Here is a 72,089-nt window from a genome sequence, read left to right as displayed (position 1 = left end):
TATTCCAGTTCTACCTTTCTAGGTCAAAGTGGGAGGAGATTCACCACTGAGGGGAGCCTGCAAAGCAATCTAAAGAGGTGTGGATGGCACAATCTTCTTTTTTTTTCTTTGACTTTTACAGCCTCATAGCAGAAAGAGTGTTAGACTAGGCATGTAGAGATCTAGGTTCAAGTTCCATTTCTGACATAACAACCTGTACAACCTTCAGAAATCATTTGATCTGGGCTTTAGTTTTCATATCTGTAAAATAAAAGGAGTGGAGCAAATCATTTGTGAGGTGCTCTCCAGCTCATCAATGAATCTGAAAAAGAAATAAAGAACAATCATGATCTGTGGGCAAGCATACAGATAAGTGAGAGTCTCCCTTATCTCATGAAACTTTCACTTTCAAAAAGGAGAGAGCCTCCTTTGAATAGAATCGTGCTTTGAACTTCTTTGAAGGGAATCTTTTCTTGGCTCCTTTATCTTCGGTCAATTGGAAACCAGACTGAAGAAGGTGGTGCCGTTGCAACAGACGTAAATGCACGGGGGTGTGTGGGTGGTCATTTTGTGCTGCTTTCTGGGCTGAGATGATGCTATTTTCTTATGCTGTCTAAGGAAGTAGTAATTATCCTTTTCTCTTTAACTGAAGTAGTTATTTTGGTCTAAAAAAAAAGCTTTTGTATCTTCTGTCTAAAAGCATTTAGGGCACCCTACAGTTGGCTGGCTATATGTCTCCCTCGCTCTGTGACCTTGGGGAAGTTACCCAACTTCTCCATTTCCCAGTTTCTTTCTCACAAGTTGGAAATAACAAGAGAAATGATCACTTCTGTGAAACATGAAGGCATCACTTCTGTAATCAAACTTCACTAACTCTTTCAGGTCAAGAGATCTTCACTTAGTGGAATGAGATTAAAGCCTCAAGTCTGGAAAAATATCTTTCTTATTTTTTATATCTGGTTGAGGGAAAGAATTTTTGGAGGCTTGAACCATGAAGATAATTATTTCAGTTCTGTAGTCCACAGCTTCCAATCAATTGATCAATATGTTAGTCAACAAGAATTTGTCAAGTGCTTATTCTGTGCCAGTCTCAGGGAATACAAAAACAAAAAAAAAGTCCACACTCTCAAGAAGCTTATATTCTATTAGGTTAGGCAATATGTACATATATAAGTAAATACATACTGTGTTCAAAAAAATCAGAAGTAAATTTGGGGGACCACTAGCAATAGAGAGCAGGAAAGGATTCATGTAGAAGGTAATGATTGAGGTGATCTTCAAAAAAAACCCCTCAAGAATTCTAAGAGGCAGTAGTAAGTCTGGGTATATATATATATATATATATATATATATATATATATATGTATGTATATATATGTATATATGTATGTATATATATGTATATATGTATGTATATATATGTATATATGTATGTATATATACATATATACACACTGTATATACATGTATATATATATATGTATAATATTATATTAACATATAATTATATAATATATTACTATGGTTTGCCTATGAGGACAGCCTGAGCAAAGGTGTTGTTGTTCGTCCTTCATTTTTGAAGAGGAAAAATGACTTCACTGGGTGATGTCTTGACTCACTCATGAATTGGATTTAAGCAAGGCATAGTTTCTCAAAGTCACCAGCCTCACTCTCTCTTCTAGTCATCAAAATCCAGTGGTAGGACAAAAGTCAATGGCCCAGGCAATGGCCCAGGATGCAGTGGATGGCCTTGATACCGTTGGTATCTGACTAAGCTCTAAGCTCCTGCTTCAGCCCCTTCATGGCCACTGAAACAAAATATTCTCATCAACCCATTCCACAGGGGGAAGTCTTCTCATGCTTGGGGTAAACATTCCCTTAATTTACCGATGTGTTTGAGGCCTGGTGGTTACCCAACTCTCACTTGTGGCTCTAAGAAGTTGTAGCGTGTGCGGCAGCCAAACCCTGGTAAAACCATCTTGGCAGACAGGCTGAGCAAAGGTATGGGAATGGGAGAAAGAATGTCATATGTGAAGAATAGCAAGGACAATTTGGCAGGATCACAGAATACTTGTAAGGGAGTAGTGTATAGTTAGGTGGAAGACTTCCCCAGCCTCCTGGTAATAGGGAACTGGGGAGGTTTTGTTATTGTTGTTGTGGTTGTTGTTAGACATCAGGACTGGGCTTTAGGACAATCACTTTGGCATTCTTGTGAAAGAGAGATTGGGCAAGGGAGAGCCTTGAAGTAGAGGTGATAAGGGTCTAAACTAAAGTGGTGGCTGTGGGAGTAGAAGGAGGTGCACAGATAGGACTTAGCAAGTGATTGGAAATACATGATAAAAAGGAGAATTTCAGGATAATTCCAAGGTTGTAAGCCTAATAGGATGATGGTGCTCTTGACAAAAATAAGGAAGTTCAAAAGAGGAGTAGGTTTTCTGGATGAAGATAATGAGTTTTGGTTTTGACACATTGTGTTTGTGATACTTCTCAAACCTCTTGTTTGAAAGGTCCAATAAGCATTTAGTGATAGGAGACTGAGTTCAGCAGTGACTGAGGCTGAAGATATAGCTCTGGGAGTCATTGCCATAGAGCTGTAAAGTAATTGCAAAGGAGCTGATAAATTCACCATGAGGGACAGCATATAAAGGAAAGAGAAGAGTGCTCAAGATAGAGCCTGGAGCATACCCATGGATTATGGCAAAAGGAGGTACAATCAGACAATTGTGAGTAGAACCAAGAAAGGACAGTGTCACAGAAGGGAGAGTCTGAAGAGAGGAGAGAATGCCTAGAAGAAAGGATGGTCAACAACTCAAAATCTTTGGTCCTGTGTTCTATGCATGCTACATAAACAGATTTGGTTAAAGAGGAGAGTTCAGATAGGGGAGGGTAGGAATATGAGGTTACTTCACATTTTTCTTCTTCACTTACCCCATATTCCTGCCAGGCTACTCTGTCTTGTCCTGGCCTTTCTCACATCAGTGTATATGTGCCCCATCCCCATTTGGAATGGACTCTCTCCCCATCTGTTCTTAATGAAGTCCCTCTCTGTTTTTAAGGCCTAGTTTAGGTGGCACCTTCTTCATGAATCCTTGCCTACTCTTCCCCACGTGGAAACACCTCCTCCCCCTTCAGACATCTCATGCTACTCTAGCTTCTTCTGGGGGCTTAATCTTATACTAACTTGTTATTCTAATTTTTTTATTTCCCATTAGACTACAAGTGTCTGAGGGCAGATATTGTGTTTGTTTCCCTCCCTCCCTGAAATCTTTGTATCTGCAAGGTCTATGGAAGGACTTTTCACATAATAGATGCATGCTAAACATTAATTGAACACTGATACTTATTGGGTACCAGAGTCAAAATGTGTCCTGTATGTTTGTGTTTAGGAGCAATTTTTTTCCTGGATAGGTTCTAAGAAATTGGTTGGTCTTATATTCAAAAGAAGACTAAGAAACTATATTTCTCTTTTGTTTTCTATCTTGCCACTTGGGCTATGTAACACGGCTACCTCAGAAGTCCAATATTCCTAGGTATAAGGGAAGTTAAATTTTTTTTGGATAGGACAAATAAAATTCATATTTATAGTACTTTGGAGGGAAGAGCCCATGAATGTGAGCATTCCTTTCTCTTTGAGAAACTAGGAATTATAGGAATCATTTTATGTCTGGTCTGCCATTGGTCTACCACACTGTGGAATTAATCAAAAGCTTCTAGAATTTGGGATCCTTGTGGCTTCAAAGTCACAGCCTGTAGCTGGAGGATGTGATTCCTCTGTTGGTATATAGATATGTAAAAACATATAATGCATTCCTTAGCCTGGCTGTGGCCCAGGGGCAATGTTTTCTCTCTAGCTCATGTGAAGGCATGAGACATTATTCTTGTGTAACTTCATGACTTGTTAGTCCACAGTTCCATTGTGCCTTTACGGTTGAATTCTCTTGAGAAACTTTTGAAAAGAACAATTTTACCAAAGGGAACCGGACTTTTCATCTGTCTGTCTTTCTTAATACATTGGTTTGTGTTTCTCATGTAGTCTTTCCAGCTCAAAATAATAATGATAAAAATAATAATAAAAATAACACACTGTGGTAGAACACATACATACCCTCTCATCAAGCACTTTTATGTAGCTGACTGTGATATGTCCCAGATCAAAGGATGTTTTACCAATGTGGTTTGTCTGTCACTGGGCAAAGTCTTTATTCTGTGGAAATTGGCCAAGTGACAATTGAGTTTGGGAAGTCAAAAGTAGTCACTGGAGATCTAAATGGTTTGTTACTTGCGGTGGAAAAATAAATAAGTGCAAGAGCATTCAGACCATACAGTGTTCTCTCTCTCTCTCTCTCTCTCTCTCTCTCTCTCTCTGTATGTCGTCAAAGGAACTCTGAGCAACCTCATAGAATGACTCATGATATTTCCCTTGAATCCAATTTGTTTTGCTTTATTTTGGAGCTGGTACCACTGCTTTGGGAGGCTTTTTCAAGACTACTTCAAGGCACTCTGATTCAGTCTGCCTTCTTTCAGGGCTCTCAGGTTGACCCAAAAAGCGTAACTTTAAAGGGTGCTAAATACTAAAAATAATTTAAATTATAAGCTATCATCGTTATTACTACCACTATTGTTAATTGTTAAAACCCAGATGAGTGTATGTCTGTAAATGTCTAAATAACAATGACAGCGATACGGTGTAACATCTAAATAGTCTGAGTATGGAATTCAGTTTCCTCTTCTACACTGTCAGGCAACTGGCTGAGAACTATTCCCATGTCTTGTAAACCTAAAAGAAAGTTCCAGAATTGTGACTCTTCCTTCCTGAGTGCCTTGCTCTTAGCTTTTTAAAGGCTAGCCAAACTATATCTAGCAAAGACTAGATGTCAAAATTATTTAGAAGGAGAAAAGAAAAATACCTAAAGGGAATTCAAAAACACTATTGTTAAGTGGTCTCTTCTGGTGTTCTCTGTTGAGGAACAGAACATCCTTGATTAATGTCTCCTTAAGAACTTTGAATTGAAAGAAAGAGAGAGGGAGAGAGAGAGAGAGAGAGAAGAGAGAGAGAGAGAGAGAGAGAGAGAGAGAGAGAGAGAGGGAGAGACACAGAGACAGAGACAGAGAGACAGAGAGACAGAGAGAGGGAGAGAGAGAGAGAGAGAGGGAGGAAGGAAGGAAGGAAGAGCAAATCAACTAATAAAAACTAATATGCTATTGCTATTCTGGTACTGACAGGTGAATTAAGGAAGTAAAAAAAAAAGTAGATGTTTTAGTCTTGGGATATAGTTTCTTTTTAAAAAAGTTAACATTTCTGAGAGTGCTTTTGCTTCAGACATTACATGTATGATTTATAAGTGGATGCAACCCTATCCAAATAGTCATTTGGCCCACACAACAAATCAGATTTGCTCTGGAATTTAGCCCCATCTGGAGGAGCCATGGCCAAAACAGTACAGTGACATGTGTACCCAACCAGCTTCAAAGGATAAGTAGCTATGTTTAGATCATAGGATCATAGATTTGGGGCTGGAAGGGTGGAACTTTAGTGGTCATCTAGACCAAACCTCTCATTTCACAGTTGAAGAAACTGAGGCTAGAGAAGTTAAATGATTTGCCCAAGTTCACACAAGTGGTATGTAATAGAACAGTGATTCAACCTCATGTCTTTTGATTCCAAATTCATCAGTTTTTCCACCATAACACAATCCTTCCAATTTCACATGGGAGAGTATTCCATAAATTTCCCCATTGTTTCAGGTGGGGGAAGGGAAGCCTTATGGCATGATTCTAAGTCAATATGACCAGGCAACAGAATACAATACTTTAGTTACCTATTCATCAGGCACTGAGAGATGGTTTGGAAAGGAGACTAGACTCTGATTCAGTTTTCCATAGGGCCCCTTCCTCATTATGGAACATTTTCTTCTGTCTGGCAGAGAAACAGTGGGAAGACAGCATAAGAATGGAGGTGGGGTGGGGGAAAGAAGGTAGTGAGTATTTCTACTGAAAAACAAGCTAGAAAGTATAGAGGGGGAGAGAACAGAGAAAAGAAGTGAAGAAGGTAGAGATCCCTTATCTAATAAGCATAATAACCAAAGTGTCCAACTATGAAATGTGAAACTTCAGGAGTTTTAATTGATATTTCACCAAAGACTAAAGCCATACTACTCATGTTCCTGAATGCCCACTCCAATCTCCTCAAATCGTTCTCATCAGATACATATGACAATTGCTGTCTGACCTGATCTTCAAAGGATTTGATTCAATTTAATGAATATCTATTAAATGCCTACCCTGCACAAAGCAGAATGTTGGTCTCTAGGGATACAGAAGGAAAAGGGACACAATTTCTTCTTTTGAAAGCTCATAATCTAGTAGGTACGTGAGTTATTATTTGGTTGTTTCAGTCATTTTCAACTGGTGGTGACCCCATTTGGGGTTTTCTTGGTAAAGATGCTGGAATGGTTTGTCATTTCCTTCTCTAGCTCATTTTACAGATGAGGAAACTGAAGCAAACAGGGTTAAGTGATTTGCCTAGGGTCACACAACTAGTAAGTCTGAAGTGGTATTTGAACTCAGGAGATTAGTTTTCCTGACTCTAGGCCTGGCACTCTATCCACTGTGTTCCCTAGTCATCCCAAAGCCTTTGAGAAATGTCATTTGTGTTGCTTACACTGGCCTTTTCCAAAGGAGAAAGAGTGGGCATTGAAGGTTCCTAAGTATATTGGCTCTATCAGTGGCAGTCTGAGGATATGCCCTTGCATTGCAGGCTTAACTTTTTAATAACTCAGGCACTTGAGTGGCAGTGACCCTAGTGGAGTCTGAAGCCTCTGCATAAAGGAGAGGACAACCAAAGTGGTCTTGGGACCTCACCTCCCTGTTCTTGTCTCTGTTTAAAGGACCCAAATTCTATCTTTAACCCTTTCCTTCAGATGTTAAGTAATACAATAATAGGGCATTCTGATGAGCTGCTTAAAAGCAGAAGCACTACAATTCTAGCATGGCTCACATAACCTAGCAAATGGAGTCAGTTTGATGAACACTTTATTATTCCTCAATAATTTCTTCAAAATGTCTAGACATTCACAAGCTGTGCAGAATGGCCCTGTAGTACTCCCTTTCCAGGGCCTCTGTATAAGGAAAATGTCATGGGTTATACAGGCTTGTTTGTATTATCTTTGAACTCAGTGTATATTATTTTACTTTTGTCAATTTTTGTTCCCATTTTCTACATTTTATAAGCTATCCCAGATGCTGCAGAAATTTGAATTCTTTGGAATTTGGCTGGACCCTGTAATCTGTTTGTGCAATCATTCCTCTCCTTTCCAAAGGCTGTGGAACCGTCAATTTTAACTTGTAACGTCTGGGTTGTTTATGAACTGCAGTTTAAGACAAGCCTCAAATGTGGAAAAGCCCAAGCCTGACCAACCGTTATTAGAGGTCCTGCTGTTTAAATGGAAAATAAACTCTCCCGATTGAACTCTTATCTACTTCTCATAATCAGTTATTGCTCTCTGAAGTTTTAGGCTCTCAGTGTCTATTCATTAGAGTCTGTCAGAGGTATACGCTGCATCTAATACTACCAGAGTTTTGAGGCACTGGTTTTAGGGCTGGACATCAGACCTGGAGTCCCAGTAATCTGAAACTTGGTTCTTCTGAACACCACAACGTGCCCGTGTTCTCTGCGTTCAAGTGCAGCAGTGATCTACCTGCATGATAAAATTATACACTAGCTTGATTTCGTAATGCAGACTAAACCATTGCCCAGGAAGGAAAATGCTATGTTCCAGTCTCCCCTACCCTCCTAAAGTTGAAAGCCCCTTCTTTATTCCTGTGCTTTTTTAACATCTCTGAAATCTTTCTGTTTTCATTTCCCTCTCTACATATGAAAGTTGGCAGGGGGTGGGGGTGGGGAGTGGGGATGGGGAAAGTTGCCTTTATAAAGAAGAGAATAGCAAACAGAACAAAGGTAATATAATAAAATATTTGCTTATCCTTCTTAGACAGTTTCATTTAGACATTTTTGGTATTATTTATTAATTATTGAAATAGTACACAGAATCAGAAGAATATATATTTTTTAACTTAAGATAACTCTAGAAAATATAGGGTAGATCTGGGAAATATATTTGCTTTTGTTTAAATGAGATCTATAGTATGTCTTTGAAAAACCTTGGTAAAAGTTTCCTCATGTTACCAACTTCCATGAGTTCCACTGTGTTTTCAGTCTGCTCTGTACTCGGCCTGTAAATGAGTTGTTTACCTTTCTTCTTGCTTTTAAGGCTGTTTCTCACTCCAGCTCCATCCCAATATCGATTAAATCTTGTTTTTTATTGTATTAAAAATTTTATTGCTATCTCCAGTTTTTATATAATCTTCATTTTTTAATATATTCCTTCCCCTCCCCCTCTTTATAAAAAAGAGGAAAAAAATTCAATGGAAAAAAAACCCAACACATTAACCAAGGCCAACAGTACATGCAGTGCTCCTTACTTGGGGATCACTGAATAGTGAATTTTGCATAATTAAATTCTCCATGGAGGAAATCTGAATACAAGATCAGCTTCTTAAAAAATTCAGTGGGGTTTCTTGGTTGTGGAGACACAGCCCAAATCACTGACTCATCAGATAAAATCAGCTTGTGTTTTTGGTGTAGACACTTGTTGTTTAAGTAATGTATTTGGTTTGTTTCTAAGAGGATTTTAAAAAAATGATTAATGGAAGCCAAGACTTAGTTGTTCTACATGTCATAGAAGGGCTTAGATAGAGACTAGACAGGCTATAATTCTTTCTTTTTAAAAAGGAAATGTTTGTTCAAATCTTTCTGCACTTAGTAAAGTCTGATCTCAAAACAAACATCATTCTTTTTCTCCTTAGTATTATTTTTCTGGGTTAATGGAGGAAAAAGACTGAGTTTTCTGAGGCTGGTTATGGCTGGCTTTCTAAAATTGAGTTCATATTTATGAAGTACTTTAAGGTTTATTCACAACAACTAGAAAGTTTTAGTAACTTGCCCAGGGTCACACAGGGTTAGAAGCAGAAGTCATGGCCAAGGTCTCCTGGCTTCCAGGCAAGAGTTTTGCTCCACTAAAACATGCTACATAGACATACTATTTTTTGGTATTATTTATGAATTATTGAAATAGCACATAGATTCAGAGGGGAGAATTTTTTTAAAATAACTTTAGAAAATACAGGGTAGATCTGTATTTAGAAAATATATTTGCTTTTGTTCAAAATAGCACCTCTTTTAAAACCTTGGTACAAGTTGTGGTATGAGCAGGTGGTAGCTTATCTACTGTCATGGTAAGGTTATCCACACAGGCTTTCTAGGCCCAAAATATCTTCCTCTTTGGTTTGAAATCTCACAACTAGAGGTTCATTCCTTTGTGTTTTTAAGGCTTTTTGAATCTTCAAGATGTATTTTTAGTTAATATCTTTCTTGAACATAAAATCAAGGCAAGCCATTGGGTAGAAGAAGAGAGGTGGATTTTATTGGCTTCAGTCCTATTTTGCTTCACATTGTACCCTACTGCTCCAAAATTAATGAACTCAATTCATCTCCTTTGCCTATGAAGCCTGGAAAGTGATAGTTCTGCTCTCTTTTGAATATGGAGGGCTAATGAGCTTCCTTGAACTTTGCCAATAATAATAATTGACATTTATGTGTCATTTTACATTTGTTCAGGCATTTTATGGAGATTATGTTACTTGCTCCTCATAACAAAATGGCCTTCCCATTAGATCTGTGCTTCCTCCCCATCCTACCCCTAAATTACCCTGTTTCTAGGCACAGGGACTAGACTTGTGATTTCACTGGTTTAGAGAATGCCTAGATCACTGAGAGGAAAAGTGACTTTGCTGGGGTCACACAGTCAGCATGTGTCAGACAGAACTTGAATCTGTACCTTCCTGGCTTCAAGCCAATTCTCTAGCCACTGAAAAATTCTGTCTATTTGCACAGATTTTGTGGTGACTTTTCTATGTTCTTGTTACACTCTTCTCTCTACCCCCCAATAGATGGTAAGTGGGATAAGCACAGAGACTGTTTTTCTTTTGTCCTTGTCTTTCAATGTTCAGCATCTAGGTGGCACAGTGGATAGAATGTTGAGCCTGGAATTAAGAAGACCTGAGTTCAATTCTCTGTGGCCTGGGCAAGTCACTTAACCTGCCTGCCTCACTTTCCTCATCTGTAAAATTGGGGTAATGATATCACTTAACTTGCTGTGAGCATCAAATGAGATTTGATACACAATAATTATAAAGCGTTTAGAATGATGCCTGACACATAGAAAGTATTTAATAAATACTTAATGAATTGGATTATTGAACAATTTCTTTAGGCAAGTATTAAGGCTTTTATTATTTCCATTTTACAGATAAGGAAACTGGGACTGAGAGAAGTTACATGACGTGGTCATAATCATGCAGCTAGTTACTATATGAGTCAGAATTTGAACCCAGGCCTCCTTACTCTAGATTCAGCACTCAGTTTTCACTATGTTATATGGCTTTTGTGATTGGGAAGGGACCATAATCTTGATTGATTGAGACAGCCTATGCCATTATTTTCCAATTATTATACAACAAGATTATGCCTTTGCTTCAACTTTATAGCTAGCCTTCTTTGCCAATGCCCTAGCTTAAAGGATTTCCTTTGAATAAGAAAGTAGAAAGAGTAGATGTGGGAGGAAGTACAGTAATCTTGTGTGCCTGAGTGTGATGTGACTGTGAATATGGACAAAGGACCAGAGCAGTGGATAAGGCACATGACAATCAATTTATAAATCCAAGGGTCATAGCTTCAGAGCTGATCCATCTCCCTCAAGGAAGGAAACTGAGGCCCAGTAAGGTTCAGTGACTTGTCCGAAGGCACATAGGTATTATGTCGCAATCCTCTGACTCTAAACACAGCATTCAGATGTGCCATCGGCTGAATGAAGCTGGGAACTGATGACCTGAATTGAATTTATGTAGATATTGATATAGGGGAGAGATTGTGCTTACCTCGGGATAAGGCAGCAGCCCTAAGCACCCAGCTCTGCAGAACCATTCTCATTATGTTAGAGACTTCTTGATCTTATCTTTTCTTCAAGCCCAGTGCTGATGTTAGACCTCTTCGCCTTCTTGTGCTTGTTTGTCTGGGGGTATACATTCTGGGAAGAGGGGATTTCTTCTTTCCTTCTTTTCTTCTTCCCATCCTGCAAGCTGTCCTTACATTAATTCGCTATTTTCCTACCTTTAGAAATAGAATCAAATCCAACAAACCCTTTTGCAAATACAGTCATGATTACCCAGAATGTGTAGGAGAGTTCTGAGGCCATTATAGAAGCTGGTATAAAAGATGGTTAATTAACTCACACCAAATGGGAAGATTTCCCCCCCCTTTCATTAAGGGAAATATATTATGCAAACGAGCCCCTTGTGTGTGAGTCATTATCTGAAAAGTCACAGGCCAAGAAAATAGCCTGAATACAAAAGGCAAGTTTATGTTAGACATACATGGCACACTACTCGGGTGTGTTGGTCTAGACATAGCCCAGAAATCAGATATGACACCTTACAGTACACACAAATACAGAGGGACCAAAAATGAACACAGGAGCATTTCCTCAGGAAAATGAGTCTGTTATCTAGTTTTGAGAGGGAAAGAAGAAGGAGAGAGAGAGAGAGAGAGAGAGAGAGAGAGAGAGAGAGAGAGAGAGAGAGAGAGAGAGAGAGAAGAGGGGAGAGAGATTAGAATGAGGAAAGGGAAGAGAAGATAAGCAAAGGGTAGGGAAGGGAAGAGAAGAGAAAGGAAGAAAGCTGCTGGGCTCCAAATTAGGACAAAATTATGATTGCTTAATTCTATGCCTGGTTTTTTATTCAGTGGCAAAAAATTACCATGTGACACTCAAGTATGCTTTCCATGCCTCATTTGTCTAATCAGCAAATTAGAATTCATAAGAGCTGGTCCCTGTGTTAAAAAGACAAATCAGATAGTATTTTTTGAATTGCTTATAACAAGCTATTCTGTTAGACAAGAAATGTTAGCCTGAATTCTAAATATGAAAACCACAAAAGTTATAGACATAGTGTGCCTTTGTTTCTCCTAAAATGTGTTGCCATTATACCTGAAATGCTACCATTTGGGCAGCTGTTTCTTTTGGTTAAGGCATTGCATTTCCTGGAGTTCCTCTTAAATTAACTCATCTCAAAGAGGCAAGAGTTAAACCTAATGTCTTTGTAAAATCATTTACCTAGCAAATCCCCCCAAATTTAGAATACAGAACAGGTAAGTTTTAAAGGGAGCAAGATCAGAGGATCATAGGTAATCATAGAATTATGTTTTAGAATTAGAAGGGGCCTCAGAAGACATCTATTTTAACTCTCTCATTTTGTAAAGGAGAAAAATGAATCCAGGGAAATTAACTGTCTTACCAAGGTCACACAGACAGTAAGTGGAAGTTTATGGATCTAAGAAAGCAAGCTTCAGATACATAGAGAAATAGGGGGCCTTACACTAGTGGGGAGGGGAGGTCAGCAGAATAGGAGGAAGGGTTACAGAATAAGAAAGAGGAAATAATGCCCCAAAGCAGTTTTCAACTTCTTAGTAGAGTGTAGGGCAAATCTACAGTCTACTATTACAACCTCCTGTGCCTTGGTGATGGCAATATTGAACTTCTGAATGAAAAGTATCTTGGTCTAATTGAAACAGATTCTGTCCAGCCTAAAAAGGACGACTTGATCTGAATCCAAAGCTGCTCTGTCACAGTGACTGCACCCCCAAATTATCTCAGATTGCTCATAAATCAAAACATATCAGGAGAAAGTCTCTGCTTTCAGTTAGAAGCCTATTAATTTAGACTCAGGGCACAGAATTAACTTGGAAAAAGTGAGAGATCAGCAGAGAAATATATATATTTTTTCCAAATGAGAGAAGCCAAAAACACAGCACAACCACACAAAAAACTAGATCATCATAGTATAGTGGGATACTGGTACACCTCTGATACTGAAAGCTGGGTGGTAAGTCCACCCAACAGAGAGAAAAGTAAAGGGATGGCAATGATCCAAGGATTTTGCTTCTGTGTTTCCAACATCTGGGTAATTGGGAGGAGGGGAAGGGATGAGAAGAAGCACAAGATCTTTAAAAAGTTATTTGTATAATTTAGGCAAAGGCTTATTTAGTCTCTTGACTGAGATAATGGGTAAGGTTCCTAATACTTCTGAAATTTGATTCTTTTATGATACTGTGTTTCTAGTTGAGTAGATCTGGTGTCAATGTCTTTATCCAAATGGAAGACTATTCACTGGCCAGGGAGTTCATATAGTAGACAAGAAGGCTGCTAATGCATTCCCTTCATCAGCCTTTTTGTCCTCCTGGGAAAGTGCAGCAGCAGCAGCAACAGCAGCAGTTTCTACTTTGCATACAAAGGATAGAGAACAGCCTGGAAGATTAAGTTCTTACTTTCTGTTAGCAATTTACCAATCTCTTTCATACTTCCCCAATGTCTGTGATGCTGAGCATCTTTTCCTCAATTCTTATACTTTAGTCCCCTACATAAACTCTGTGGTCCGATCATACTGACCTTGTTGCTCCTCATAGACTACATTTTATCTCTTGTCTTGGTGCCTAGAAGGAGTTCTCTCCTTACCTCTGCTTTGTTGAATCCTTTCAAAGGCCAGATCAAACAACCATTCCTTTGTGAACCTCTTTCTCATCCCTTAAGCCTCTAATGTTTCCTCTCTTGGAAATCACCTTATATTTTTTTGGTGTATACATACCAGTTCCTCAAAAGAATGTAAACTCTTTGAGGAAACAGATAGTTTTATCTTTTGTTTGTATCTTCTGCACCTAGCAGTGTCTGGCAGGTAATAGGTGTTTAATAAATGGTAATTGATTAACAGTCAATATCCAGCATCATAATATATCAATCTCACTTAGAATCTTTCTTTAAAATTATGACTGTATCTGATTTCTCTGTGGGTATAGAGTATTGGAAAGAAGAACAAACTTGTATTTAGAATTAAAGTATGACAAACATTTATGAAATACATGCAGAATACAGACAACAGGGGCAGTACAGAGTTCAGATTAAAAAACAAACAAAAAAACCAAACTTCTTCCTGCTCTGTAGGGAGCTTACGTTCTAGTAAGGAGAGACAATATATTGACCCAGATTGATATAATACAAAATATTATATGATAATTATCATATTAGAGTTACAAATGTACTATTGGAACAGAAAACTTAAGTTAAAGCCTTGGTTCAACTATTTAATAGTCATGTTACCTTGGGCAAGTTATTTAAATTCCCTGAGGCTGTTTTCTTATCTATAAAATGAAGACAGGCAACAGCAAATTCACTAAGTAGCTCACTGGGTTGTTGTGACAATACAGTTAGATAATGCACATAAAATACTTAATTAACAGCCATACACTTCTTAAATCTAAGTTAGTGGTGGTGGTGTTTGTTGTTACATGCCTGTGCCTTTATAGGACAAGATTTTATAGAACCGACAGGTTCTTTGAATTCAATTCACAATATATTTCCATAAGACTACAAGGGATAGGGACCCAGAAATGTTAACCTTATCATTTGTGTAACCATCTAAGAAAGCCAAAGTAAATTTGGACCCGACTACTGGAATTGCTGGGTTATATTTGTTTGTGAGATAGACTCATATACATCCTTAAACTTTTTGTGAGGGCAGTTACTTTGCATTTCCCTCAGAGTCTTCATTGATTCATTGATTCATTGATTCATTCATTCATTCATTCATTCATTCATTCACAAGCATTTATTAAGCATGGACTGTGTTCCAGGCACTGCATTATGTGCTGGAGATCATACTAGGGGAAGAGTTCTGATGATGATGTCCCTTGAGTGGATAATTATTGATAGTATAGCTAACCAACAAAGAAATAGGGGTGATAGGAAAACTGATGACTAAGAGTCATGTCAAACAGAGAAAGGAGAGAGAAAGAACAGACACACACACACACACACACACACACACACAAACATACACAACACATAGAGAGTCAGAGCACAAAGTAGTTGTTGCAAGGAGGTAAGTGTGGTGGCAAAAATTGACTTGAAGAACTGTCAAATACAACATGATACATTGACAGACCCTTACCTTAGACCTCCATTATTGTCCTTTACTGATCAGAAATTTAACATATTGTTTTTGATGATATTACTGGTCACACTTTAATGGTTTCCTTATTGTCCCTAGTAGGAGGTTTTATCAAATTATTAAGCTATATCATGTCAGATGTGGATGGGAGCTTGAATTCTAAATGGTCTAAACAGCATCTTTTTATAAATAAGGAAAATGAGACCCAAAGAAGTTAAGCCATTTGCCCAAGGTCATGCAGCTAATTTCTTGAAGCATCAGGACTAACTCACTAAAGAAGCATTTTTTTATTTTAAATTTTTATTGATATTTCTTTTTTTAATCACTCTCATTTGTGAACATATTCCACTCTCTACCCCTACTTAGTAAGCCATCCCTTGTAACAAAAAAAGAAGAAAGGCAACTCAGTCAAACTAACTAACCCATTGAGTCTAACAGCATATGCAACGTTAATTATGTTCCCATAGTCTTCCATCCCTGCTAAGAAAGTAGAAAGGAACTTTATTTTTTAATTTGTTTTAATTTACTTTTTGTTTTTGAGGACCAAACTTGTTTCTGATAATTATAGAGCATTCAGTGTTTGGTGTCATTGCTATTGTTGTTCCGGATATTGTATATATTGCTTTCCTGGTTTGGTTTGCTTCACTGTGCATCAGTTCATACACTTTCTTTTCTGCAAATTTATTATTTTTTATAATACAGTTATGTACTTTTAAATCCATCAACAAACATTTGTTAAGCATCTACTATAAGCAAGCCACTATGATAAGTTCTAGGAATAGAAAAACCAAAATGAAAAATACTCGTTGCTCTCAAGGAGCTTACATTTTTTTTTTTTTTGCTTTTTGGTGAGGCATTTGGGGTTAAGTGACTTGCTCAGGGTCACATAGCTAGTAATTGTTAAGTGTCTGAGGCTGGATTTGAACTCAGGTCCTCCTGACTCCAAGGCCAGAGCTCTACTCACTGTGCCACCTAGCTGCCTGAAGGAGCTTACATTCTACTGGGGATTGTCACTTGTAAACAGATAAGCAAACACAAACTAATAACTAATCAGGAAAGGCTCCCTTCAGGAGATAGTGTTTGACCAGATACTAGAACACAGATGGGGAAACTGAGGCCTTAAGGCCACATATGGCCTTCTAGGTCCTTAAGTGAGATCTTTTAACTGAATTCAAGTTTTGCAGAACAAATCATTTTATTTTTATTAATATGTTTTTGTTCATTTTTATGTTTATATTTTATTTTGAAAATGAACATATTTAAAATACCGAGGAATAAAATAAGTTTCAATGAAATAATCCTCTCAGATTGACCAGCACAATTAGAACATTAGTAAGCCATAAAGGCTAAATTGAAGGCTGCTACTCTCATTATTTAGTTCTAACTTCCCCCACCTGCCGGTACCACTACCACGCGAGGTCAGTTGGTGAGTAAGCCAGTCTGTCACCTTTTGACAACAATGCACTGTGTTTCTTTTTGAAGTGGAATTTGTGAATAGTTGCACAGCTCTATAATATTTTTTAATTGTCTGCTTAACAGCCCATCATGTCAAAGAAAACCAAGAAAACACTGAAGGAAGAAAACAGATTTTTTAATGAGGATTGGGAATTGCAATATTATCTTGTTTCTGCTAAAGATAAGATGATTTGCTTGCTTTGTGAAACTGCAATATCAATATTAAAGAAATCCAGTGCTCATCAGCATCATAACACTTATAAGGACCACAAATATTTTAAATTAGAAGGAGAGTTGCAAAAGGTTGTATTGCAGAAATTAAAAGATGAAAAGTGATAACAAAGACAATTCTTTAAAGCAGCAAAAAGACCTGGAAATAATGCCACTAAAACAACTTATAAAGTAGCTTATATATTTGGGAAAAAAGAAAAGGAGTTCCATGATATAGAAATTGTGAAAGAATGCATTGCCAAATTTGTAGGATGCTTAGACCCCGATAATGTTTCAAAATACAAACAACTTCCTCTTTCAAGGAGAACCATAACTGATCAGCAGCATGAATTAGCCTTCAACTTAACAGAATGACTTTATGCAATACTTCAAAAGGAAATTATATAGTATTCAATCATTTTGGATGAATCAGCTGATACCACTGATTCAGTGCAGGTTTTATACTTCATTCGGGTCACAACAGAAGATTTTTTTTTTCTATGAAGAGTTACTCACTTTGGGCACTCTTGTGAACAGAACATGAGGAGTAGATATCTTCAACAACTTTCAAAATAAATGTCATGAAGTTGGACTGAATTTGGTAAATTTAGTGAGTGTATATATAGACAGTGCACCTTCCATGACAGGAAAACATGAAAGGTTTATTGCACAGATAAAATAAAAAAGTATTAACAGATCCAGATCCTCTCATTTCTTTTCATCATATCTTACATCAGCAAAATCTCTGCTAAAGCTACCATTTTAAGTGACACTTTGCAACAAGTTATAAGTTATATTAACTGTATTTGTACAAACATAACAAATTACGTTAACTATATTTGTGCAAATGCAACACGATGTCATCAGTTTTGTAACATGCTAAAGTTGAACAATGAGGTATTCAGTGTGAGGATAGGTATTAACCAAAATTTTATCTCTTCAAGAACAGATAATTAAATTTTATGAAGAACAGAATCAGTGATGTGAATTACTGAAAAAAAGTTTTCTATAGGAATTTCTGTGTGATGTCATAGCAAATCTAAATGACTTAAATATTTCTTTGCAATGTAAAACTACATCTGTATATGATATGTGGCAGTAAATCCAAGCATTTCAAAAAAGGTTATCTTTTTTCAAAACACTTCTTTTTCAAAAGGAAATTTCATATGAACATATTCCCCAGTTGCTCAAAGGTTGAGCGGAATTGACGTATGCGAATCATTTGAAGAACACACAGCTGTTGTAGACCTGTTAATTGGAGAATACAATGAAAAGTTCCCTAACTTTGAGAATCAGGACATCAAACTCAAATTAGCATTTCAGCATCACCTGGTTGATATCACCAAGGCACCTAAAGGATTACAGATGGAATTAGATGAAAAATGTACATTATTTTGTAAAAATCTAACTTTAAAAGGTTAGTTAACTTTAAAATTAATAGTTTTCACTTTTTTAAATTAAGTATATAGTAGTTAGATTTTTACAAAATAATGTACATTTTTCATCTAATTGAAGTTTCTTGAATGCGGCTCTATTCAATTATGTTAAATATTAATATCGCCTTCCAACATGAAAAGGTTCCTCACCCCTGGGCTAGAAGCAATCAAGGGATTCTAAGGGGCACACATAAGTAGGGTGTATATTGCAAGTATGAAGAAACAGCTAATTTAAATTGAGAACACATTTGTTAGCCCAGGTATTCCTGACAGATCTTACTGCTATTTGGTGGACATGCTTGAAATAGACAAAGAAATTGGTTGCATTGTAGTATAGTATTATTTTAAAAATTATTGTTTTATGTCCATGTATACTATATAAACAAGAAGACAGGTTCCTTGAGTGCAGGTACCATGCCAAAATTTTCTTTTATATCCCTGGGAGCACCAACACGGTGTCAGGCACAATACAATCCTTCTGAGTAAAAACAAATTGAATTTTGTCATTTTTTCAACTGAATCACATCCCCTGAACTGCTTGACTGAGTTAAGCTGCTGGAGAATCAGAGGACAACAAAGAAGAGAAAGAAATGCAGAGGATTAAACTAGGCAAAACTGTCCCAAGGGTGGGACATCAACAATTGCTGATCATTTATGCTTCTTATCCAAAGAAGGTAGAGTCTCATTGGAATTTTCCAAAAAGAATGTACAAATGCTTGGTGCTATAGTTATATTGGCTGTCCCAGAAATACTATTAGTGATTTCAAAATAGTCACATCCTTAGTATATTCCAAGAAAATAGAATTGGAGTCAGGGTTAGTCTTGCCCTACTTTCATCTCATTGGTCACCTTTTTCTGTTACTGTATACTCTCTCATTAAAGGAATCAGGAACAGCTGCTGGAGGGTTGTAAGATTACTTGTCTGAAGTACCATGGCTCTTGTCTTAAAACATACACACAGAATCCATGTGTGTGTCTTTCTCTCTGTCTCTGAATTAAAAATGAAGAAGCAACAAAATAAAATGATTGCTCCCCTAAGTTGTTTGCAAATACAGAATCTCCCCATCCCCTTGATTACCCAATTAATACCTTGAGCCTCTCACTTAAAAAAAAGGGTATATGAATAATGATCCCACTAGATGCACAGTCAATATCCCGCCATCTCCCTTTTGATACAAGATATTCAGTTTGGGTGCCAAAAGACCCAGAGTGCCAGCCTTCAGATTGCTTCCTTCAGGATTATTCCACAAGGTCTACCTCTCCTTTCCTTCATTATAAATGGTATTCTAAAAAAATCCCTGGAGAAATAGAGCAAACTTTTGGAAAGACAATGTTACTCAATGCAAAAGTGCTTAGATGTAACTAAAAGTTCCCATCTACTAACAGGAATTTGTGCTTTCTGTTAGCCATGATGTATCTAGAGATTGGAGCCAAACATCCTCTTCAACAACCTAAAGAGAAAAATGTATTTTTGGTTGTATTTTCTATTTACCCTAACTTTCCCTTTAAGAGGAAACATACATATTAAAAAAATCCTTTTCAGTTCAGTGGCTTTATTTGGGTGAACGAAACATCTGAGACCATAGCTTTAATAATTAAAGACTAATCCACTGCCCGTGTTTATCACTTAATATTTTTCAAAGCACATTTACATAATCAATGTCATTTGATCCTTACATAGTCCCATGAGGTTGGTAAGGCAGATATGTGACCCCCAATTTACAAATGAGAAGAGTTAGACAAAGAATAAATTAAATGACTTTTTCAAGGTCCCAGAAATAGTAGAACCAATCAATCAACAAGATTTCATTAAATGCTGAGAGAATAAAGACAAAAATGAAGCAGTTGTTTCCTTCAAGAAGCTTACACTGTATTGCAAGAGAAAACATGAAGATGATATGTGTGCATATGTATATGTATTTGCATATGTACACACACACGCACACATATATATATGCACACATACATATGAACACACACAAAATGAAGATAAAGTGATGATGGGGATAGGGTTACTAGCAGCTGGGGATATCAGAAAAGGCTTCAGAGGCAAGTAGATTTTACAAAAAGGATAAATGAGATGTTTCTATAGTGCTTTTAAAGTACTTAGCATAGTATCTGGTACATAGTAGGCACTCTACACCTTCTAGCTATGTTATTGCTTTTGTCTTTGTTGTTATTGTTATTGAAAGATATGGCAAAGCTTACACTGGGATTTGTCTCTTGTTTTCTTCTTTGAACTTCTTGTTTTTATTGTGCTATCTCCATAATCTCTCACCTGAAATCAGTTTAAAAATATGCCAAAGTTCCTCTAATTGATAACAGGACAAAGGCTGTGAATAGGCAGTTAAAATTATCTATGGTCATATAAAAATGCTCTAAAGCACTATTGATTGGAGAAATGTGAATTAAAATAACTCAGAGATACTACTTCATACCTATCAGTTTGGCTGATATGACAGAAAAGGAAAATAATTGCCAGAGGGAGTGTGGAAACACAAGGACACTAATCTTGGTGGAATTGTGAACTGGTTTAACTGTCCTTGACAACAATTTGGAACTATGTTCAAAGGGCTATAAAACTATGCATGCCCTTTGATCCAGCAATGCCACTACTAGGTCTGTATCCCAAAGAGATCAAAGAAATGAGAAAAGGACCTATATGTACAAACAATATTTATAGCAGCTCTTTTTGTACTGGCAAAAAATTGGAAATTGAGAGGATTCCCATCAATTGGAGAATGGCTGAGTAGGTATTTGAATGTGATGTAATATGATTGTGCTGTAAGAAAGGATGAACAGGATGGTTTCAGAAGAATCTAGAAAGACCTATGTGAACTGATGCAAAGTGAAGTGAGCAGAGCCAAGAAATCGTTGTACACAGTAACAGTGATATTGTAATGATGATTGACTGTGAAAATTAGCTACTCTGATCAATACAATGATTTAAGATAATTCTAAAGGATTCATGAATAAAAATGCCATCCACCTCCAGTGAGAGAACTGATGAACTCTGAATGCAAAATGAAGTATAATTTTCCATTGTCTTTATTTTTTCTTGCTTTTTTTTGGCAACACAGCTAATATAGAGATATGTTTTGCATGATTTTGCATGTATATCATCATGCTTGTCTTCTCAATATACAGGAGAGAGGCTGGAAAGAGAGAATTTGGAGTTTAAAATCTTAAAAAAGAATGTTAACAATAAGTAAATAATACACTTTCAAAAATGTGCCAATGATTTTTATTTAACTAGAATAGAATGGCAAGAGTAAATCATTTGATTTACTCTGAGCAAAGAAATCTCTAGATTTTTAAAGAGTTGTTAAAATTTATTTCTCCTATAACCTTACATTTTTAATGGGTTATTGAAATTTATGTTGAGAATAGCTAGAGTCTTGAATTTATGTGACTTTCCCTGTGGGAGTAGATTGTGGGTGAGGTGCCAAGAAAGAATGTAATCATTGAATCATGCAGTTTATTACTCATAGGCACTCAAACCTGCAACTCCTCAGCCAGTGGTTGCACAATGAGGGCTCAGGTACTCTATGAATACTGTGGGGCTCTTAACTCTTCTAGATCTATGGGTCTCTGTCTTCCTATCTGGTGGCTGTTGCTGAGCAGACTCACAGGGCTGAATGGGAGGAAGACCTTCCAGTCCATCAATCAGCCATAGTGTAGACTGAGGTAGGACCACAAGGGTATTAAGATTAGGAAAATTTGCCAGCCTTTCATACCTGGATCACATGAAGGTTGCTAAACTGACTATGACCAATACAGTCTTGAATTCTTTGCCTAAATTTAGCTGACTCAATCAGTATTGGATACATAGGACCTTCCCAATACATAGGCAGGTCAATCAGTGGTTAATCATGTAGTCACTTTTCAGCTAGGACCTAGCTTGCCTAGCAATGGACCAATCCTCACACTTTAATACATAGCTGTATGCCTGTTAATGTCATCACTTCATCTGATCTGCATCTATAATCTTCCTGGTACCATTTGTTTGGAAGTCATCTATTCATAAGTTTCCTTTTCTCTCCAGCTATAGAGTTCATGTATATATCCTCATATCTGTGGCTCATCCATGATAACTAAGTTCTTAATAAGAAGCAATTTGGAAGCATACATTTAGCAGGACCTTGTGCTGTTAAACAAGTAATGAACAAACACTATTAATAGAACACTCCAGCTTTGTTCAGAAGAACACTAAAAATCTCCCTATTTGAGATTTCCTTAAGAGAGCTCCCTGGTCCTTTGCTTTCAATGCAAGGACAAGGTTACAGGAATGATTGCTATTGTACAAATGTATAGGTATCTAGAAAAAAAATGAATACTGCTTTGAACCTCCTAAAAGATATGGAATAATGTCATTTTTTAATCTCAAGAAATTTGTTTGATGAGAAGTAAGTCTTTGGCTACCTCCACTCTAGCTTAATAATACTCATATATAATACCCAAATATTCAAAAGCCCAAATTATTGATATTGTATTGCTCCTCTGCTGCTTTTTGCTTATCCTGATGGAACTTATTATAGCCTTAGACTCAAAAGCAGGTACTACCACCTGGGAATCCAATTTTACCACAATACTAAGACATTATCAATAAGTGCTGTTTCCTCAACATAATTTACTTGACACAAAGACAGTCATACAAAGCCTTCCAGTTAAGGTGAAACAGAAATGACATGAAGACTTCTCTGGAAATAGAATCTAAGAATACTATGTTTCTAGATCCTTTCTAACTTAGTGGGAAGCATGTGCTCCATTTTCTAGCCCAGTAGACAGCTGTATCCAAGCAAGGCAATGGTAGTCTAAGAAGCACAAACATGAGGGTCATTTTCCAAAAGCATGTTGGTGAGCTCTGAAAGAATCTGGTAGATTTCATGGCCTGTAACTATCAGAGATGTAGACATGTGGATTAGGGAGCACCATTTGTTTGACTTTTTGTATTTAAACATGCAATTAAAAGTGCACTTCATCAATTACAGGTTTTTGTAGAATTTTTCTTATTATGGACCATACATAAAAGTGTGATGGCAAATATTTAATGACTGGCTCACTGGGGGCAAAATTGTATGTAGAACATATTTTTTAGGTTTAATAAGCACTATTGGTATTTTCTCCATCATTTTCTTAAATATAGACAATCAACAAAATAATAAACCAAGACCTGATTTATAGCATTTACCACAAATTTCTAAGGTGTAAATGTTCATACTAAAAATTTAAGAATCAACTCTAGTAAGCAGTTTGAGCTGGTGCCAGCATACCCCTGGGCATCACTAAAAGAAGACTTTTCCTTGTGCTTTGTACAGGCCATATCACAAAAAGGCAGATTCCCAAATACCAGGATATAAAAGCAAATAAGAAAAGACTGATGGAATAATGGAATTAACTATGTCCTTGTAGCCAGCAGTGTAAATACTGCAGAGCTGGTCACACAAAGAAAAAGATCTTCGTCACCTCAACTTGCTATTTTCTTTCTTAATGTTAAGTATGACATCTCTCCTTCTTGACTTAGTCTGCCCTGCCCAAGGATCAACTGGCTTGAGTGTTCAAGAATCAGAATATTTTAACTCTGGAAACATTAGTCCAAAGTATATTCTCTTTGCCAAGTTGGAATGGTCAACAGCAAAATCAATTAACAAAGGCATTCATTCTTGTAAAAGAACAAAATAAATACAAACCAAAATTCTATACAGAAGATACAAAAATATTAATAAATTTCAAATGTAAATTTACCTAAATATAATATAAAAATAAATGAAATGTAAAAAGTGTAGATAAAGCCACTGTCCCTGTCCTTATAAAGCTAGGAAGATAAGATGTTCACAGATAACAACAATGGTAAGAGGTGTGTTTGTGTGTGTGTGTGTGTGTGTATGTGTGTGTTAGTAAATGAGTTTTGTATAACAGTGGTGTCAAACTGAAATAGAAATGGGGTCCACTAAAATGTACATAAGGATTCCTATGGGCCATATGTTACTTAGAAAATAACATATGGTTGTATACTTTTCTTTAAAAAAAAACTAATACATTAACACATTAAAATTGGAAACTACACTTTTAATCTGGTCTGTATGCACTCAGGAGTGCTTATAGGCTGTATGTGATCTGCAGGACTCCTGTTTGATACCTCTCTTGTGTGACATCGACAGAATTTCAGAGGAGAAGCTGCTTTTGGTTTTGTGCTGAAGAGGTGTAGGGAGAGGATGAGACAAGAAATCAGATCAAATATGAAGAATACAGGAAAAAAAAAGAAACATGAAAAGGCTTGCATGAACTGATAAGGATGAAATAAGAAGAATCATAAAAAGATATTGACAATGACTACAATAATGCAAATGAAAACAAACTTAAAAGGCTGCAGACTTCTGAGGAATTGCAATGAGCAATCTTTTTTCCTGGAGAATAGATAATGAAACCTTCCTGCTATCAGGAGAAATGTGAAGGGAATTATGGGTAAACAATGTACTAATATATTGTCAGATGTAGTAACTATATCTATTGCTTTTGCCTAAATATTTTTCTTCGTTGTGAGTGAAGGTTCAGTTGTGGTGGTGAGGATGTTAGGAAAGGACATGTCAAACAAAAAGAAATAATAAAGAAAGTTCCCCCCCCCCAATATTTTTTTTTGACTATAAGAATGATACCAAATGCAGCTAACCGCTAGGTCAGCTTCACATATCTTTTTTTTTTTTTTAAGCTGATCTGACTTCAAGACATTTTTAACTCAAGAAACAAAATCAGTGGGGGTTTCTTGATTCAGTTCATTTGCACATTCCAGAACTAACCACTCAGCAGAACTGAAATGATCAAGTTTCCTTTAGCTTTATCATAAATCACAAAGATTCCAAAATGTCTGTCCTTCACAGCTTTAAGTTTTCAGAAACCATCATGACTAATGAAATATTTATGTTAAAATCTACAGCTACTCAGATGGTGTCACATTCCTCAGAAGAAAGATTTTTACAAAAAACACCGCCTATAAATCGGTCATACACTTCTTTGATAAAACTCCAGGAATTCTGGGTTTCTGATATGGCAGAAACAACAAATGTTGCAACAAGGAGGTCTGGAAATAAGTTCTTTGCTCACCATAGGAGATTTCATTTATGAAACTAATCACATTTCAGGGGTTCTTTTTCTTTTTTGTGTGTGAGGCAATGGGGTGAAGTGACTTGACCAGGGTCAGACAGCTAGTAAGTATCAAGTGTCCGAGGCCACATTTGAACTCAGGTCTTCCTGAATTCATGGCTGGTGCTCTATCCACTGGGCCATCTAGCTACCCGTGGATTTCAGGGATTCTTTCTTTCATTTAATGTTCCTATAACAATCAGCTTATTTACAAATTACCTTATATGGGCACACACACACACTCACACACAAAAGCATAATTCAAGGTTTGAAAAATTATGGAATTAAATCACTAATAATAAGAGAATTGCAAATCAACGCAATTCTAAGGTTTCATCCTAACACACAACATACACAATAATTTGGTAAAGACAAGAAATGATGAAAATAATCAGTGGAAAGACAAGTTCACTAATACACTTGGTGGAGCTGTGAGTGGGTCAACCATTGTGAAAAGCCATTTAGAATTTTGTATTTAAAGAATGATTAAAATGTACATACCCTTCGATCCAGAGTTCCCTTAGCTAGACACATGCCCAAAGGAGTTCAGTGATAAAAAGAGAAGGTTCATATACAATATACCAAAACATTCATAGCGGCACTCTTTATGGCAGCAAAAGACTAGAAACAGAGTAGATGTTTGTTCATTAGGGAATGGCTAAACAAATTATGGTATATAAATGTGATGGAAGAATTCAAAGAAGCATGGGAATATTCATATAAACTAAGGCAGAAGAAAGTAAAATCAGAATAAAAAAATAATATGCACAATAAATGTAACAACGTAAATGGAAAAAACAACAACTAAAAGGAAAACGCTGAAGATGATGTTATTTTAATGGCCAGGTTTGGTCCCAAAGGAGAATTGAGAAAATGAACCTCCTTTCCTTCTTTTTCTTTTTGAAAAGATGAGGTACTACAGATGTGGGATATTGTATCATATCTTGTCAGACAAGATAGATATGTTTGTTAGTTTTGCTGAATCAAAGCTTTCATTTTTAAGTTTCATTGCAAGGTATGACTTACTGCATAAAGCATAGGGGGAAATATGTTTAGAAATGGAGGTGAGTTTAAAAAAATATGTCAGCAAAATAAAATTTAAAAGAACAACACTTTTTTGGGGTGCAGGGTTGACTTTTTCAAGTACTTCCCCACTTTGTTTTCAACCGTTTTTCATAGGGCTCTTCAGGAAGAAGACCATGAAAATGTTAACGGTTGTTTGTTATTTGGGGTGTGAATTTCACTGCAATTTTATGATTTTGGTCATCTGTGCATAGATTAATTCTGCATAGAATTATTGGATCAATCTGCAATCATCTCTTTGGAACATGATAAAAGAATGCACTGAAATGGTGTGTTGTAACAGTTACCAGTACACTAAGGTTCTAAATCCACTACTACTAGTTATTTGCCCAGGAGCAAATAACATTAACTCCTAGGTTTTCTTATCTGTAAAATGGGGGTGTTGAACTAGTTTATCTCTAAGGTTCCAATTGTAACATCTGTAATTGAAGCAAATAGAGGTTAGATGACTTGTCCAAAGTCACATAGCCCATAAGTGTCTGAGGCAGGATTGAAACTCAGATCTTCTTAACTCCAAGTCTGATGCTCTATTCACTTTGTCACCAATATGTCTCAGACAACAGTGGCAGAATGCATAAAGCTGGGAATATGTAGGTGAATTATGATTTGGGTATAATAATAGTTCACATTTATATGGCATGATCACCCTGTGAGGTAGGGACGGGAAGTATTATTATCTCTTTTTTATAGATGAAACTAAAGCTTTGGTACCTTCTTATTAACTATAGGATAAAGCAAATGTTCTCTGTTGGATATTAAAAGCCCTTCACTACTCCAATCTCTTTCTAAGCTGATCCCACATTATACCCTGAAATGTAATCTATATTTCTATGAAATGGGCTTACCTGTATACAACATCCTAGCAAGCTTCCCTACCCACTAGACCCCTACGTCCCTCAAGAGGGGCTCAAGCTCATGTCCCACAGGAGACATTTACTGATTCTCCAGCTATTATCCAGAATTAAAAAAAAAATCTTTTGTATTTACATTCAAGGACAGCATAAAATAGTTGATAGAAAGTTGGCCTCAGAGTCAGGAGGTCCTAGGTTGAAGTTTTACCTTTCTTTGTCCCAGGCAATTTTCTAAGACCCTTAAGTGGCCAAAGAGTTGCTGATCTTCATTGGTTAAGGGAATTTCCTCACCCAGGAAATTCATTGATGGAATCTCAGGTACAGACCAGACTTTGAAATTATTCCTCTGTGTCTCTATTGTTTCTGATGGCAGAAAGTGAAGAGGAATTAAGAAGCCTCTTGATGAGGATGAAAGAGGAAAATATAAAAGTTGGCTTGAACATTAAAAAAAAACAACTAAAATCTTGGCAACTGGTCCCATCACTTCCTGGAAAATCAAGGGAGAAGAAACAGAAGCACTATGAGATTTTATATTCTTGGGCTCAAACATCACTGCACTTGGCCACAGCAGCCATGAAATTAAAATATACTTGCTCCTTGAGGGGAAAAGCTACGGCAAATTGGAACAGCATACTAAAAAGCAGAGACATCACCTTGCTGACAAAGGTCAGCATAGCCAAAGCTATGGTTTTTCCAGTAGCAGTACTTGTTTCTGGGAGTTGGTCTATAAGGAAAGCTGAGCATTGCAGAATCAATGATTTTGAATTGTGGTGCTGCAGAAGACATTTGAGAGTCCCTTGGACAGCAGAGAGATCAAATCAGTCAATACTTAAAGAAATAAATTCAGGCTACTCACTGGAAGGTCAAATACTAAAGCTGAAACTTAAACACTTTGGCCACATAATGAGAAGATAGGACTTATTGGGAAAGACCCTGGTGTTGGGAAAGATCGAAGGCAAAAGGAAAGGGGGATGACAGAGGATGAGATGGTTAGATAGTGTCATGGAAAAAATGAACATGAGTTTTGAGAGATAGTGAAGCATAGAAGGTCTTGGCATGCTATGGTCCATGGGGTCTTGAAGAGTTGGACATGGCTGAGAGAACAATAACAGTATATGATGTTTCTACCAATAGAATATAAACTCTTTGAAGGAAGAGTAATGTGTTTGTGCCTTTGTGTTCTTGGTGTTCAGCTGAGTTCATGTCACATAGTAAGAGCTTAAAAAATGATTGTTGAATCAGTTAATCAATGAGTATCCATTAAAAACCTACTATGTACCAGGCACTCTGCTAGGCCAGTGAGGATACAGGTACAAAGATGAAATCATACGTATTTGAAAGGAGTTTACATTCTAATGGTAAAGACAACACCTACTTACAAAAATATATCCAGCACAAATATAAAGTGAACAATTGCAAATAATTATAATAATAGCATTTATATGGTGCCTTCTTTGTGTTAGGCACTATGGTAAGGACATTATAAAATCTATATTTTTTTTATGTTTGATCCTTACAACTCTGGGAAGTAGGTGCTATTATTCTCTCCATTTTACAGTGGAGGAAACTGAGACAAACGGATGTCAAGTGACTTGTCCAAGGTCACACAACTTGTAAGTGTCTGAGGTAAGATTTTAACTCAGGTCTTCCTGACTCCAGACTCAGCATAATAAATCCACAGTAGTAAAATACAAATTTGTTTGGGAAGGATTATAAGGCTTCATGCAGAAGATAGTACTTGAACTCCAACTAAAAAGGAGTGAGGGGTTTCTATGAGGCAAAGAAAGGGTGCTAGTGCATTGCAAGAAGGTGGGATGGCCAATACCAAGGCGTGAAGATGGGAGATGGAATACCACCTGTGAAGAACAGAGAGAAGGCTATTTATATAGATGAAGTGAGGGCCTCAGTCAGGGGTAAGACTTGAATCCAGCCTTTCTGGCTTCAAAGCAGGAAGCTCCAGCACTCTTGCTCAAATCACATGGCTTTAAAGAAACTAACTGATATCCGCAAAGCTAGCTCACATGTTTCCTTTAATAATACCATTCTGTTATTCACTTTGACAAGTTAGTATCTGTCTCATAGCCTGGCCTCACTGAATAATTGGTGATTACTGAGTGTCTGTTGAAATGAATTCTTTATTCTGGTAGTGATTTTCGCTTGATGAAAACATTTTATATTACAGTCTGTGTAGTCATAATTATTTGAAATTCCTATGTAAAGTTAATCACACCTTGCCAAATATTGATAGAGCTAAAATGGTAGCATTTGTAGTATGAATTTTGCTTATCATTGTTAGATAATTAAGTCTTCTTGCTTTTTAAAAATCTCCACGTATCCTAAATGTTGTGGTTTGCTGCTTAACAAAATTAGAAACACAGTCCAGGGCTATAGTAGTTATCTCTGCATCTAGCTGCTGAAAAAGGTTTACTATGATTAGAGAAGAAAACACATTTGCACTTAGAAAAGCAAACTTGCAGACCTGCAAGGGGCCTATTTAATTCTTCCTAAATGGTTCAGGAAGAATGAAATTAAATTAGGAAGTGGTGCCTTTCCTAGTACCTTTCTCAGAAATTTTTGCCTCCAGTGTTTCTTATCAAGCATCATATAATCAGTAAAATCAATGACATTTTCTATTCCAAGACAATTGCCACACTAGTCTATCTTATAGAATTATCTTGTACACCAGAGTATTGCTAACCCTCAAATATCTGGTACCGTGCAACTTAAAAATGAGCTCAATTTTCAACTCCTCAGATGAGCAGAAAACTCTCAACAGCCTGATACTCTTTCCAAAAATTCCCTGACCTGAGCAAAGGCCTACTTTTATCTAAGCAAACTCCCTCTCTCTCATCTCAAAGATGAGATGGCCCCCGCTGCTTACCATTATTTTCGAGTAGGTTTGGATGCTGAACCCCAGGAGGTAAGAAACCAAAAATATTTGTGTGCATGACAGTCATAACTCAAAGGACTAGAGAGAAAGGCAGAAATGTTTTAAAATATCTCAGAACATTCCAATTGAAATAAGGCAGACAAAACCCAATAATGTTTTAGGGTTTTTTTCTGGTTCCAATGGTGTAAGTTTTATCTGTTGGCTATAAAATGGAAGATTTTTGTCTAGAAAAAATACAGATTATTTCACCTTGACGCTTATAAGAGTGGGTCCCATATTATTATAGACCCAAAGGAGGTTGAATTGAAACATTTTGATCATGACTTTCTCTTTCAGGAAGCATCCTGTGATTTAGTAAAAAATCTTGCCAGCCAAATAAGAGTTGGCATGCAAATAACTGTCTGCACATCTGGCATACACATGTTTACATGTGAATGTGCAAGCCAGACAAACTGGACTGGGATGTAGCCAGAGCTGTGTCAGTGTTTTCAGCTTTCTCTTGCCTGCATGATTTTTTTTACCCCTTATAGAGGAGCCAGGGGAGTTTGGGAGGATAGGAGGTAGATGTGGACATTAGTAAGTTGTGACGGCCACAACTGGCTGTGTGGCTAACCTCATTTCTTCAGAAAGTCTAGGGATCTTTCTTTAGTGTGCTTACTAATCACTCTTCCCCCACAGCACTGACAAGTAGAATTGTACAAACCAGGACAATTGGAACATCATAATAACTATCTGTGTGAGTCAGAGAAGATTGAGCAATAATGACAGGGACACTTTTTCCACCTAAAGAGATGGCAAAACCCTGACAATCTCCTTGAAGATTGATTTCAGTTTCTAAAATGGATTAAATGCTATGATTCAACTCTGCATTTCTCCTGAGGATTAGAAAACAGACACTCCATGATTACATAAGACCATCAGGAAATATCTGAATGTCAAGAAAAATTTCTCCTTAGGAGATATCTTATTTCTCCCTAATATTGGAAACCTTTCTCATTCTCAATGTACTGTTACTGTTCTAGAACCATACTGAAGAAGGCTTTGAGATAAAGCTTTGCCAACTTCTGGAAATTTTTAAGTGTGTGATCTTTAGCAAGTCACTGTACCCTAAAGTTTCCTTATCTGTAAAATAATGAGAATTAGTCTAGCTGGACCCTAGGGTCCCTGATTGTCCTAGATCTAAGATCCTGAGATCCTAGGTTCCAACACTTGTTCCAAACTCTGTTCTGGAGAATGGCCTTAGGCATTCAAAAATGTTCATCTAGGGAAATTCAGGCCTATGAAAACCCAAAGTTGTCAGAATTGTTTTGGGGTTGCTTGGGAAATTCCCCAATTTTCCCTTTGAAGCCAGTGTTCTGAAAATCCTCAAGTGTGTTTGCTACTAGTGATAGTTATCCATCAGTAAGTCAAGCCAAATCAAATCAATTAGCATTTATTCCATGCTTACTATATGCCAAGCCCAATGCTAAAAGCTGGGGATGTAGAGACAAAAAAATCTTTTTTTTTTTTTTGCTCTCAAGGAACTCACATTCTAATGGGGGAGACAGCAGCGTGCAAACAATAAGATGAACTTGAGTTAATCCCAAAAGGAAGGCACTGAATAATAATAACACTGAACACCCTTGAATATGAACTTGCTTGAGAAGCAACAAAATTATGAATCATTTACGAAGAGCAGGTATACATATGGAGTTTGGAGGTAATGTCTAGTTTAATAAAAGCTCACAGGTCTCATTTAAAAATAAAAACAGCTTACACAGTGTGAGAGTATTGAATTTGGGGTCAGAGGTCCTGCGTTCAAGTCCTACCTGGGGAAGTATCTTAATCTTTTTGGCCTCCCTTTTCTGTGAAATAAGAGAGTTGGATCAGATGGCTTTTGAGGAGTCCCATCCAACTCTGTACCTATGATCCTGTAACTAAGCACCTAATTATCAATGCCGTCCATTAAATATTCAACCATACATTCAAGCAAGGAAAATGGTACTCTTCCTGACATGATAGCATCGCAATAAGTCTCTTAGAGGTTATAGGCATTTATCAATAATGACCATATTGCCATGCAATCTAATCAGGCTGTGGAGAAAAAATGTGCTGAATTGAGGACTGGAGGTGTTAAGTTCAAATCCCCGATCTGCTGCTTCCTGCCTCTATGCACTTGGGCAAGTCTCCTCACATTTCTGGGCCTCAGCTTCCTCCCTGGAAAAATTAGTGTTTGACTACATGAGGGATGGGGAACCTGCGGCCTCGAGGCCACATATGGCCTTCTAGGTCCTTGGGTGCCGCCTTTTGACTAAGTCCAAGTTTTACAGAACAAATCCTTTTATTAAGGGGATTTGTTCATTGAAGTTTGGATTCAGTCAAAGGGCCCAAACTTGAGGACCTAGAGGGCCACAGGTTCCCCACCCCTGGACTAGATAATCTGCAGATCCTCTCCAACTTTAAATCTATGATCCTTCAAATCTCCTAACAGTAATGAGATATGTTTGCCCTTGATTGACAGCAGCCTTAATCTAATTCTTAAAACAGCAAACACTGGAACAATCATGAGACACACAAGTGTTCTTATTGTTCAGTTGCTCAGTCACGGCCCACTCTTCATAACCCTATAGACCCTAGCACACCACACCCTCAAGTCCTTCACTATCTCTCAAAGTCTGTCCAAATTCATGTTCATTGTTTCCATGATACTATTATCCATCTCATCTTCTGTTGTCCTCTTTTCTGTTTGCGTGCAATCTTTCCCAACATCAGGGTCTTTCTAATGGGTCCCTCTTCTCATTATGTGGCCAAAGTGTTCAAGTTTCAGCTTCAATATTTGACCTTCCTGTGAACAGCTTGAATTAATTTCTTTAAGTACTCACTGATTTGATCTCCCTGCTGTCCAAAGGACTCTCAAAAGTCTTCTCCAGTACCACACTTCAAAAACACTGATTCTTCAGCGCTCAGCTTTCCTTATAGTCCAACTCTCACAGCCATATATTGCCACTGGAAAAACTATAGCTTTGACTATGCAGACCTTTGTCAACAAAGTGATGTCTCTGCTTTTTAGTATGCTGTCCAGACTTGCCATAGCTTATTTTTCTTTTTCCAAGGAGCAAGTGTCTTTTAATTTCATGGCTGCAGTCATCATCTGCATTACTGTTTGAGCCCAAGAACACAAAATCTGACATTGTTTCCACTTCTTCTCCCTCTATTTTCCAGGCACTGATGGCAGCTTCCAAGATCTTAGCTTTTTTATGTTAAGCTTCAAGCCAACTTTTACACTATCCTCTTTCTCCCTCATCAAGAGACTTCTTAATTCTTCTTCACATCGTGCCATCAGAGTGGTATCATCTGCATTTCTGAGATTGTTGATATTTCCCCTGGCAACCTTAATTCAAGCTTTTGATTAATCCAGTCTGGCATTTCATATGATATATTCTGAATATAAATTAAATAAACAAGGTGACAATATACAGCCTTGTCATATTCCTTTTCCAACCTTAAAACAATCAGTTGTTCTACATTTGGTTCTAACTTTTGCTTCTTGGCCCACATACGGGTTCCTCAAGAGACAAATAAAATGGCCTGGTACTCCTATCTCTTTGAGGATTTGCCACATTTTGTTGTGATCTACACAGTCAAAGGCTCTAATGTAGACAATGAAACAGAAGTTGATGTTTTTCTGGAACTCTCTTGTTTCTCCATAATCTAGCAAATGTTGGCAATTTGATCTCTAGCTCTGCATTTTTGAAAATCAGTCTGCTCTTCTGGTAATCTTGGTTCACATATTACTGAAGCCTAGCTTACAGAACCTTAAGCATAAACTTGCTGGTGTGTGAAATAAACATAATTGTTTGGTAATTTGAACATGCTGTGAAATTACTCTTCCTTAGGATTGAGACAAAAGCTGATCTTTTCTAATCCAGTGGCAACTGTTGTGTTTTCCAAATTTGCTGGCATACTGAATGTTCCATTTTAACAGCGTCATCTTTCGGGGTTTGAAATAGCTCAGCTAGAATCTCATCACCTCCACCAGAATTATTGTTAACAATGGCAGAAACTGCAGGACACAGGATGAGTCAAGGTACACTTGACTTCATTCTCCAGGATGTCTGGCTCTAAATCAGTAACTATACCATAGTGGTTATCTGTTATGTTAAGATCTTTCTTGCATAGTTCTTTTGTGTTTTCTTGTTACCTTTAAAAAAATCTTCTGCTTCTCTCAAATCCCTACCATTTTTGTCTTTTATCACACCCGTTTTTGCATGAAACTTTTCCTTGGTGTCTCTAATTTTCTTGAAGAGATCCCTTATCTTTCCCATTCGTTTGTTTTCTCCTATTTGTTTGCATTGCTCACTCAAGAAAACCTTCTTATCTCTGTTGCTATTCTCTGGAATTCTTCATTCAGTTGGAAATATCTTTCCTTTTCTCTTTTACCTTTCATTTTGCTTCTTTCCTCAGCTATTTCTAAAGCCTCATTAGATAGCTATTTTGCTTTCTTGCTGTTCCCTTTCTTTGTACTTTTTTGTTTACTTTGAACTTTTTCTTTGCACTTTATACTTTTAAATTTTATTTCTTTTCAATTAACAAGCATTTATTTTCTCTCCCTAATGAAAAAGGAAAGGAGAGGAGAAAAGAGAGAAGAGAAAGTAAGGAAGTGGGGAGAGAAGGGGAGGGGAGAAGAAAGGAGAAGAGGGGATAGGAGAGGATATGAGAAGATGGGAGGGAAGAAGAGAGAAGGAGAGGTAATAGGAGTGAAGAAAAGGAAAAGATGAGAGGGGAGGGAATAGGAAAGGGGCACAAGGAAGAGGAGAAAGGGAGGAGAACAGTGTCATTTAGTATCCTGAGTCCACTGCTTCTCTTTCAGAGGTAGGCAGCATGCTGCATCATAAATGCTCTGAAAAATGGCTTATCCTTGCATTGGTTTCAGTTCCAAAGTCTTTATGAAAGCACTTCGTAACAATAAAGTGCTATGTGCATGTAAACTATTATTATTATGATTCCCAGCATTGTCACTAACTGCCCATGTGACCTAGGGAGCATCGCTCTACCTCTGCCTGCAGTTTCTGCCACTATAAAATGAGGGGGTTAGACTGGATGATTCTGTACAGCTTAACATCCCAGGGCTCCAAGTGCGTTAAATAAAGTCCTGTAGAGAGCATGAAAGGGGAAGGCATGGGATGGCAGAGGGTCCTCCTCATCCATCTCGTGGGGGTCACATCGATCAGAGGCAAAAAGAAAGAGAGAGGCCAAAATGCACATTCTGCGCTGGCACCTCCTATTGTAGCCCTTGGCTGAGCCAGCCAAAGCCCAGCAGGCATGTCCTGAATATTCATGCAGAGATTTACTTATCACAATATAACCCCTGCTCCCCTAGAACAGTAGCCAAAGAAAGAACCCTCATTAAAATTTCCTTCTACTATGCAAATTACGAGATTTGTTTCCCAAATTGGCCAGATGGTCCAGGGTGTGAAATGAAATGCTCAACATGGATGAATGGATGAGACTTGGTTTCAGAATTCTATGGACAAGACTGGGAATTTGGGGAGAAGGGGGAGGGGTTGAGCAGAGGGAGAGAAACCTTGAAATTTTCCACAGGCTCTGCTCTTGCTGTTTGCTGAATAACCTGGCCAAATTTAAGTACAAGTTAGCTAACTCATTCTGCTTCTGATGCCCAAAGGCTCATTTGTTTAAATGTTCACCAACCAAGCTGCAAAATACTGATATGTACCATATTGAAGCCTGATTTACAGATAAAAGCCTTTTATTGGCTGTCAGTACATGAGATTCCTGCTCCACCTTATTCTTAGCACCTTCTCTAGCTTTCTGGAGGTAAAGAGAAAATAAAGGAGGAGTTTAGGAAACATCATAAATCTAGTAAAGAGGCATCTTATAATAGTGATGGGAGACTCCAATTATCCAAACATCTGCTGGATCTCTTTATCAAAAGCAGAGCAGTTAATAAATTCTTGAGTTGATTTAACGATCATTCCCATCACATCCACCGCAGTGCTTAGAACAATGCCTGGCACATAGTAAACATTTAATATCTGTTTTATCTATCATTTCTTCTTTCAAAAACTGGAGGAACATTCAAGGGAAAATTCTATTCTAGAGCTAATTATCATCAATGAGGACAAAGTTGGATATAATGGTAAACTGGGGGTGGGAGCTGGGGAGGTGGGTAATGACCACTCCATCTTAGACTCTGACAGAGAGTAAGATGAAAACAATGAATAGTCTGGCATGCACCCTAGTTTTGGGGAGGACAGATTTTAAACAATTTGAAAGAAGATTAGGTAGGATCCCAAAGGTTAAGCTTCTGCAAGTGAAATCAGTACAGGAGAAACGGGAAGTTATGCAGAATTAAATCCTGAAGCCACAAAGAAAAACAATTCTAATGATGAAGAAAGGGGAAAGGTGCCAGAATAAAACTGTGTAGTTACACAGGGAATTCACCAAACACATTTTAAATATATGTATATACACATATATACATACATACATATGCACACACATACAAGACAGGACTGAGGGCAAGAAGCAGAGTATGAACAGAAAAGCTTGGCATGAACCTGCAAAAATAGTGTGAGCAGTGTTAAAGCCAAGAAGGAGCTGAGACTTTTAAATAATGCTAAGGATCACAAAAGGTTGCTTTTCCTTTCTTTAGCTATAGAGGGAAAAAGTAGAATAATGAAGAGACAGAACCACTGCTTTGGGTGCTTGGGATGACAGTTACACACAAGAGAATGAAGGTAGAGGTGCTCAGTTCTTATGTTGTTTCTCTTTCTATTGCCAGGGGAAATAATCTTTGGACTGGAAGGCTTTTGGACAGAAATGACCAGTAGGGATTTAATGCGTAAGATAAGTTATAAGATAGCAATAAGCCCATCCTTACTTGTTCAAGTCACATGGCCCAAAGGAATTACACAATAAAGGACTGCTAACAGTTGTGATTGAACATGTCACCCCCCCCCAAAAAAAAAGAAAGAAAGGAAGGGAGGAAAAAAGAAAGGAAGGAAGGAAGGAAGAAATTAAGAAAGAAAGAGGAAGGAAGGAAGGAAGGAAGGAAGGAAGGAAGGAAGGAAGGAAGGAAGGAAGGAAGGAAGGAAGGAAGGAAGGAAGGAAGAAACAAAAGAATGGAGTTGCTTAACCAGAGGCAGGAAGCTTGCCTTTCGTTCCTGGCCAAATTCGCAAAGGTTTTATTAAAAGAATGTGCAGTCTAGAAGAGAGATATCAAACATGTAGCCTAGGCTGTATATAGCTCACAACACTCTTGTTATTCGGTTGTTTTAATCATGTCCAACTCTTTGTGACCCCATTTGGGGTTTGCTTGGCAAATGATACTGAAGTGGTTTGCCATTTCCTTCTCCAGCTCATTTTACAGATGAAGAACTGAGACAAATAGAGTTAAGTGGCTTGCACAGGGTCATATAGCTAGTAAGTGTCTTGAGGCCAAATTTGAACTCAAGTCTTCCTGACTCTAGGCCTAGCCAGTTCTCTATCTATTGAGCCATCTAGTTGACTCTTGTAAAGTCATAATTGCACTTTAAAAAAAATCAACCATATGAATAAAAAATGGGGGAAGTCTGTACAGATAGAAGTTTATAAGAAAAAAAAAGATTTGAGGGTTTTAGTAAACGTCAGTCAACAAGCATGTATTAAGTACCTACAATAGCCAGACATGGTGCTAAGTGCTGGAGATGGAAAGAAGGCAAAAAGCAGTCTCTGTTCTCAAGGATTTCACATTCTTTAGAAGGGAGGACAATATTTAAACAACTATGTAAAAACATGGTATAGACAAGATAACTTTTAGATAATCTAGAGACACTAAGATTAGGGAGGACTAGGACCTTCTTACAGAAGATGAGGCTTTAGATGAGACTTGAAGGAAACCAGGAAAAGTAGGAGGAGGAGATGATGAAGGAGAAAGATCCAGGTGTGAAAGGTAGCCAGTGAAAATGCTGAGTCAGAAGAAAGTGTGTCACCTGTGAGCAACAGCAAGAATGCCAGTGTCACAGCAAAGGGGAGTATAGTGTAAGAAGGCTGTAGAAAGACTACAAAAGACTCTGAAATGTCCTCCCTCTTATGGGATCATAGATTTATAGCTATAAGAGACTTAGAGGCGATTGAGTCGAACCACCTCATATTACAGATGAGGGAACTGAGATTCAAGGAGTTTATGTGACTTGCCTAGGGTCACATAGTTACTAAATGTCAGAGGCAAGATTTGAACCCAGGTGCATTACTTCAAATCCAGTCGTTGCTAAATTCTTACCCAAACTTTAAATTCCAAATCAAATTTCCTTTTCTCTATTAATCCATCATATAGACTCACAGAAGGTTACAGATGGAAGGAACCTCACTGATCTTCTTCTAGCCCACCACCCAGGACCTGGAACAATGTTCTGAACACAAAGGTAAGTACATAATAAATGTTTCTTGGTTGATTGATTGAATTTTGTTGTTGTTGTTCAGATAAGTTGTTTTCAGTTGTGGCCAACTCTTCATGACCCTATTTGTGGTTTTCTTGGCAGAGATACTAGAATGGTTTGCTATTCTCCAGCTCATTTTACAGATGAGGAAACAGAGGCAAACAGGGTTAAGTGACTCACCCAGTGTCACACAGCTAGTAAGCATCTGGGGCCAGATTTGAACTCAGGAAGCTGAGTCTTCCTGACTGCAGGCAGAGATCCACTGCATGATTGATGGAATAATTCAGAATGGCAAGTAAAGCATTGTCTTCTAATGGAGGTGGAGAGGAGAATTGAAAATGAGGCAGATTAATTTAAGAGTTAATCTGTGAAGGGAATTCATAGTCGAGAACTCTCTCCACCTACTCAGATCAGTAATGCCTATGTGAATTTTTATGATCTTAGTCAACATTTATTAAGTGCTTGCAATCTACTAGGCATTGTGATAAGCACGGCACAAGCATGGTTCTAGCCCTCAAGGAGCTGATGTTCTAACGGGAGATCATATGCAAATAGCTATACACATATAAGTGAACTATGTATATACAGTGAAATCAAAGGTCATCCCAGTGTGAAGGTGGGTGAGACAGATCTGCAGGAGGTGTAATTTGACCTTAGTCTTAGAGGAAGGCAAGAAATTGAGGAAGTGGAGGTGAGGAGGGAGAATGTTTCAGGGACAAGGAGGAGCCAGGACAAAGAAACAGAGTCATGAGATGCAGCGTTTTAAGTGAGGAGCAGCAGGGGGACCAGTGAAACTGGATCATAAAGTCTGGAAGACAGTAAAGCAAGGGAAGACTGGAAGGATAGCAAGGGACTAGGTTGTAAAGGACTTTAAATGCCAGACAGAGGATTTTGTATTTGATCCTGGAGATAACAGGGATCTGTTGAAGATTATTGAGTAGGAGGGTGAAAGTTCAGACATGTGCTTTATGAAAATCCCTTTGCCACTCTGAAGGGTAGAATCTCAAAATTGCTTTAATTTGAATTTCTCTAATTAGTAGTGATTTGGAACATTTTTTCCATATGTCTATAGATAGACTGGATTTCTTCCTTTGAGAAGTACATGGTCATAACCTTAATGCATTTATCAATTGGGGAATATCTCCTTTTTTATTAATTTGAATTAATTCTACATACATACATACATATATATGTATATATATATATATATATATATGTATATATATATATATATACGTGTGCATATATACATACACATACGTACATGTATTTGTTTTTCTTTTCTTTTTGATGGGATGGAGAATAGAAAGGATAATGAATAGATTTTTTTTTAAAGAGAGAGGTGGGGTACTTCAGATGTGAAATATTGCATGAACTTTCAGATGAGGTTATTGTGCTATTAGTTTTACTTAACTATTTTATCCCGAAACCTCTCACAAAGTGGGAGCAATCTGTAAATGTTTGTAACATAAAAACAAAGCACATCTGTAAAATCCTTAAATCGCCTTACTAGCTGAGTGAAAGATGGATTGGAATGCAGAAAGATTTGAGGCATGGAAACCAATTAGAAAGCTATTGTAATAATATAGGAGAGAGAGATGTTGAGGCCTTGAACCAGAGGGTTGTAGCTGTATGAACCGAGGGAAAGAGATATATAAAAAAGAATTTGTGAATGTAAAAATGATTAGATTAGACTGCAGATTGGATACATGGGGTGAGTTCAAGTGAGGAATTGACAATGACATGTAAGTTGTGAACCTAAATGACTGGGAGGATAGTAGTGCCCTTCACAGTAATAGGAAAGTTGAGAAAAGGGAAAATTTGTGGGAAACAAATGTTTTTGCATATGTTTTTACATGTGGAGCTTGAGCTGTCTATAATACATCCAACCTGAGGTGACCAAATGGCAGTTGGTAATGTGGCACTGGAGCTCAGCATAGAGAAAAGGGCTAGATACATAAACGTGGGAACTGTTTCCAAAAAGATAACAATTGGATCTGTGGGAACGTGGAGGAAACAGAAGCAGGCCTAGCATAGAGCCTTGTGGGGCATCCATTGTTAGTAGGAATGACCTTGGTAAATAGGAAATTGAGGTAGCAGTCAAGTAGGAGGAAAAGCAGGAAAGCACCATATTATGAAAACCTAGAAAAGACAGGAGAGGAGAGGGCATTCAGAATCAGATAGTGACCAACAGTGTTCCAAGCTCCAGAGAAGTTAAAAAGGGTGAGGACTGAGAAAAGGCCATTAGATTCAACAATTATAAGATCATTGGTAACTTTCGAGAGAGCATTTTTAATTGAGTGGCAAAATTGGAAGCCGGATTGCTAAGAGAATGAGAGAGGAAAAGGAGCTCCTAAGGTAGAAGTCTTTGTCCAGGTGCTGGTCGAGAAGGGAAGGAATCAGGGATGATAGGTAGCAGCGATGGTCAGATTAATGAGAGTTTTTAAAGGATGTTTACAGGCAGCTGAAAATCATTTGTTAGCTAGAGCTTAACGAGTAGGGTTGATAATGGGGGCAAATCTGCTACAGAAGATGGGAAAGAATGAAACAAAGGATGTTTTCCTCAGGAAAAAGAGTGAGCACTTCTTTATGTAAGACAGAGGTGAAGGAATAAAGAGAGAGAGAATAGTTCTCTATGATGTGAGAAGAGGAGGATGGGAGAAGAGGGGGCTCTTGATGAATCGCTACCATTTTTTGGTGTAGTACGAAGAGAGGATCTGAGGTAAGAGGCTGGTGGAGAGGGGGTGCCATAGGAGGCCTGAGGAGGAGTAAAAAGCTTTGGAATGTTTGCTGTGGTAAGTGAGGTTGTGAAGCATTTAGGGGCATGTCAAAGTACTTGCCTTGCTTCAATGAGAGCTCAGTAACATTTACAATATTTTAAATATTATATGTAAATAATGTTTATAATATCTAAAGTAATATCTATAGTGCCCATAGTTATTTTCTGCAGCTCTGTTCAGGAGCACATAAATAGAAGCAAAGAACAGTTAGGGGACTATTTAAGACAGGTGTTTGGTCAGGCAATATCCATGTTAAGACAAAGGAGAAAGGGATTTAGGTGTAGATGGTAGTGTAGACTTAAACTGATTCACTAAGGGATCAACATAAGGAAAGCAAAGGATTATAACCAGTGCAGGGGTGATGGCCTGGGTGGAGAAACTGAAGATCATGGTGAGGATGAAGAACAGAGTTAGGAGCTATAAGGCACAGAGAAAGATGGTATGATAAAAGGTTATTGTTGGCATATGATGAGATAAAGAAATTTCATAGTTAATGAACATTGGAGGGGGATGGCTAGATTGAGGGCATGGCTTTTATATGTGTAGCTGAGGGAGAGTGGAGGAGGAGGAGGTCCTCAGAAAAGAGCAGATGTAGAAATTGAGAATGTGTGGTAGAGAGCTATCAGGGACATTAAGAGGTTAATTGACTTGTCCACAGCCACACGGTCAGAAAGAGACAGAGGCGACACTAGAAAAGAGTCATCCAGTGCCAAGCCTGACCTCCATTATTCCATGTCACCACATTCCAAAAATTGAGAGGCTCTTCTTCACATGTTACATTGTATCTTTCCATGCAGGAAACCAATTAAAATGCATAGAATTTTTTAGGAATGCTAAGAAGCAACTTAATAGCAGTTTTTAAGTATAAAAGAATCCCCCAAATAGCACAATTTTAGAGTTCCAAGAAACTTGGGAGATCTTCTAACCAAGACCTCTTACTTAAATATGACAATAACAATGAGCAATGACTTTGGAAGCAGGAGAGCTAGGTTCCAATCACAGCCCTGCTATTTATTGTGACACTGTGATTGTCACTTGTTCTAAGTTTCAGTTTCCTTATCCACAAGATTAGGAATAGTAATATTTGGCTGTGTACATCACCATGCTGCTTTCAGTATGAAATGATTTAGTGTAGGAGAAGTACTTTTTAAACCATACACACAGTAGGTTTGTCAGTGTGGGAAACTCTATGGGTGGGAACTTCCCCTACTGATGCAGACCTCAACTGGGCTATAACTTGGTAGAGAAATCCTAGCAAGTTGTGTGACGTACAAAGATATCAAATGATTTGCCCAGTGGCAAGTCACTACCTAATGTTACAGGAAGGATGTAACCCAGGTCTTCTTAATTTCAAGTTCAATACTCTATAGAGGTGACATGGTACAAGGAAAAAAAGCATTGAACTTAAGACAGAAGTTCAAATCTTGGTTCAGATGCTCATTCCTGAATGATCTTGGGCAAGTCACTTAACCTTTTGGGGACTTAGTTTCCTCATCTGTAAAATGAGGCTAGACTAGATGATCTCTGAGCTTCTTTACAGCTCCAGATCTATCCTTCATCAGAAGATGTTCTCAACTTGTGGTCTGGAGACTCCTGGTGGACCCTGCAACACTTTCAGGGGATCCTTGAGAACAAAACCATTTTTATAATATTACTAAGATGCTTTAATTTCCAATGTAGTAAAAATAGTAAAAAACTCATGTAAACAAAAATTCTTGGGGTGGGGAACTAAATAATTTCTAAGAGCATAAAGACATCTTAAGACCAAAAAGTTTGGGAGATGCTGTGCTATATTATGCTGTTCATACATAAATCATAAAGCATTAGCTATGATTATTGTCATATTATTATTGTTACTGATAAACAAAAACTAAATCACAGGGCTACTTACCCAAAGATATGTTTTAACACAGAGTTGAAAGAGGTTTTAGCTATCACATTGTCTAGCATTCATTTTGTAGATAGTGATTAATGATAACGTGGTGAAGTAGACAATGGAATGGACAGTCAATTAATAAACACATATTAAGCACCTACTATGTGCCAGGCACTATGCTAAGTGATGGGGATTCAAAGAAAGGCAAAACATAGTTCTTGCCCTGAAGAAGCTCACAATTTATTGAGGAAAGACAACATAAGAAAAGATCTGAAAAGGGCTGAGGGGGAAGGAGTATATGATGAAGTCCAGAGGAATGTAACAAAGTAGGAAATGATGACTTGGTTGCTCTAGATGTCCTCCTTAAATGGAAGCTGTAGAAGAAGCTCTCCTTAAAAGGAGGAAGAGGAGGAGGAAAGAGGCTTGGTTCTGGAGTCAGAGAACCTGTGTTCCAATTTCAGCTCTGACCCTTTGTACTTGTGTAACCTTGGGGAAGTCATTTCACCTCTCTTGGCCTCAGTTTCCTCACAAGTAAAATGAAGAGATTGGGCTAGAAGACCCAAGGTCGATTTCATCTCTAAATCTATGATCCCATGACCTATAATTTTACAAGGGCACACAGCTATTTAATGAAGTGGCTAGGATTCACAAGTCTCCTGACTTGAAGCAGAGTTTTCTTCTTGTTTTACCATGTTACCTGCTTGATGGTTTGCAGTTTCCAGACATTTGCCTTTTCATGCTAGTGCGGATGCAGACATTGGCTCGTTCCCACCCTGTCCAATGGCTCGAAAGCTCCAAAGTTTAGCGGCTTACTCTGAGCTTACTGGCTACACTGATTCAAACGTGTCTGAGGAGAATGTTTCGTTTCATAATTTGAGGATAGTATTTCATTTAGCACTTTTATAAAACATTTCTCACATTGCTCTGTGTGCTGGGAAAATTTCTCATGACCCTCCAAGTCACCTCCATTTCTTTTTTCCCATACATACTTCTTCTCGGAAGTAAGACAATCTAGTTGAAGCCTAATGTATAAGTATCCGGTGGCAAGTCCAACAAAGCTGTTATTTTATCAGCAAGGAGTGAAAAGCTTGTTTCAGAAACTGAAGCTTCTCAGGAATGAAATAAATGGTTTTGGTAGAGATGCCTTAGAGCCGATCAGAAAATTACTCACATTGTTTTGTTAAGAGATGTGAATTCAACACATACTTCTAAGATGTCCAAGGGTGGGATCAAGAACTTTAGCCATATAATAGATTAATGATGGAATGAGCAATTTGTGAAATTTGCCAGCTAATCAGTCTCATTGCCCTGAAGCAAGAAATAGGGTTAGTTATTATGTTAATAGAGATTGGAATATCTACCAAGGGAGTCGATTACGGTTCAAACATTCAGCAACTGGAAGGAGGTTAAATTCAGCATTAACTGTTGAAGGCTTGTGAAGTTAGAGACACAAAATTAATTAAAACCATTACACGCTAGACTTAGTTGCTATTAAGTATCATCTGAAAGCTGATTTAATTTACAATACTGCTAATGGAAAAGAAAATAATGCATGGAGTTTTCAAATCAAGTGAGATTTATTATGTAACTCACTGATAAGTCGCTAACTCTAAATGAGCAAGTGTACATAGGCAACCAGGCATGAGTGACAAAACTAATTTAAAACCCACAAATATTCTCAGCAATTACCTAAGCAAATAATGGCAAATATTTTCAGTGGTGTTAAATGCAGAGCAGAACAGCAAGAGGTTTGAGTTATTGACTGTTTCTAGTCCAAGAGGTTCTAACTATTTGCATTTATCTCATCTTCTCAAATTATACACCAAATGGATTTATTTACTTTTCCAGTGAAAAATTATGTCTTCCTTAGTCGACCGTGAAAAATTGACCAGTTCTCATCTCAGAGCTATTCAAAGGCACTGTTCTGAGGTAAAAGGATAAAAAATGGCTTCCCTTATTGGGGGAAAAAACAATTTAATTATTGAAAATATCAAAGTCTTATTCCATATGTTTCTTTATTTTTGAAGAATTCTTATTTTCACAGACTGTGTTGGCAAACAAATACATCTGTCTGCATGACTGTTTCCAAATGTCTGTACCCACATTTCTGATAACAGTTTTCTAATGTTTCCTCTGCTAGATTTTGATAATTCCAATGTATTAAATTTTTGCTTTGAAATCTCTGCAATTATTGCTTTGAGGATGTGCTATGCAACAAAACCAGAAAACAAAGATAAACAAAATAGAAAGTGTATTACTGAAATTCAAAGCATTTATAGAAGAGCAGGGGCAGAGACAGATTTATTTCAGAGAAGTACTTTGCTGCATATAATGTCTTTGTTCAATTTTTTTTTTTTTGTTAGAATTAGTCCTACACATTGACCTTGTCCTTCATTATTAAAAACATGAACATAGTCTGTTCTAATGCCTTTTTTTCAAATCAAAGAAACCATCTATATTAGGGGCCCACTGATTCCCCAGAAAAATGACTATTTGAAGATTTGAACCCTAGGGAAACAACTTGGACTTTTGGGTCTCCATTTTTTGGGTACTTTCTGGGCTATATTCATTCTAGCCCACAAACTCACTTGCTCTTCCTATGTCACTTTCCCCTTGTAGCAATTATCCATGAATGAATGGATGGATGGATGAAGACATTCGTCTATGTGGTCTAGTGGAAAGGGAAGGATGAAACATTTATTAGATACCTACTATTTGATCCTCTTAACAACCCTTTGGAGGTAAGCACTATATTATCCCCATTTTACAGATGAGGAAACAAAGTTACATAGTGTTCTATCTCTGTGCCACCTAGCTGCCATGATGTGAACTAGTTATTATATAGCACCGAGTGGATAGAGAGACCTGAGTTCTAATCCTGCTTCAGACATTTACTAGCTATGTGACTCTAGGTGAGTCACTTAACCCTTTTCAATCTTGGTTTAGTCATCTATAAAACTGGGACAAAAATAGCATCAACTTCAGAACATCTTGGTGAGTATAAAACGAGGTAGTGTATATAAAACATTTTGAAAGCCTAAGCGCTATATAACTGTAGCTATCAATGAAAAAATAAAGCATTCATTATGAACCTATGTGCTTGCTAGCCACTTTGTCAGGTTCTGAGAATAAAAATACAAAAGTGAGACAAGTACCTGACCTCAAGGAACTGAGATCATAAAAGAATGAAATGACACATAAGGGAATGGGGGCCAGGGAAGGACATGGGTCTGGGAAGTCACAGTGATTGTGACTAGAACCACAGAGGAGTTATCACATCTCTTCCAGTATCACTGGTAGAATTGATTACTGTCCAGCTACTCTGTATATAGTTTGTATATACTTAGTTATTTACATGCTGTCTCCCCCATTAGAAAGTAAGCTCCTTGAGGGCAGGGACTTTTGCCTTTCTTTGTATCTCCAGTGCTTAGCATAGTGCCTAGCCCATAGTAAGTGCTTAATAATTGCTGATGATTACTGTTCTCAGAATAAAAAGTAAATATCAGGGGTAGGGAGGGGGTTGTTCAGCAGTAGCAGAGCAGATGGCAAAATGCCCAGTCTGGCACAGAAGACTTGAAATTTTCCTAGTAAATTCGTCCATAGGATCCTAGAATCAGATCTAGAGGTAGAAAGGACTTCAGAGATCATTTAATCCAACTCCCCCATTTTATAGATTAGGAAACTGAGACTCAGGCAGATCAAATTACTTGTCTAAGGCTTCAATGGTATGTACATTTCATTGATGAGAGGTAGTTGATATAAATATTAATTTATAATATGTCCCTGCCTTTTGTTCTTTTATATCTGACCAGTATGCTTCATTTAAAGCAGCCTAAGAAGAATCAACCTGATGTCAGGAAGATCTGAATTCAGATCTGGCCTCTAGCATATACTAGCTTTCTGATTGTAGTCAGGTCACCTAACCTCTCAGTTACCTAGAAGTTTCAGATTGGGTATAAATCTGCCTTTTGGAGAGATTTTCTACATGGGGAATTCCTTATACAGATGAAATCACGTTTCTGGACAAAGAAATTGCTTTTATTTTGTTTCCATGTCCTACTGCTTACTCACATAGGGCTTCTACTCCAGGTCTTTTTCATATGAACTAGTGTCTAGCCAAACTTCCTCCACCTTATACCTTTGCAGTCCATATTTTGAATCAAATGTAGGCCTTCATATTACTCCCTATTAAACTACATTTCATTAGTTTTACCTATTTGTTCATAATTTCACTTTCAGTTTGTTTCATAATCACTGTTTTGATCAATATCTTAACGTTGACTGTCTTGGTTTGAAATTGCCAGGAAAGCATTTTGCTAAAATAAAGATCACAGACATGATGAAATTCTACTTTACTAAATCTGATAATTTAATTATTCACTAAAGTACTTCCATAACAAAGTAATGTACTGGGTAGGAAAAGGAAGAGGGAAATAAGAGGCTAGACTGGTATAAATATTTCAAATTTGAAAACTTTCCAAATTAATTTTCCTACCCTTCATCTCTAAGTTACCCTCTGCCCCCCAAACCCTAGTACTTTGGCTTTGGAAATCAAGATAAAGACTGGAATTTTAAAAATTTGTGTTATGTTAAAGTGTCAAAATTGAATATCATAATAAATGCAAAGTTTATTTCAAGACACATGAAAAAATTATCAGCTTTTTTAGAAAACAACAACAATAAAACCACATATAGACAGGTCTGAAATAATGTCATCATTGGATTGTTAGCTACTTAAGGACAAGGATTGTTTTTTGCCTCTTTTTGTATCCCTAGTGCTAAGCACAATGCCTGGTACAAAATAGATGCTTGATAAATGCTTATTGTTTAATAGATTGATTGTCAAACTTTGTGAGGAAATGTTGAGAATATGACAAGTAATGGAATAATCAATGGTGAGTAGCTTTAATCAAGGAGGGCTTCATGTAGACTTGTGAAAAAGAAGTAATAAATATGAAATTAAGATGAGAATATCACAAGAAAGTCATAGTCCTGGACCACAGTGATGTTTATGTGGGTTCTGCTAAAATGAGAAGGGAATTGAGATGTAAGTTCTTCAACTCAGGTGCTAGAGCTTAGTATGACTACACTAAGTCATTGTTGTAGTTCTTACTAGGAGTTAAGCATGTCATCTGCCATATACAACCAAATTCCTGAACAAAATTATCTTATGTTACAAGTTGTCTAAAATATGATATCTGCTTAAGTCCTCCAGTCTTACTTCATAAAATGTACGACAAGACAGGAAGCTGCTCTGAACTTACCCTTAGACAGGGACTTAACTGTGGGTAATCCTTTTTATTTCTTTTGAACTTCAAAAAATAAGTTATAAACTTAATAGCATGTGAATAATAAGGCATATTGGCTTCAAGATACCCTATAATTCTCCTATAAGATGTTTGTGACTTGTTGCATATGCAAGTGTTGCATTAATAATGGTGTGTTAGTTAAGGGGAGAGAATTGACTGTTGTACCATTGGTAATACTATTTACCATTTACTATTTCTAAGCCCTTATTTTTCTCATCTCAGACACCAAGACATTTCAATAGTTAGACGTTAACTTAGATAAGCTCCCCAGGGTGGGTATCTTGCTCTTCAAAATATTCCATCCATATTGACAATGATAGTGATGACAATTAGTAAGAGGAGCAATAATAGAACAATCATTTATGAAAATGGATTATAAGGAATGATGGATCCACTCAGTTCAATAATTAACCAAACAAATTGTGAAAGCCCAACTAGGTTTGAGAATAAAAGAAATCCCAATTCAAGAACAAATATAATGGATGTGTGTGTGTGTATATATAAAAACACGTGTGTATATATATATGTGTGTGTGTGTGTGTGTGTGTACATGTACACACACACATATATCCGTATATCTAAGGATTCATTCAGATAACATCCTCCCTGGTATGGGGAATGGGATATGAGACAGAATGTTATCTGAATGAGTCCTTCAATCAAATCTTAACAGTTTGTGTAATCAGTGATATCTAATAAATGTTCTAAAGGTAAATACATTTCAAATGGAATATTTGAAGCTTCATATCACTGGCCTGAGCTTTCCCAAGAGCTCAAGGAGGATATTAAGGACACCTAGGTCGGGAAGGGAGTGGTGATAGATAGGATCTAACTTCTCAATAGATTTGGTCAATTGTACAAAGCAGCTTTGTACAATGAGTCTAAACAGAATCCTACCCCAAGCCCCAGTGAATGTTGGCTGGTAAGAAAGAAAGAAACAGGCACTGCTGTCAGGCAAGTCACAAGACTTAACAGGAGTTATGCTAAAGAAGCAAATGATTGAAAGCCAGAGGTAAAAATTGAACATGAATGCCCAAGGGGAAAAGAATTTTTGGGTGATTTCTAGCCAGATGGACTCACAGAGGGCTTGAGACCCCCTATTTAACCATTAGTTTCACCTCCTATTCTCTGAGTAACAAGCTTGTGAGCTTAATCTTTAATAAAGGAAACAGTATGTCTTCCTATTGAGACATTTAGAATGAAACACAATCAGTTGCTCTTCGATGTTCCTTTATTCAAAGCGCTCATCAGACTAAGTCAGTAAGCCAGGCAGGAAACTGGAAAGAATTTGGTACAGACTGGAGTAGCTAGGTGGCACAGTGGATAGAGTATGGGGCCTGGAGAGAGGAAGACTTATCAAGTTCAACTCTTGCCCCAGGCACTTACTAGCTGTATGGCCCTAGGCAAATCATTTAACCTTGCTTACCTCAGTGTCTTCATCTGTAAAATGAGCTGGAGAAGGAAATGGCAAACCACTCTAGCATCTTTGCCATGAAAATCCCAAATGAAGAGTCAGACACAACTAGACAACAGCAATATTCCAGGCATTGGGCCACTTTAGTCATCATCAAGGACATCACACCACATCAAGGACCTATGAATTCCTTTATGGAGGAAGTCCTCTACTGACCAGTCCATACATTATTATCTTAAAATGTTGTCTCAGATTCAGAGATGTTAAGTGATTTGCACATGGTTACATAACTAATAAGTATCGAGATGATATTTATCATTGCCAGGCACATAATAGATAACAAACAGGTAATAAATAACTCCAGATAGATTAAGAGGTAAAATCTGAATACAGGTCTTCCTGTATCTAGCATTCTATGAACCAGGCCAAGCTGCCTATCTAATGTGGATTCTTACTAAAATGAAAGGATCCATACCTTATTCAGGTCAGATCAATTCAGGAAGCATTTAAGTGTCTGGTCTGCACAAAGCATTGTGGAAGAATGTAGTAATTATTAAACAGAAAATTTAATTACCTGAGCTTCCCATCATATATACACAAGCATGCATGCAGGCCGACATGTTTAAATATGTGCATATGTAATAAAATGTATGTATAGGAATGTGTGTATATATGTCTAGATAGATATAGCCTTTGACTTCAAAATGTTTAAATCTAGTCCAAGAAATAACATAAATAAATTTGGAAAATTGAAATACATGTGGAAAAAAAATTATCATTAACTCAATTACTACACCTTCTATGTTATGAACATTTATTTTGTCTTTTGTTTTGATTTTTATTATGGTGTCTTTGAAGTTGCTTTATAATGTTATAATTGCTATAATAGTGTTTTTTTTTTTATACTCCTGTTGTTTCTTAAACTGGAACTTAAAGTCTGGGCAATCCTCTGAACTTTTTGAGATCAGATCCCACTCCTAGAGGAAAACAGGACTTAGTAATTCTCCAAATAATCTCTTATTCTGGGTAAATGCTTTCTCATTGTCTGAGTGAGACTCTAGTCTCAGCTGGATAATCTTTTGAGTTGAGAAAGAGAGATTATTATTCTCCTTGGCTTGGAAAATCTTCTCCTATCGCTCCCACACTCTTCCCCATTTTTTTTTCTTTTGCTTAGTCTCAAGGTTGCTATACTTACATGCTTTGGGGCATTTCAAATGCAAATCATTCCCTTAATGGCTATAGATTTTACATGGAGAACTCTAGCATATGCTTCTCATTCCTCTCCCTTTTATGTTGCATATTTGTAGTGAATTGCTTTATTGGTAATTTGGGAGATGACAAAGGATATTTACAGGATCCCAGCAGTGGTCTTGTGCCTTGGCTGGTAACCATGCTTATGTGATGCCAACCCAATCAATCAAAAAGATGAAAAAAAAAGACATTTTTAACATGATCTATAGGGTATCAAACTTGGGCTTGACTTATTTTACCCCTGCATTGACTGCTGGTTTTAATTAATTCTTAATAACAATGAAAACTACAATAGCTGACTTTCACATAGCACTCAAATTCAAGTTTTATAAAGCACTTTTACATCCATTATCTTATTTGAGCTTTACTTAGCAGGTTGTTCTGATGTTCTCTAGACATGAGCCTGGTTGACTGACTTCTAAGAAACCTGCATGTTTTCAAAATTCAGGTACTTTAGATATGTTGGGGGAAAGTATAGAACAGCAAACCAGGAGATTGGGTTTAAACACTGTATCTTCCACTAACTCACTGTGTAATTTTGACCCTAGTGAAAGCCTCAGGCCTCTGGTCCTCAGTTTCCTCATCTATAAAATGAGGGTGTTAAAATAAACAATCTTTTAGTTCTTTTCCAATTATTAAAAGTCCATTATTCTATGAACTTACTAATTGATAATGTTGAAAGAACATATTCTCATTCACTCATTAAGCACCATTTGTCCTTAATCCTTACTGTGATCCAAATGCTAGTTGTTGTCAACAATCTAGGATCTTTTTAAACATCTGAGGTCCTTGTAGGGGTTCTTAACCTTTTATATGTTATAGGTTCCTTTGGAAGTTCAGTGAAGCCTAAAGAATCCTCAGAATAATGTTAGATGCATAAAATAAAATACGTAGGATAACAAAAGGGAAAATGTTATATTTGGATAGTTATCAAAATATTTTTTCAAGTTCATGTACCCCAATTTAATAACCCCTCTTTTCATGCAACTGTCCAAATCTAAATCTGCAAATTTATCTGTGTCCCACAACCATACTGGAGCGAGTGACAAGCACCACCTGCTGGAGGAAATGGGCAGTATTCCTCAGAGATTTGAAGGTCCCTGACCTGGTTATGTTACTGTCAGGTACGTAATGCCAGATGCCTTGTGTCCTTCAGCTTCCATTGTACCACACATTATTTAAACTATTTCATTTTCCCTCATCCTAATCAATGACGACTCCCCCTCTTGCCTCAGGGTGCCTATGGGATGGAACATTTCAATTCTGTTAATTGAAAGGACTTTAATTTTGACAGGGAACCTCACCTCACGTTAGCAGAATTCAGATCATGGGAGGGTTCTGGCCAATATCTAGCATTTTAAGCTGTGTGTAGATTGAGTGAAATATGACTAGTCATTCAAAATTTGGTAAAGTGCCTTGAGCTAGTTAGCAGAAAAGTGCTAAGAAAATACTAAATAATTGCAGTAGGAGTGCTAATGATGTGATTCATTAGGATAATGTACACTTTTTATGCATAATGAATTATCAGATCATATTGGGAATTTTCCCTGCTAAAAGAGCTACAATAGAAGGGCTGGCCTCGGTATAATTAGAGCAGCTTTATCCCTTCATTTCTTGGTTGGTTTTTCAATAAAAGCAGGCATTTTAAGTCTGGTCTCTGTTTTGAGCTCTGGGATTTGCTGCTCTTATATATAGGAGGCAGGTAGATAATTCAGTCCAGTTGACAAAGTGCTGGGCTTGAAGTCAGGAAGACCTGAGTTCAAATCTGTCCTCAGACTCTTACTAGCTTTGTGACCTTGGGTAAATCATTTAACCTCTGTTAGCCTTATTCCACTGAAGAAGAAAATGGTAAGCCATTCCAATATCTTTGCCAAGAAAACCCCATGGACAGTATGGTCCATGAGGTCAGGAAGAATAGGACACAACTGAACAACAACAGCCCTTATATATGAAAGCCCAAATGATTTTTTTTCCAGAAATACAGCCCTGAAGCAAATTTGACTTTTCATTAATATCTTTCATATTGCCTATGCTGCTTAATTTTTGTGGTGTGATTTTCAAAGTGTTGGTTTTGCTTAAATAAACTTTCTCAGGGCCATTGGATTCTTCAGATAGGAGGCAGCACGGACAAAGAATCTGTGATTCCTTCATTATGGTCAATTCCCAGGGACATGCTAGTAAATGTGACTGGCTCTCAGTATAAAAGGCCCACATGAATTTATATATCTTTATCGTTTTTTCCATTACTTTCTTTTTTAAATTTTATTAATTTATTTTGATTTATCAACAATCACTTCCATATGCTTTTGAGTTTAAAATTTTTCTCCCCCTTTCTCCCCCACCCTCCCCAAGACGGCACACAATCTGATATAGGCTTTACATTTACATTCCTATTAAACATATTTTCACATTAGTGAAGTTGTAAGTAAAAATTAAAACCAATAGGAGGAACCATTAGAAAGATGAAACAAAACTCAACAGAAGGTAAAAATAAGTGATAGCGATTCAACTTCCACAGTTGTTTCTTTGGATGTTGACAGCATTTTCCATCCCGAGGCCTCTAGAGATGTCTTAGATCCTTGTAATGCTGAGAAGGGTTCAGTTTAACATTCTTAGTCATCGCATAACGTGGCTGTTATTGTGTACAAAGTGCTGTTGGTTCTGCTCACTTCACTCAGCATCAGACCATACAAGACTTTCCAGGTTTTTCTGAAGTCAGCCTGTCCATCATTTCTTTTTTTTTTAATATAAATTTCTTTATTTTTAGTTTTCAATATTCACTTCCACAAGTTTTTGAGTTCCAAATTTCTCACCCCTCCCCCCACCCCAAGATGGCATGCATTCTGAATACCCCTTCCCCTGGTCTGCCTTCTATTCTATCTCTCTCCGCTCCCTTCTCTTATCCCCTTCCCCTTCTATTTTCCTGTAGAGCAGGATAGATTTCTGTACCCCATTTCCTGTATTTCTTATTTCCCAGTTGCATGTGAAAACATTTTTTTAAAACATGTGTTTTTAAAATTTTGAGTTCCAAATTTTCTCCCTTCCTCCCTCCCCACCCACCCTCACTGAAAAGGCAAGCAACTCAATATAGGTTGTACATGTGCAGTCATGCAAAATACTTCCTTAGTAGACATGTTGTGAAAAACTAACTCTATTTCCCTTAATCCTATCCTGCCCTCCCATTTATTCTATTCTTTCTTTTGACCCTGTCCCTCCTCAGAAGTAGTTGCTTCTGATTACCTCTCCTTCCCAATCTGCCTCCTCCTATAACCCCCCTGCTCTCCTGTCCCCTTCTCCCCCTATTTTCCTGTAGGGTAAGACAGATTTCCATACCCAATTGAATGTGTATGTTATTCTCTCCTTAAGCCAAATCCTATGAGAATAAGATTCCCTCATTCCCTCTCACCTTCCCCTGTTTCCCCTCCACTGTGAGAGACTTTTCTTTTCTGTTTTTTTTTTTGTGAGATACTTTACCCCATTCTACCTCTCCCTTTCTTCTCCAAGCATCCTCCTCTCTCATCCCTTAATTTTATTCTCCAGATATGACCCCTTAATCTTCAACTCACCCCTGTGCCCTCTATCTATCTATATATACATACATACAATTTTTTTCCTTCAACTACCCTAATACTGACAAAGTTCTCATGAGTTACAAATATCATCTTTCCATGCAGGAAGGTAAACAGTTCAATCTTAATAAGTCTCTTATGATTTGTCTTTCCTGTTTACCTCTTCATGTTCCACTGGAGTCCTGTATTGGAAAGTCAAATTTTCTGTTTAGCTCTGGTCTTTTCATCAGGAATGCTTGCAAGTCCTCTATTTCACTGAATGACCATTTTTTCCCCTGAAGGATTATACTCAGTTTTGCTGGGCAGGTGATTCTTGGTTGTAATCCTATCTCCTTTGCCCTCCGGAATATTATATTCCATGCCCTGTGGTCCTTTAATGTAGAAGCTGCTAAATCTTGTGTTGTCCTGATTGTGTTCCCACAGTACTTGAATTGTTTCCTTCTGGAAGCTTGTAATATTTTCTCCTTGACCTGGGAACTCTGGAATTTGGCTCCAATATTCCTAGGAGTTTTCCTTTGGGGATCACTTTCAGGAGGAGATCTGTGGATTCTTTCAATTTCTATTTTGCCCTCTGGTTCTACTATATCAGGGCAGTTTTCCTTGATAATTTCTTGAAAGATGATGTCTAGGCTCTTGTTTTGATCATGGCTTTCAGATAGTCCCATAATTTTTAAATTCTCTCTCCTGGATCTATTTTCCAGGTCAGTTGTTTTTCCAATGAGATATTTCACATTCTCTTTTATTTTGTCATTCTTTTGGATTTGTTTTACAGTGTCTTGATTTCTCACAAAGTCACTGTCTTCCAATTGCTCTATTCTAATTTTTAAGGAAGTATTTTCCTCAGTAATCTTTTGGACTTCCTTTTCCGTTTGGCCAATTGTTCTTTTTAGGGCATTTTTCTCCTCATTGGCTTTTTGGACCTCTTTTGCCATTTGGGTTAGGCTGTTTTTTAAGGTGTTATTTTCTTCAGTATTTTTGGGGGTGTCCTTTAGCAAGCTGTTGACTTGTTTTTCATGATTTTCTTGCATCACTCTCATTTCTCTTCCCAGTTTTCCCTCTGCTTCCCTTACTTGCTTCTCAAAATTCCTTTTTGAGCTCTTCCATGGCCTGGGACTGATTCATATTTTTCTTGGAGGCTTTGGATGTAGGAGCTTTGCCTTTGTTGTCTTCTTCTGGTTGTATATTTTGATCTTTTTCACCAAAGTGAGATAATATAGTCTGACCCTTTTTGCGCTGTTTGATCATGATCCCAGCCAATTACTTGAGTTTTAAACTCTTTGTTAAGGTAAGAGTTGGCTTCCAATGTGGAGAGTGTACGGTCCCAAGCTTCAGGGGTTTGTGTAGCTGTTTTCAGAGATACTTGTAGGGACCTGTAAATTTTCAGATCTACCAAGGTGGTATGATAAGGGGAGAGGTGTTTACTCCTTTCCTGGCCTGTGACCACAAGTATTCCTTTCTGTCCTGTAACTGTGAGGTGGGGTTCCTCTCCACAGCCCCTACAAGCTCCACCAAGCCAGCGCTCCTCCTCACCCCAGCACTGCCGCCCAGCACTGTGACCCAGATCCACACACAGGCAAAGCAAGAGATTCCTGCCTCAGCACTGGCAAAGAGATCCCTGCAGTCCCTCTCTGATCAGCCACTGGATTCCACCTCAGTCTGTGGGCCGGAAGTTCAGGAAGCAGCTGCCCCCTCCAGGGCCAGGCTCTTGGGGAATGGAGCTGAAATCCTGCCTTCCTCTCTGACCACCGACAGAAACAGACTTTTCCCACTGACCTTGTAAGTTGTCTTTGGCATTGGTGGATTGAGGAGTCTGGAAACCTCCACAGCTGCTGCGATTCAGCCCTCTGAGGCCTGCTCCAGGTTTGCTGCGGCCTGCGTACCCACGCTGCACTCCCAGTCCGGCATGATATCACTTTCTGATCAATCATCCAGGTTGTCTTGGGCTATAAATTTGTTTCACTCTGTCTTTTTGTGGGTTCTGCTGCTTCAGAATTTGTTTAGAGCTATTTTTTAATGAGTATTTGGAGGGGGAGAGGTCAAGCAAGTCACTGCTTTCCCTCCGCCATCTTGGCTGTGCCCCCTGTTCATCATTTCTTATACCACAAGAGTATTCCATTACATTCATATACCACAACTTGCTCAGCCATTCCCCAATTGATGGGCATCCTCTCAATTTCCAATTCTTTGCCACCACAAAAAGAGCTGCTATGAATATTTTTGTACATATGGGTCCTTTTCCCATTTGTTTGATCTCTTTGGGATATAGCCCTAGAAGTGCTATTGCTGGGTCAAAGGGCATGCACTTTTTTGTAGTCCTTTGGGCATAGTCCCCAATTGTTCTCCAAAATGGTTGGATCATTTCACAGCTCCCACCAACAATGTATTAGTGTTCCAGTTTTCCCACATCTTCTCCAACATTTATCATTTTCCTGTTTTGAGATGTTGACCAATCTGATAGGTGTGATGTGGTGCCTCAGAGTTTTGATTTGCATTTCTCTAATCAATAACAATTTAGAGCATTTTTTCATATGACTATAGATGGCTTTAATTTCTTCATCTGAGAACTGTCTGTTCATATCCTTTGACCATTTATCAATTGGGGAATGGCTTGTGTTCTTATAAATTTGTCTTAATTCTCTTTATATTTTAGAAATGAGGCCTTTATCAGACAGACTGGTTGTAAAAATTCTTTCCCAATTTTCTACCTTCCTTCTAATCTTAGTTGCATTGGCTTTGTTTGTGCAAAAACTTTTCAATTTAATGTAATCAAAATTATCCATTTTGCTTTTCATAATGTTTTCTATCTCCTGTTTGGTCACGAATTCTTTTGTCTCCATAGATCTGATAGGTAAACCAATCCTTATTCTACCAGTTTACTTATGGTATCAGCCTTTGTATCTAAGTCCTGAACCCATTTTGACTTTATTTTGGTATATGGTATGAGATTTGGGTCTATACCTAGTTTGTGCCATACTCTTTTCCAGTTTTCCCAGCAGTTTTTTTCAAACAGTGGGTTCTTATCCCAAAACATGGGGTCTTTGGGTTTATCAAATAATAGATTACTATAATCATTGACTACTGTGTCTTGCATATTTAACCTATTCCACTATCCACCTACCTATTTCTTATCCAGTACCAAGCAGTTTTGAATTTTGGTATATGGTGTGAGATTTCGGTCTATGCCTAGTTTCTGCCATACTCTTTTCTAGTTTTCCCAGCAGTTTTTTTCAAAGAGTGGGTTCTTATCCCAGAAGCTGGGGTCTTTGGGTTTATCAAATAATAGATTACTATAGTCATTGACTACTGTGTCTTGCATATTTAACCTATTCCACTGATCCACCTCCCTATTTCTTAGCCAGTACCAAGCAGTTTTGATGCTTTATAATACAATTTAAGATCTGGAATTGCTAGGCCACCTTCCCCTGCATTTCTTTTCAATTAGTTCCTTTGATATTCTGGACCTTTTGTTTTTCCAAATGAATCTTGTTAGCATTTCTTCTAACTCTATAAAATAATTTTTTGGTAGGTTAATTGACATGGCACTGAATAAGTAAATTAGTTTAGGTAGGATTATCATTTTTATTATATTAGCCTGGCCTACCCATGAGCAACTGATGTTTTTCCAATTATTTAGATCTGATTTTATTTGTGTGAAAAGTGTTTTGTAATTGTGTTCATAGAGTTCCTGGGTTTGTTTCGGAGGTAGACTCCTAAATATTTTATAATGTCTACAGTAAGTTTAAATGGGATTTCTCTTTCTATCTCTTGCTGTTGGGCTTTGTTGGTAATATATAGAAATGCTGATGATTTATGTGGGTTTATTTTATAGCCTGCAACTTTGCTAAAGTTGTTTATTATTTCAAGTAGTTTTTTACTTGATTCTCTAGGATTCTCTAAGTATATCATCATGTCATCTGCAAAGAGTGATAGCTTTGTTTCTTCTTTGCCTATTCTAATGCCTTCAATTTCTTTTTCTTCTCTTATTGCTAAAGCTAAGTTTCCAGTACAATATTGAATAACAGTGGTGATAATGGACATCCTTGTTTCACCCCCGATCTTATTGGAAATGCTTCTAGCCTGTCCCCATTACATATAATGCTTGCTGAAGGTTTTAGATATATGCTATTTATTATTTTAAGGAAGACTCCATTTATACCTATGCTTTCTAGTGTTTTTAATAGGAATGGGTGTTGTATTTTATCAAAAGCTTTTTCTGCATCTATTGAGATGATCATGTGGTTTCTGTTGGTTTTTTGGTGTTGATATGCTCAATGATGCTGATAGTTTTCCTAATATTGAACCAACCCTGCATTCCTGGTATAAATCCTACCTGGTCATAGTGTATTATTCTTGTGATAAGTTGCTGCAATCTATTTGCTAGTATTTTGTTTAAAATTTTTGCATCTATATTCATTAGAGAAATTGGTCTATAATTTTCTTTCTCTATTTTGACTCTTCCTGGTTTAGGTATCAACACCATATTTGTATCATAAAAAGAATTTGGTAAGACTCCTTCTTCACCTATTTTCCCAAATAGTCTATATAGTATTGGAATTAATTGTTCTTTAAATGTTTGATAGAATTCGCATGTAAATCCATCTGGCCCTGGAGATTTTTTCCTAGGGAGTTCATCAATGGCTTGTTCAATTTCTTTTTCTGAGATGGGGTTATTTAAGTATTTTACTTCCTCTTTGGTTAATCTGGGCAATTTATATTTTTGTAAATATGTATCCATTTCACTAAGATTGTCAAATTTGTTGGCATATAGTTGGGCAAAATAATTCCTAATTATTGTTTTAATTTCCTCTTCCTTGGTGGTAGCTTCACCTTTTCATTCTTGATACTAGTACTTTGGTTTTCTTATTTCTTTTTTTAAATTAAATTAACCAAAGGTCATATGTTTTATTGGTTTTTTCATAAAACTAGCTCTTAGTTTTAAGTAGTAGTTCAATAGTTTTCTTAATTTCAATTTTTTAATTTTCCTTTGGTTTTCAATATTTCTAATTTGTGTTTAGTTGAGTATTTTTAATTTGTTCTTTTTCTAGTTTTTTTTTAGTTGTATGCCCAATTTATTAATCTCCTCTTTTTCTATTTTGTTTATGTAAGCATTTAGAGATATAAAACTTCCCCTAAGAACTGCTTTCACTGAATCCCATAGTTTTGTATGTCTCATTATTGTCATTCTCTTGAATTGAAATTATTGATTGTTTCTATGATTTGTTGTTTGACCCAATCATTTTTTAGGATTAGATTATTTAGTTTCCAATTATTTTTTAGTCTATCTTTCCATGGCCCTTTATTACATATAATTTTTATTGCATCATGATCTGAAAAGGATGCATTTAATATTTCTGCCTTTCTGCATTGGATTGTGAGGTTTTTATGCCCTAGTACATGGTCAATTTTTGTGTATGTGCCATGTACCAGAAAAAAGTATATTCCTTTCTATCCCCATTCAGTTTTCTCCAGAGGTCTATCATACCTAACTTTTCTAATGTTCTATTCACCTCCTTAACTTCTTTCTTGTTTATTTTGTGGTTAGATTTATCTAGTGCAGAGAGGGGAGGTTCAGGTCCCCACTAGTATAGTTTTGCTGTCTATTTCTTCCTGTAACTCCCTGAACTTCTCCTGTAAGAATTTGGATGCTATACCATTTGGTGCATATATGTTTAGTAATGATATTACTTCATTGTCTATGGTGCCTTTTAGCAGGATGTAGTTTCCTTCCTTATCTCTTTTGATTAGATCTATTTTTGCTTTTGCTTTGTCTGAGATCAGGATTGCTACCCCTTTTTTTTACTTCAGCTGAGCATAATATATTCTGCTCCAGCCTTTTACCTTTACCCTGTATGTGTCACTCTTTTTCAAGTGTGTTTCCTGTAAACAGCACATTGTAGGGTTATGGTTTTTAATCCATTCTGCAATCCGTTATGGGTGAGTTTATCCCATTCACATTCACAGTTATGATTACTATCTGTGTCTTTTTCTCCATCCTTTTCCCCCATTTATGCTTTTCTTTCTCCTTTTTCCTTTCCCCCTTCACTAGTGTTTTGCTTTTGACCACCTCCTTCAGTCCCTCCTCCCTTTTATTATCCCTTTCCCTTTTCTTCCCCTTTACTCTTACTGCTTCTTCCCTCCCTTCTTTCCCCCTCCCTTTTCTTTCCCCCTCCCTTTTCTTTCCCCTTTTCCCTCCTACTGCCTATAGGGCAAGTTAGATTTCTATACCTAACTGATTATGTTATGCCCTTCTTGAGCCAAATCTGATGAGAGTAAGGTTCAAACAATGCTCCCCCCCCTTCTTTCCCTCTGCTGTAATAGGATTTTGTGTCTTTTCCTGTAATGTAATTTACCCTTGTCTGCCTCCTCCTTTCTCAGTACATTTTCTAAGATCAGATTGATCCACTTATTTGGATCCATTTAACCCACTTGATTAGATTTTTTTTATCATTACATCAAAGTCAACTAATATCCACCCTCTTTATGTATACTCCTTTAACAGGTGTAATAACAATACAGTTCTCAAGGGTTGCAAGTGTCATATTCCCTTGTAGGGGTTTAAACAGCCCCCCCCATTAACAACATATATATCTTTCTGTCCCATTTACCTTTTTAGTCCTTCTTGAGTCCTGTACTTGAAGATCAAATTTTTTGTTGAGCTCTGGTCTTTTTATCAGGAAAGTTTGGAAGTCTCCTATTTCATTGAATATCCATCTCCTCCCTTGAAAAATGATGATCATTTTTGCTGGGTAATTGATCCTTGGCTGCATTCCAAGCTCCTTTGCCTTATGGAATATCATGTTCCATGCCCTGGTCTTTTAATGTAGAAGCTGCAAGGTCCTGTGTAATCCTGACTGTGGTTCCATGATATTTAAATTGTTTCTTTCTGGCTGCTTGCAGCACCTTCTCTTTCATCTGGTAATTTTGGAATTTTGCTATTATATTCCTTGGCGTTGTCAATTTGGGATCTCTTTCAGGTGGTGATGTGGATTCTTTCTATGGTTATTTTCCCTTCTGGTTCTAGGACTTCGGGCAGTTTTCGCTTTATGATTTCCTGAAAGATACTGTCCAGGCTCTTTTTTTCATCATGATTTTCAGGTAGTCCAATAATTTTTAAATTGTCTCTCCTGATCGATTTTCCAGGTCGGTTGTTTTACATGAGGTATTTTATTTTCATCTTTTTTCTTTTTTTTTCTTTCTGTTTGACGGATTCTTGCTGTCTCATAGAGACATTAGTTTCCATTTGTCCAATTCTAGTTTTTAACAGATTGTTTTCTTCTGTTTTTTTGTACTTCCTTCTTCAATTGGCCAATTGTGTTTTTTAGGGACTTGTTTTCTTCAGTGTATTTTTTTTCCAATTGGCCAATTGTATTTTTGAAGGACTCTTCTACCTCTCTCATTTGACTATTAAAATCCTTCTTGAGCTCTTCTAAGAAGGCTTTTTGGGCTTCAGACCAGTTCATATTCCCTTTTGTTGTTGCAGATGTGGGTTTGTTGACAATGTTGTCCTCTTCAGATTTTCTGTCTTGATCTTCACTGTTCTCATAATATGAATCTATGGTATGTTTCTTTTTACTCATGGTGTTTCTTTATTCCCTGGCCTTTAAAGAGATTGAGCTCTCCTGCTGGGGAACAGAGGGCACTGACCCAAGCTTCTTGTGTTGGGAGCCTAGGTGTTGGTCACTGGCTTTGTGTGCGGGGGCCTCTTATGCTGGCAATTGGAGGCTGTAGGGTTCTGGCAGCTTACCTTGTGTTGGGCTGGAATCAGCAAGGCTGGAACTTTCAGGCAATTCTAGGTTGCCTGCTTTTCCTTTCTTTTAGCTTTCTTCAGCTCCTTTTAGATGGGTGCTGCAGGGTGTTTATCTGCCTGGGGCCCCTGCAGTGTTGTCTCCCTCTTTCTGCTAATGCACTGGGAGATTCCTTTGGTAGAGTGCTGAGGCACCTGGTGGTTTTTTGAGCTGGTTTCCACTGGTTTCCCCTACCCTTACTGAGGTACTTGGAGGTCCAGGTGTTGGTATTTGCCCATTCTACCACCTGGGTTTCATGATTTCTTCACAATTGGAGGCTGCAGGGCTCTGACATCTCACCTGGTGTTGGGTTGGAACCAGCAAGGCCTGGGCTTTAGGAAGCCTTTAGGTTGTTTTCTTCACCTCCTTTCAGATGAACCCAGCAGGGTACTTATCAGCCTGGGGCCCCTTGTAGTTCTGCCTCCCTTATTTTTGCTGAGGCACTGGGTTACCCATTTGCTGGGCTGCTGCACTGCTGCTCCCTGTCTTTCTTCTAGTTCAGCTGTTCCAGGGTTTTTTTTTTTCTGGGGTGATATTTTCTGGGTTTTCAGAGGTGGATAGGGGAGAGTGAGAGTGACTACCTTTTCACTCCATCATCTTGGCTCCTAGAAGTGGAAAATTCCATTACTTTCTTAAGTCTAAATAACCAATAAGACAATAAACCAAGCTTGATTTGTAGAATTTGTGAATTCCCGAAGTGGATATGCTCACCCTGAAAACCAAGTTGGCTTCAGCATACCCCTGGACTCTCTCTCCAATACAACTGACTTGGTAGGTAAGTCCTGGGGAGCTGCTTGAGATGACTAGAGGATAAGTAACACAACTAGTAAATGTTAAAGATTGAATATGAACCTGAGTATTGACATCACTCTTAATACTCTACTATGGGACGTTGTTTCTTAGAAGTGACAACATGATGTTGTGGACAGACTGCTAGATCTAGGATCAGGAGATCCTAGTTCAAATCTTAGCTTTGTCACTGATTTCTCTTATGAATTTGGTCAAGTTACTCTCAGCTAGGGCCTCAGTTTTCTTATATGTAAAATGAGACAATTGGACCAGATGAGCTTCAAGGTCCCTTTTGAGCTCCACAGCTCTTTCATTCTATGACTTAGAATCACATGACCTGAGTTAAACTCTTAAATCTGTCACTTGTTAATGTTCCACTTCAATTCTCTGTGTTTTAGCTTTTACATCTGGAAAATGAGTATAAAATAATTGCATTATCTATATGCAAGGATCAAGTTTAAAAATATGCTTAAGGTAAGAATGTAAGTGTGCTTTGTAAACATAAGCTACCAATATTATTTGCGGATTCCCTCAAGGTTCCTAAATTTATCCACTACTCAAATAATTCTATAGAAAAATATAAATTAGGTCCTGTTCTGAGGATGCTTTTTGTTTTGGAATAATGGAATGCCAGAGTCTATCCTTTTGGGTATGGGAAATTGATATTATGAAGAGAATTTTTAAATCGAAGAAAGCCCACAACATGTTAGGTGGACCTCCTGTGGTAAACTTATGGTAGGCCACAGGAAAAAAAAAAGTGGCTAGCAGAGATGGTTGTGATCAGTGTCTTTGGAGGGAATATACAATTTGCTGAAATCACAGATCTGTTTTATTATTCGAAAAGGTTTAAATTGTCTCTCTAATTATGAACCTGGATTCTACTAAACTGATCCTCAAGGGAAGTGAGCCATTACACAATAATCTTAAGGCTAGGGTGATGAGGAACTGAAGCAAAGGAGAATTGGTAACAGCAAAAAGCCAGAAGAGGAGGCCTCTAATCCAATTGAGCCCCGGGGCTTCACTGGCAGAAAAAAAGTGGGGTCAGAGGGTAGACTGCTGTGGTATCTCAAACAGCAGAAACAATCCTTTCTTAAGAATACTTTTTCCCCCTTCATATGCAACTAAGTTCTTGTAAACTGGTTTATGAAATAGATGAAGAAGAAATTGAGGGTTGAACCAATGATAAAATACTCTAAATTTATTTTGCGTAAGATAGATATGACTGTGGTACCTTTGTGAGGGACATGAAATCAGTCAAGTTTGCTCTGGAGGGGTTTCAGAAGGGTATTTTTGCACCTGTGTTCTAGGATGTATCAGAAAACTCTTTTGGATTTTCTTTTTTAATATTACAGTAGGTGTGGAGTAGGTACTCATTCATTAAGTTTCTGTGACCTAACTGAAAATCCCGAGTTCATTGAATATCATACTTCTCCCTAGTGGTTATTACTCATGCTGTAAAAGTTGTATTTGTTTGTTTAACTTACTTTCCAAACATATATTTTCAAAGTCCCATTAGAGTCAAGAGTACTTTACAAAATTTGAATACACTTAATCAGTGGTTAAATGGACCAATGAGAGAGCTCAGGTGAGTATAGACAGAAACCTTATGAGAAAACGTCAGCATTTGGCCTGTTAGTTTTGAAGCTTCAGATCAGACAGACTTATGGTACCATTACAATATCTTAAAACTTGAATTGTCTGACCATATTAAATATCTTGTCTTTATACATGTCTATATTTTAGAGTATTGTTTGAGGTTCAGAGAGGTTAATACAGACTTGAACAACATGGCAGTAGGTGGGGATCAAAATTAAAATAGGCTAAACTTTGGGTCACAGGTTTTTAGCAGCTCACTTTCCAAGTAAAGGTATAATTAATGATTAAGCTATTTTGCAAATAAACTTTATTAAAAAAGGGAAATTTCAATTAATATCAATTGATTACACTTATTTACTTAAGATTTTTATTCATCATGAAATCACATTAATGTTAAAAAAATACTTTGCTAAGTGGTACAACTTTTAATACATTTTTCAGGTTTTCTTACTGTTTACATTTAGTTAATTGGACATATTACACTTCTTGTCAGCAATCAGTTTATCATCAGCTACTCTTCACTGAATGGTCATATGGCACAAGCATATTCTCAAAAACATTTTTATTGGGACATAATCCAGAAACTGCAATCAGCAAACACTTCTTTATGAAGTCACCTTCAGTAAAAGACTTCTCAGCAGGAGCAATTTCTTTAGAAATTTGAAAACTAACTTTAGCAGCCGTTTCATTTTTCTGACTTTACTTTTTTGAAAAACTGTTGTTCCCCCACTGAGATTTTTCAATAATTAGGATGCTTTAATTTATTTCTCATTAGCTTCCAATTTGCTTAAGTCGGGATGTTTTGATTCAAAATCTATTACTTCTTGGCAAACAAGGCACAATATTTTGTCTCACATGTAAGTAGATAAGTATCCATTTATCCACTCCAGATTAAACACTCTGTTCTGATTCAATCTTCCATTTCTTTTTATCACTCATTTTACAAAGTCACCCTCAAAACTTTAATGTTAGAACCAAAAAATCTCTACAGCAACTACTCGCATACAAAAAAATACTGAACTGAGTGTCTGACCTTGGAGAGAGTGCCAGAGACTCATGTAATTTGGAAGGTGGTAGCATAGCAAGAGAAGAGAAGAAGCCCGCGGGTTATTACTACTCATTGCATACTGGGAATTAGCTGCAGTGGTGTGTGGTTACACTCACTTTGTCCCTGTTCAATGATGGTTAAGGACTGAAAACACAGTGAAAAGGTATGACTCTTGCTCCTCTCAAACTAGAGATAGACTGACATGATTGGTGGTCTCAGATCACACGACAAACAAGAGAGAGTGCGTGCACAGTGACAACCCACCCACCAAGTTAAATGATGGGAGTGATAGTAACTAGTGGAAGACAGGGTAAGTGGGGCACCGACAAAACGCTCATTACATCTTTACTTTCTTCTACAGCCTCTATATTTTTCATGGGCCGCCCAAAATTCTTTGGCAGAATGCAAGTGGCCCACGGGCCATATGTTGTGCAGGCCTGGGTTAAGAAATGGTCATGGCTAATAAGTATCTAAGAGAAGATTTAAATTCAGTTCTTCAGAAGCCTAACATTTTATTCACTATTGAACCTTGCCTCTCATACCTTATTCATTCATTCATTTGCTTGTTTATCTGTCCATTCATTTGCTTATTTACCTGTTCATTCGTTCATTCATTTGCTTGCTTATTTATTTGTTCATTCATTGATTCATTCATTTATGTCATTGAACTTCCAGGGGTTTATGAGGAAGTAGGTAGTGAGAAGAACAAACAAAATAATTCGCAGATAAATCAATCTAAGACAAAGTTGCAGTTTCAGACAAGAAAATTTATAAGCCAAGTGATAGAAAGCTTTTCAAAACCTTTTCAGGGAGAAAAAAAATAACTCATAGTATGGAGTTAGATGGAAAGTGAAGAATCTCTCCTCTCTCCTTTCCCCTCCCCCCCAAGCTCTATGCAAAGTTTTAGTAATGATCTGAGGGAAATCTCTCTCTCTCTCTCTCTCTCTCTCTCTCTCTCTCTCTCTCTCTCTCTCTGTCTCTCTCTCTCTCTCTTTATCTATCTATCTAAGATAAGACATTTACTAGCTGTGTGACCCTGGGCAAGTCACTTAACCTTGGTTGCCTCAGTTTCCTCATCTGTAAAATGAGCTGGAGAAGGAAATGGCAAACCACTCCAGTATCTATATCAAGAAAAGCCCAAATTTGGTCACAAAGAGTTGGACATGACTGAAATGAATGAACAACAAATATATAAGATGTGTTACATATAATGTAAATAATATATTATTTGTTAAATAATGTATGTATAATGTTACATATACATGCAAATAAGTAAATACTACCTGATGCCCAAAGTGGGACATAATATTGACTTAGTGGCATCAGGAAAGGCTTCCCGGTGGATGTAGAATTTGTCCAAGGCTTTTAAATTTTTTAAACTTTTTTCCCCTCAACTTTTATTTTCTAGATATCTAGGTGTAACAAAATGATTAAAGAAAAATATGTACATACATGCATATGTATATACCTGTGTGCATATAGTATGTGTGTATGCATATTTCTGTTTAAAGCCAAATAGAAGGAAATGTATGCCATGCTAACTAATCTAGCACTCAAAGATCCCCAAAAGGAACAGATGTAAGAGGATGCCTCAGATTTGCCAACAAAAATCTGCCATGTAGCCAATTGACAAAGGTTAGGACAGAGGAAATTGATCTGGGATCCATAAACTTATTTTAACAATATTTTAATCTCAATTTTTAATATTAGATAACTATTTTTACTATAGTTGATTGCCTTTTTATTCCTATATATTTTGTTTTATATATTTAAAAAGATTATCCTGAAGAGGGGTTGAGAGGCTTTATTAGACTGCTGAAGGCATCTCTGAAACAAAAGAGAGCCAGCCCATGAGATAAAGAATAACCAGAACCTTCAAGAGACTGAAAAATATATAGGGAATTGTCAATTTCTTTAAAAAGCAGGAAGTGTGCTAAAGATATTTATCTAGGGCAAAACTATGATTATCTATAAATTGAAATTCATGTAGTTAGTCTCTAGAAAGGGTGGGGCCAGACCTGAGGCTAGAGAGGAAGCCAAACTAAATATTCTTCTCTGCTTTTGTGGTTGAATTATGAATATATTCCACACACAATAATGAAATTCTAATGGACTCTGTTCCACTGACTCATGCTTTCAGATTCTTAGAAGGGCTAGGCTTTGGATTAGAGCACTACGTGTGAATACACCACAAAACAGAAACCTTAGCATTGATCTGACTTTTTGGTTGTTGTTTTAGAGATTTATGTTTGCAAATTCAGTAATAATTAGGCTACTATTTCTTCTTCAGTTTTTTTTTTTTTGCAATTAGGCTATGCCTTGGTTATAGCTACATTCTCCAAATAGGCTTTAGACACAGGCACATCTAGCACAGAGATTAGCGTGCTTTCTCACTTATTAACTAAAAATCAAAATATGACTCTAGCAAAATATATAAATAAAGTACTACCAAATCATGTACATTTGGGGAAAAAAAAGAATAAAAAAGGAACAGAGAAATGGTATAACACTATTATCAGCCCCTGCTTCATTTAATCCTTGTTTCATTCCCAGACCTGTTTAACTCTGAAGCTTTATCTTGGAATCAGACCCCTCCTTAAATGACTAAAAGCCTTTGTGCAATCTGGATATCAGAAATCTTTCTAGTCTAACAGTTTGTCTTCAATGTTCCAACTACGATTTTTTTTCCACTTTAGCCACAAGTAGACTACCTCTCCCTGCTAAGACGATAGGGTTGATTAAAGGGAAGACCTTCCTATCTCTAGACTTTCAAAATAATAACAGCACAGTGCTTACTATGTGCTAGGCGCTGTGCCTTACCAATATTATTTCATCTGATCATCACAGAAACCCTGGGACTCATCTACTTTATCCTACATGTCACTACAAGTTCTAACTTCCTAAAATGCCATTTTGATTATCTCTCCAGGGCATAAATGCCTTCAATGACTCTCCATTGCCTAACAAATGCATTCGAAATTCTGCAAAAGAATGGTGTGAAATCCTTTTGCTCAAATCTAGGTTAACTATATCCACAGCATTCCCCTTATCTATTAGTTTAGTATCTGGTCAAAAAAAAGGAAATGAGGTTAATTTGGCATGGCCTGTTCTTGATTAAGCCATGCTGATGCTTTGTAATTGTTGCTTCCTTTTCTAAATGTTTGACTACCATATATTATTTAACTATCTGTTCTAGAATATGCCTGGCAATCAAAGCAAAGCTCCCTGGCCTGTAGCTTGCAGATTCTGTTCTCTTCCCTTTTGAAAAAATGGGACAACATTTGCTCTTCTCCAGTTTTGTGGTATCCCTTCCATTTTCCATGTCCTTTCAATTATTGTTGATAGTAACTCAGGGATTACATCTTCCAGTTTGTTTGGGATCTGAGGATATCATTTATCTGGGCCAGGGGCCTTGAATCCATAAAAGCCAACTAGGTTTTCTCTTGCTATTTCCTTACTTATCTTAGGCATCAACTCCTTGTTAGCCATCAAATATAGCCCAATTTTTATAGTACACTTATGTCAGTTCTCTGTTACTTAGCATTATTTTAATCTTTGGTACATTTCTTTTTAAAATATAAGTTGGTTGGTGGGTTCATGGTACATCCTTGTGCACTGGATTTTTTTTTTTACAACAAAATGTGTTATTCGTATTACCACATAAAGGGTTTATTATTGTTAATTTAAAATGAATTAATGAATATATATTTAATCTTTTCAAACAAATTTTGTTTTCTCCCTTTTGAATTGCTTCCCTTTATGCCTTCAGAATATAATAATAATAATAACAACAACAACATTTACATAGAGCTTACCTTGTGGTGCCAGCCACTGTGCTAAGTGCTTTACAAATATTATTTCATTTGATCCTCACAGCAGCCCTGGGAGAAAGGTGCTATTATGATCCCTATTTTATAGTGGAAGAAATGAAAGTAAACAGAGGCTAAGTGACTTGCCAAAGGTCATGCAGTAAGTATCTGAGGCTGGATTTGAACTCAAGACTTTCTGACTTCTTCAAGACCAGTGCCCTATTCATGAATTTCATTCTTGAGCATTCCCAAATCCTCCTGGACTGACTTCTCCTGAAACAGTTTTTTCCCTGAGATACTTCCTATCTTTCTTCTGAACCCATTGAAAATCTTCTTTACCCAAATCTCTAGTACTTGTCAGACTATGCACTGATTTTCTTTCTTTTTTTTCATCACAAACTCTATGATAGAGAAGAGAGAAGTGTCACTTCACCCTAAATTTCATGTCATTTCTGTCTCCACAACCAGTTTCACCCTCTAAGTGGGAATCAGATCCAGGATGGAATTTCCCCTTATTGGTCCTGTCACCTTTTGATGGTTGAAGTTATCACTAGACAAGTCAAGAAAATAATTGAAATTACCCATGACCACTTTATCATGGCTCTATGTCAGGCTTGTGATACATTTCCCAAAACTGAATCTGTTTCCTTTTTCTGCCCAGTGGTCTATAATGTACTCAAATGACAGCCTCATTTCTGTTTTTCTCTCTTTTGACTTTTATTCAAATCATGTTCCTCATCTCTGGTTCCCAGATTTGCTAATAATGTATATTATATTTCCTATTTCTTTTGATAAAGAGGCAAATTTGACCTCATAGGTATCTGTTAAACTTTAGAGAATAACATTTATGACTGGATTATGACTCTGGCTCAGTATATCTTATTCAAGCATATAGCTTCATCCTTTTCAGAATGACCCCCAATCCTATTTTTTTTTCTTTTTTTGCTAAACAATGGGGTTAAGTGACTTGCCCAGGGTCACACAGCTAGTAAGCGTTATATGTCTGAGGCTGGATTTGAACTCAGGTCCTCCTGACTCTAGGGCCAATGCTCTATCCACTGTGCCACCTAGCTGCCCCCCTCAATTATATTTTTAAGCTCTAAAAATACAGCTGTCCTTCTCCCCTTCCCCTTTCTCTGTTTACCTCTCTTTCATTTGCCATCATCTTGATAAGAGCCAAGTCTCCCCTCCCACTCAGATCTCTTCCCCTCCCCACCCTGTTGAACATTTATTTCTACCTCCTTTAGGAATCCTTCATTTTCCCTAATGCCTTGGGGTATTGAGGGGTCTTCTAGTCTCTTCACCTACTCCTCTAGGAAGAAAACTAGCTTATGGTAATGGCAGAAGTACAAACATGGTGCTCTAGGAAGATCGCTGCATACTTTCCCTTACTTTCCACAAAATTGAGTTTTCCAGCCTTATTTCTTGAAATTACTGATGAGTGTTTACACTTCTGCCCTAAGTACCTGGTTAAATTTTTTTTATACCCAATAGTCACTTTGTAATAATTTGACACTGTTATTTTCCCTTTGTTCCAGCAACTCCACAATATTCACATCTTTCTTTTATCTTTCTCCTAGTCTCCTATCTGTTTCATCAATTTGTCCCGGGCACCTGATCCATTCTATTAATCTTTACCATTTAATTGTTCCATTAATTGCCTCATCTTGCCAGCTCCTTACTCTTTATCCATCTTGAGTCAACCTCTTCAGGTTCTACTCCCAATAATTCTTAATATTTTTATGCCCTCTTTGGTTGTTTTTGATACTACTTCTCTTACAGTCCAATAGTAGGATATAGACTGATTCCTGCGGTCCTTTAAGCCTTGTACAACTTACCCCACTGCAGTAGATGGTACAATGGACAGAGCTCAGGACCTGAATCAAGAAAACCTGAGTTCAAATTGTGACCTCAGACACTTAGCTGAGTCATCCTGGACAAGTGATGTTTTCTCATTTGTAAAATGGAGATAATAACAGCTCCAACCTCCCAGAGTTGTTGTGAGAATAAAATGAGATAACATTTTTAAAGTATTTTTCAAACCTTAAAGTGCTATATAAATACTAACTATTATTGTTACTAATGCCAACTACTAGTAGCTTCTGCCAAATTTCTTGTCTCCCAATCCAACGTCAGACCTACTTCACTAGGAAAAATTCCAAATCACCTCCATGACCTTATTCTCCTTATTTGTATCAAGTCCTTTATCATCTTCCATAGAAATGAGAAGTAAGGCCATGAGGGCATAGATCTCTCAAGGTGATTTTCACTTAGCAATAATTTAAATAC

The sequence above is a fragment of the Phascolarctos cinereus genome, unplaced genomic scaffold (assembly GCF_003287225.1).
Source record: "Phascolarctos cinereus isolate Bilbo 61053 unplaced genomic scaffold, phaCin_HiC Scaffold_726;HRSCAF=1367, whole genome shotgun sequence".
Taxonomy (NCBI): Eukaryota; Metazoa; Chordata; class Mammalia; order Diprotodontia; family Phascolarctidae; genus Phascolarctos; species Phascolarctos cinereus.
Note: the sequence above shows the minus strand (reverse complement) of the source record.